Source organism: Dama dama, chromosome 13 (genome assembly GCF_033118175.1).
Source record: "Dama dama isolate Ldn47 chromosome 13, ASM3311817v1, whole genome shotgun sequence".
Classification (NCBI taxonomy): Eukaryota; Metazoa; Chordata; class Mammalia; order Artiodactyla; family Cervidae; genus Dama; species Dama dama.
In genome coordinates, this window is record NC_083693.1 from 57465622 (window position 1) to 57537710 (window position 72089).

Here is a 72089-nt window from a genome sequence, read left to right on the forward strand (position 1 = left end):
CGTGTGTTTACCTGCTGAATGATGTCTTTTGAACATGTTGCTATAAGGCACAGTAACTTGATTTTGAGATTTCAAGTAGAGCGTTTTAATCTTATGTACTGGACTTAGCAGTATAACCTTAGAAAACTTTTAGCCACTTTTTAATGCCTTGCCTTTTCTCTGTTCTTTTCTTGCTGAAGGCCTGCAGATTTTAAAATACGTTGGGCCTTTGAACAGAATCATCCAAGCAAGTATTCACTGGGATGTACTTGAGATATGATCATTCTGAATTAATAAAATAGGATCTTTGCTACTGTCTTAATTGTTTTTCCTTTCACAACTCTTCCCTTTTTTGTATAAATTGTATTGCTAACTTATTTTTATTTGTTTCTCAATACATATTCTATTTTAAAAGTTTATCACTTATCTCTGGGTTTCTCCTTTTATAGGACATTGTTATCTTCAAAATCTTTTGATTACTGCCTCTTACAATTTCAAAAGAATTGGAAAAAAGGAGGCTGAACAGAGTATACCAGCATTTAAGCCAGATTATTTTGTTGACAGAACACAAAAACCGGTGAATGAAGAAAACGCACTTGGGAGTATTGATTTTCAGTAAAGTAACTGGTAGATGGTCTCATGAAATTTTATTTGATAAACTAATTAACTCGGTTAGAAACACTAACATTTAGATAGAAAACTGGCCCAGAGGTCACAAACCAGATAATAATAACATATATTGTGTGTTGTAGTAGGTAGCTAAGATTGTAGTTAGTAGAAATGCTCAACTTTGGATTTTTCATAGCTTTTTAAAAATGAATGTCATGGAGTTACATGTATTCCCCATCCCGATCCCGCCTCCCACCTCCCTCTCCACCCGATTTCTCTGCGTCTTCCCAGTGCACCAGGCCTGAACACTTGTCTCATGCATCCAACCTGGGCTGGTGATCTCTTTCACTATAGTTAATATACATGTTTCAATGCTGTTCTCTCGAAACATCCCACCCTTGCCTTCTCCTACAGAGTCCAAAAGTGATTCATGTCAATGTATGACAAAACCCACTACAATATTGTAAAGTAATTAGTCTCCAACTAATAAAAATAAAAATAAAAAAAAAAATGAATGTCATGGAACTGGAAATAATTGATAAAAGTTTCAGTTTATATAATTGAATAGCAATAGAAATATCATGAAAATCTTGATCTTGTGACGTATTATGGACAGTTATAAATATGGTTACAGACAATAAGAAAGTCAATTTGGAAAAAATGGAATTAAAATGAAGAGGATAAAATATCAGTTATGACCACAAATGATAATTCAAAGAAAAGTGAAAACTAGTACTTGAAACAGTTCAGATTTCTTCTTTTATCTTCATCTTCTTCTTTGTGATTCCAACTGGGAATGCAGGTCTTGGTCCAGTGCCCTCTCCCCTTGTCTCTCCTAGAGGAACCATCTACTCTGGAGGCTTTAGAGAACACATCTGGGTTTGATGACTTGCTCTCAGATCTCCAACTCCAGGCTAAGAATTTGGTCCTTTATCTCCACTAACTAACAGGGTGTTTTCTTTTTTTAGGATTCTTCATTTCAAACACACAACTCTTGTGTGAGTGCATGCTCAGTCATGCCTCACTCTTTGTGACCCCATGGACTACAGCCTGCCAAGCTCCTCTGTCTATTGGTTTCTCCAAGCAAGAATACTCTAGTGGGTTGCCATTTCCTCCTCCAGGGGATCTTCCTGACCCAGAGATCGAACCCACAACTTCTGCATTGTCAGGCAGATTCTTTACCTCTGTGCCACCTGGGAAGCCCTACACAACTCTTAAATTCCTTGATATTTCTGTTTCACACTAAGGGTTTCCCTCTGCCACCACAAACTTACCCATTTCTTAAAGTGCCCAAAGGACTGAAATCTTAAATTTATTTTTGATTTCTTCTTAATTATCCCACTTCATTTATTTAATGAATCCAGGAATCTCTTCCACAGTATATCTTTTTCATCCAAGATATCCTCAGTTTCATAGAAGTTGCTAATGTGTGAATTCCTGTGATAGTCTTCTAGTAGTTCTCTCTGCCCCAAGTTGTCATTGACCTCTTTAACCTTCCCGAACCTTTTGAGTTATATTATCCCTGTCCTCCAGAATACGTGGTGGACATCTTTGTTTCAGTCTAATTATTTGAAGCTGCTCCCCGCCCCCTCAGTTGAGATGATCAAATTTATGTGTGTGAATAGGTACGTATATATGTGTGTACATATGTACTCATATGTGTTAAAACTACATAAAAAGTGCTAGAATAGAAACAGTTTTGAGGAATTAATGGAAATTATAGTGACAATGGAATTGGGCTGAAAAAAGTACCATTTAGCATATAATTCAATAGAGGCAAAGGGAAAAAAACAGTCAAAGCAATTGGCTTTCCAGAGAGAATGCAGTGAACCACTAAAGTCAGACTACCAAAGACTGGGAGTATGGAGTTGGAAAAGCAGGAAGCAAGCCAAGGACTTTGGAGACTTGACCAGAGCCCAACCTTTGGGTGGGAGGTGGGGACAATGCTTGCCCTGAAGCCTTATTTGGCAATGAAGGTAGGACTGTATGCCTGGGGCTAGAAAGAGGATCTTCTCCCCCATCTTCCTTCCATCTGCCATTATATTGGGCTTTCTTTTTTTGGAACAACATGGCCCCTCTGAGACGCAACAGAGGCTAGAAAGCACACATATTACCTTTTCAGCCTCTGCAATGGTTTGAGAAAGGGATGACACTATCCATCCCTACAGGAATCCAGACTAAAGCAATAACAGGGAAGGAGATCGAGAAATTTGTCTAAGAAATGTCCCCTTTAAAGAGTCTCATCTCCAAGATTAAAAGATCAGAATTTCCCTGATAAACCTTTTAAGGAAATGCTTCCGATTCTTATCACAGTCTTCTAAACATATAGAAATGATGTTAAATCTCCAATTTATTTTATAAAATCTAGGCAGAAAATAGAAAACTACATACTATTATAAATTATAACTATAGATCCAAATGTTAAAATTATTTTAATTTAAATATAATTTGGCAGCATACATTTTTTATTGATGTAATTGTCACATAACATGGTCAATTTGGTGTATAAGGTAAGTTAAAGGTGTCTAAGGTATTGATCTGATGCATTTATATATTGCAATATGATTACTACCATAGACTAAGCTAACACCTTTATCATGTCATGTTTCTTCATTTTTATGTTGAGAACAATTAATATTTAGTATCTGAGCAACTTTGAAGTTAATACTTTAGCTGTTTATTAAAGAAATATTATAATGAGATCAAGTAGAATTCAGTATACTCGTATAATGTTATGCAGTATTAGATTTCTACAAAAATTTTCTAAGTACTGAAGAGTAGACTGATATACATGGGGAATGTGAAATGCGTAGAATAAACTTAACCTTCTTTTGATATATTTTTAAATATTCCCTTTGTGGTAATACTTAAGGAAACACAAACATTTGCTGCACATGTTCCTTGTACTAGAGACTTCACAAGTACAGCATCATTTAGTCTTCTTAAAAATTCTCAGCATGCATATTATCAGGTATTCTTCTTCCCCCTTGATGATGTAAGTGAAGCTTAGAGAGGTTAATTAACCTTATCTTAGGCAATCTTTGTCAGATCTTGAATTTGATTTTTCCCTCTTTAGATGTTATACTATCAAGTTAGTATTAAAGTTTCATAGATGTTGGCAGAAATAGGTGACTCCTGGGTCCAAGATCAAAGGCCTCATTACTTGTGGTTCATGGGCATCAGTGTGTTTGTATTGGTTCCCCTTCAACTGAAGTCCCATGTGGGTGATGTATGAGTGGCATAGTAGGTTTGGGTTGCATCTGAGGAACACTGAGCGTGAGGAACCCACTACTTTTACAACCAGAGTAACCAAGACTGTTATTTGTTGGAGCTGTGGAGAAGGAGACATTCCTTTATCTTTCAAAGTTATCAGCTATGCAACAACCCTGAGTAATGGGTTGAGTAAAAGGTGATCAGTTTTCCCTGGTGGATTTGTGGTAACATATCTGCCTGCAATCCAGGAGATGCAGGAAACTCAGGTTCAGTCCCTGGGTTGGGAAGGTCTCCTGGAGGAGGGCATGATAACCCACTCCAGTATTATTGCTGGGAAAATTCCATGGAGCCTGATGGGCTATGGTCCATCGGGTCACAAAGAGTTGGACATGACTGAAGCGACTGATCATGAACCCATGCAAAAGGGTGGTCAGGGGCTTGCAACCTTGGCATAATGTGTCAAAAAGCAAGAGGTCCAAAGACGACTGCCTCTTCCAATAACTTTTCCCTCTAAGGTCACTCAGCCCTTTTCCATCGTGTCTTTGACTAATATCTCATGCTTATGATGGAAATAATTTTTATTTCAATATATTGATTTTTTAAATGAAAAAATAATAGTCTTATCTTTTCCAAAATTTTTATTGCAATACTTGTATATGTTGATTTTTAAAGTCAGAAATCAATTGAAATATTTATAAAAAATTTGAAAGTTCCTCAACATTTCTAGATGCTGAGTCTAAAAGGGATATCTGGTGGTGGTGGTGGTTTAGTTGCTAAATCATGTCTGACTCTTGCGGCCCCATGGAATGTAGCCCATCTGTCTCCTCTGTCCATGCGATTCTCCAGGCAAAAATACTGGAGTGGGCTGCCATTTCCTCCTCCGAAAAAGGGACATCTAGGCTTTATTGCTCATTTCAAAGGAAAAAAACATTTTGAAGAAAGATAGAAAATTAATTTTATACTTTTTTGAAATGATGCACAATTCCAAACCAATGGCTATATCACAATATTTAAGAATAAGTAGGCATGGGGCATTGTCTGGGTTTAGCATAATTCACTTTTTATACAGGTGATTTGTCTACATTAGTGAGCAATACACTCTCTGACACCTTTCCTAATACCATGTCCGACAAGCTTTTCCTTCCTATGGGTTCACACTTATGCAGCTTCTCTAATTTATTAAAAATATACCATACACACAAACATTCTCTTTCTTTTGAAAGAAAGTATCAAACTAGCAACTGAGAACTGGCATTGCCACGAAAAAATGTTTTGTTGTTGGAAAACTATATAAGATAATGTTGAGAGCTGAGATTTGCCTATTGGAAGGGTTCTTAGAAACAAGAATGTTCAGATCGTTCTTTCTATTTTGAGTGAGAAGCAGCAGTGTGTATCCTGCCATTGCATACAGAGACTTGTAAGATGATGCCATGGCTTGGCTTCTCAAATAAGGCACTTTGCTGAGGCAGGAGTTTGTCTGCTCATCATTTCCACACTGCGACCAGCATTAGTCCTTTACCTAATCTCCTCTTTCTAGTTGCTGGCCCTTGATGGCTCGAGTAACAACTCGAATGTGATTTCTGCCTTGCTGTTTGCCTTTAATAGGTATTAAATTAAATGTGCAATTGGTTGACTGGAGATAAAAGTATCATTGAGCTTTTGGCAAAAAAAAAAAAAAAAAAAAAGCTGAAACATATATTACATTCCAATGGGGAAACCATTAGCTTTAATAACTGGATATGACTTGTTGGCATTTATTATCCTTGTCAGTATGCTAATGCTCATTAGATTTTTAATGAGAGAATGGTAATAAAAACATGACATGGAGTTAAAAATGGATATTAATTAGGGTATTAAAATGTCCTTATTTATGTAGTTGTGAAGAAGAGAGCTGGTAACTGAAGAAACTCTTTTATAATGAAAAATGTCCTCACTCCATTCCTTTTCCCTTCTACCTCTATTATTAAAATATATAAGTAGAGGAACAGAAAAGGAAGTTACATATATAACCACAGAAGTTTGAGGCTTTAAGACCCAGCCTTTGTGACACTTAGGTAATGTGTATATGATGCCAGACAAATACAAATTTGAGCTGTGGATAAACAGAACTGTATTATAGCACTATATAATTTTATAAATGAAAAAGCATACTGATTATAAGCACTCCTTTCTTAAGAGACAATATAGAGTCGGTTTAGAGTAGTAAATAGCAATAATTTGCCAGGATTTAAGTCCTGGCTTCCTTGCTTCCTGGTTATGTTGCTTAAACTCTCTTAACTTTCTGAACTGTCATTCTTATTTTACTGATACGTGCGCTTGGTCAAGCTTTGAGTATATACCCTAGCACAGATTTATCTGTTATTATTTCTAAGCAAGTAAACTGGTAATGGTGGCATATTTAAAAACACAGCTTCAATCTCTACATCTTTTAACCACCTTAGGGAAATCTGTTCATTGTGGCATATTTTCCTCAGGTTTGTAGAACCTAAGTGCCCATACTTTGTGCATGTCTTTTCAATGTTCTTTTAAATAAATGAAACTCAGTGACCTTTATCAAGTGCCATGCCTCAGGGCTTGTGCCAGATGTATCGGGTACAAAGACAAATGAGAAATAGCCTCTCCTTTTCAAGGAGACCATTACAACACGATTAGCAAAATCCATAGTTTGGAGTTTTTCCAGATTTTGCTGAAAACTAGGACTTGTTTGTTTAAATGAAAAAATGTCTTTATCAGTCACTACTGCCTAGCAATAGATAGATAGGTAATAATATATTCTTACATTTTCCTTCTCTTTTCACTGTGGCACAATTAAAAGGGCAAATGTCCAAATGAAACTAGCAAGTTCTTATTCTTCCAAATAGAGTGATGAATGGGGAAATATTTTTAATAATATGTTTTTTCTTAGAGAAGAATTTTTTTCACAGTAAAATTGAACAGAAGCTATTTGCCATATATTCCCTTCCCCTGCACATTCATTGCCTCCTCTGTTATCAAAATACCCAACCAGACTGACACATTTATAAGTGATGAACCTATATTGACATCATTATCATCCAGCGTCCATAGTTTACCTTAGGGTTCGCCATTGGTGTTGTACATTCTGTCGGTAGGAAGGTAAATAACGTGTGTGAGTGTGTATGTATGTGTGTGTGCACGCTAAGGCGTGTCTGACTCTTTGCGACCCTGTGGACTGTGGCCCACCAGGCTCCTCTGTTCACGGGGTTTTCCTGGCAAGAATAGTGAAGTGGGTTGCCATTTCCTACTCCAGGGGATCTTCCCAACCCAGGGATCAAACCTGTGTCTCCTGCATATCCTGCATTGCAGATGAATTTTTACCGCTGAGCTACCAGGGAAGACCCATATTAACAGTATTGCACAATACTACCTTAAAAAATATTCTGTGCTCTGCCTATTCACCCATTCTTCCTCCCAGTTCCTGATCTTATTGCTGTCTCCATAGTTCTGCCTTTTCTAGAATGTCATATAGCTGTAATTATACAGGATTATATAGTCACATTTTCAGACTGGCTTCTTTCACTTAGTATTATGCATGTAAGTTTCTTCCATGTTTTTTTCATGGCTCAATACTTCTTTCTTTTATCTCTGAAGAATATTCCATTATCTGATTCACCATTCACCATTTACACATTCACCTATGAGGAATATCTTCTTTGCTTCCAAGTTTGGGCAATTATGAACTAAGCTGCTGTAAATATCCCTGTGTAGGTTTTTGTGTAGACATACGTTTTCAACTCCTTTGGGTAAATACCAAAGTGTGACTGCTGGATTGCATGATAAGAGTACATTTAGTTTTGTAAGAAACTGCCAAAGTGTCTTCCAATATGACTACAACATTTTGCATTCCCGTTGGCAATGAATGAAAATTCCTGCTACTCTACATCCTCGCCAGCATTTGGTGTTGTCGGTGTTCTGGATTTGGGCCATTTTGATAGGTGTGCAGTGGGATCTCATTTTTGTTTTTATTTGCATTTTCCTGATCACATATGAAGTGGAATATCATTCCATATGCTTTTTTACTCTCTCTATATCTTCTCTGGTGAGGCTAAATAGGGAAATTTCAAATGCTTATACAGTTATGCTGTTGTTAACAGCTTTAGCCTAAGCTGAGCTTTAGCTCTGGCCTACACACAGATGGGGCTTCCCTCGTGGCTCAGATGGTAAAGAATCTGCCTGCAATGTAAGAGACCCAGGTTTGATCCATGGGTTGGAAAGATCCCCCGCAGAAGGGAATGGCTACCAACTCTAGTACTCTTGCCTGGAGAACTTCGTGGACAGAGGAGCCTGGTGGGCTACAGTCCGCAGAGTCACTAAGACTCTGGATGTGACTGAATGACTAACACATACACACACTTGTGCACGCACACGCACACACAGATGGGTAACACACAGCTCCCAGCTGCTCACAGCATCAACTGCATAAGCCCATATTCTGGAGTCAGACATACCTAGTATTAAATCAGACTCTTCCATTTACAGTTGGGCATTGAACAAGTTGTCTAACTTGGTAGCCCTCAGTTTCTATATCTGTAAAATGGGATAATACCTCCCAAAGTGGGTATGAGAGTTTGATAAGATGATGTGAAAAAGGTGCTTGCCACAATCCCCGGCACACAGTAAATGCTGAGAATGTTCATTTAAAAATTGATTCTCTTTTTACATTTAGAAGATGTAATGAGCAAAGTTTCAATTATTAAAGGGTCTTTCTCAGAAACTATTTATTTTTAGTTCTTCACTCTTAGGATCAATTTAAGCTTCCCTCGTGGCTCAGAGGGTAAAGGATCTGCCTGCAAGGCAGGAGACGTGGGTTTGATTCCTGGGTCGGGAAGATCCCCTGGAGAAGGAAATGGCAACCCACTCTGGTACTCTGCCTGGAAAATCCCATGGACTGAGAAGCCTGGTGCAGGCTACAGTCCATAGGGTCACAAAGAGTCAGATATGACTGAGAGACTTCACTTTCTTTTAAGATAAATTTAGAAGACTTTCAAGGAGATGGCATAATAGTATGAAACATAGAAATATTTATTAAAATGTAATATTGAATGATCTTTTCACTTAGGCTGTGATTTACACTGCATTGTTTTTAAGTTGCACAGGAATCTTAACAAATAGTACTGAAATCTTGAAAGACCAAAATGTGAAACATCTCTGGAAGTGTATGTTTTTGTTCAGTCACGACGTCATGTCTGACTCTTTGTGACCCCATGGACTACAACACGCTAGGCTTCCCTGTCCTTCAACATCTCCCAGAGTTTGCTCAAACTCATGTTCATTGAGTCGGTGATGGCATCCAACCATTTCATCCTCTTTCACCTCCTTTTCCTTCTACTCTCAATGTTTCCCAGCATCAGGGTCTTTTCCAGTGAGTCAGCTCTTCACATCAGGTGGCCAAAGTATTGGGCTTTTCCTTTAGGATTGACTTGTTTGATCTCCTTGCTGTTGAGGGGACCCTCAAGAGTCTTGTCCAACACCACAGTTCAAAAGCATCAATTCTTTGCTGTTCAGCCTTCTTTATGGCCCAACACTCACATCCATACATGACTACTGGAAAAACCATAGCTTTGACTAGATGGACTTTTGTTGGCAATGTGATGTTTCTGCTGTTTTAATATACTGTCTAGGTTTGTCATATCTTTTCTTCCAAGGAGTAAGAGACTTTTAATTCCATAGGTGCAGTCACCATCTTCAGTGATTTTGGAGCCCCAGAAAATAAAGTCTGTCACTGTTTCCATGTTTTGCCTGTCTATTTGCCATGAAGTAATGGGACTGGATGCCATGATCTTAGTTTTTCAAATTTTTAGCCTTAAGCCATCTTTTTTCACTCTGCTCTTTAACTTTCATCAAGAGGCTCTTTAGTTCCTCTTCACTTTCTGCCATTAGAGTGGTATAATCTGCATATCTGAGGTTATAGATATTTCTCCCGGCAGTCTTGATTCCAGCTTGTGATTTATCCAGGCTGGCATTTCTCATGACGTACTCTGCATAGAAGTTAAATAAGCAGGGTGACAATATGCAGCCTTTGTGTATTCCTTTCCAAGTTTTGAACCAGTCTGTTGTTCCACATCCTGTCCTAACTGTTGCTTCTTGTCCTGCATACAGGTTTCTCAGGAGGCAGGTGAGGTGGTCCGGTATTCCCATCTCTTGAAGAATTTTCCACAGTTTGTTGTGATCCACACAGTCAAAGGCTTTAGTGTTATCAATGAAGCAGATGCTTTTCTGGAATTCTCTTGCTTTTTCTATGATCCAACAGATGTTGGCAATTTGATCTCTTGTTCCTTTGCCTTTTCTAAATCCAGCTTGTACATCTGGAAGGTCTTGATTTATGTACTGTTGCAATCTAGCTTGAAGGATTTTGAACATTACATTTCTAGCATTTGAAATGAGCATGATTGTACTGTAGTTTGAATGTTCTTTGGAAGCATAAGATGCTGAGTCAAAGGGTAAGGGCATTTCAGTGAATCCTAATACAATTGTGTTTATTGAAGAGAAAAAATGATCACATAAAACATACAGATGTTATTTTCTAAATGTATTAAGAACTGCTGAAAGTTTTGAATGTGTTGTATCAATAGAATTGGAAATTGGTTCTTTCAACATCATCTACAGAGCCCCTCCCTGGATTTTAGCCATATTAGCTATTTGCCATGGCCTTTCTTCACTGGTTCCCATCTCACATAATCTATGAAAGTTCCCAACCAATCTCTTCAAATACTTTCTGGAAGCCTTAGCTGATACATTCCTCTTATACTCCGCACAGAATTTTGGTAGAATTTTGCTTCTACCTTGTACATGCCCCTATTGTGGCAATGATGATAATCGCTACTAAAGTACTGCAGACTTACTGCCAGCACTCAGTGCCAGGCATTGCATTCAGGATGTCATGTGTCTTCTCTTTATTCCTTATAATAAGATGTTTAAGAGCAACCTGAAGTCAGGGCTAGAGTGATCCATTCTGGTTAGTTATAATCTTGTAAAGAACACTGACCTTTTCTTTTGGTGTCGAAAGGATGGTTGAGTCAAACCTATATACTTCTTCAGGGGTAGAGACCCCCTTATGGGCATATAATTTATGCAAATAAGAATGAGGTACAGTCCCTGCCTGTGAAGAACTCATGTTCTAGGAAGAGATCCAGACAAATAAACTGTTAGGTTGGATCATAAAAATTGCCTTTTTTCTGGACCAAGACTAGTCAGATATAAATAATCTCATATGATTTGAATTCACATTTTATATATATAAATCTGGATGCAGAGGCATCTGAATGTTTTGCTTTAGCAATTTAATGAAAAGAAATATTTCTGTAGTTTATAATGCAGTTATCTGTTTTATAAATATATATGAATTTAGTGCTAGCAAAGATTTATTGAGTATTATGAGAAATAACATTTATTTTAAGAGATTATAAAGTTCCAAAATTATAGTTTTTAGGTTTTATAAAGGTGGAAAATAAATTAAAACAAATGTTGATCCAAGTCAAATATTTCTTTTGCAAAAGGTAAATAGATTGAAATTGTCATTTGTCTTTCATATTTGTTCTTAATATGCTACATATTGAATTTTAGTGAATTCCAGAGGAATCTCAAAGACTATTACTTCATACACACACATTTCACATATATGTATAAATGTATATGTATAAATATATACATTTATACATATATAAATTTAGGGGTGAATGAATGATAGTTTGTGATATTCCATGGGTGAAAATGTAGATTAAGTATTCAAATAAGGTATTGTGATTAATATATTTACAAGCATATTTTCCTCACATATCAATAATTCTTTAGCTTCATTAAAGTTACCTTGTGAAAGTGAAAGTCGCTCAGTCATGTCTGACTCTTTGTGAACACATGCCATGCTCCTCTGTCCATGGGATTCTCCAGGCAAGAATACTGGAGTGGACTGCCATGCCCTACTCCAGAGGATCTTCCTGACCCAAGGATTGAACCTGCATGTTTTACATGTCTCCTGGATTGGCAGGAGGGTTCTTTACCACCAGTGCCACCTGGGTAAGGATAATATTTAAATAAAAAGATAGTACAATGGTAAGAAGAGAAATGAATTGCTCTACTTCTAATTGAAGTGGAAACAAGTTGAAACAAAACTTGACCAGGACAATATCGGAAGGTCTATGGGGCATACTAAATGTCAGTAAAGTGGCAGGAAACAAATAGAATGTCCAAAGGTTAAAACATTACAAAAGTAGTAGTAATCTACTCTTTCAAAATTATATCCATGCTGAAGATATATTATGTAACAGATGAGATTCTGCTCATAAAGCCAAAAACTGTATTTCCCTGTTTGATGTTATAACCCTAGTGCCCAGCAAAGGCTTATACAAAAAATTTGCTCAGCCAGTAATTGTTGCATGAATAAGTTAACAGATGAAATATATCAAAGCATGGACTTTAGAATATAATGGTTAATCATTGTAAAAATTAGAAAATCTTCATAGGCATAAAAGTATTTATTATATTTGTAGAAACAAGTCAGTGAAGATGAAAATTTTTGTTACAGGAAGGAATTAAAGAACAGAAGTCCAAGATTAAATTCTTAGTTTTATTCTAATGCACATTAATGAATATGAGCAGATTCATATTAGAGACTGCACATTTTATTAGATGATTAAAAAGTTGATAAACAGGTCTTTAATCTCTTGTAGTTCATGGATATGTTAAGTAAATAACGTTTGAGGGAAAACGAGGCAACTTTTCAGGTTTTAGCTATAGCAGATGAAACAGACTTAGAGGGAAAGTCAGAGAGAGAGACTCAGTGAAATGAGAGTGGAAAGAACTTGCCTTCACTTTATCTTTCTTTTGATTTAACTTTGGGATCTTCGGCAAGCAGCTTAAAACCTGAACTCTGTCAGCTGCCTACACACTCACCTTAATCCACACATTACAAAGACAAATGTAACAATTTTATAATTAAACTTACCATAAGAAGGGAATTTCTTTATGAAATTAGGTGCATGCAAAAGAAGTGAAATTCAAATTTGGCTAAGAAAGAGCCTAAGAAGGTGGTAAATTTTCAACTGTTCATTATACCAAATTAGTAATAGTCTCCTGGGCCAGAAGGTTTCAGCCATATGCAAATTCAGCAGCATGCTTAGTGAGAGAAGATAAATAGCAAGGAGTGGAGGGCAAGGGGTTTGTCATAACCCAGCTCTGGGCTAACTCTTCCAAGAGTTGCCATTAACTGGAATCACAGGATTAAGGTTGGCAAATTGTAGAGGAGACTTAGGTTTAAACCAGGCTATATAGTCAGGATCAAAAGGATGAGGCTAGAGGACTCTTGACCTGGGGCGGAAATCAATACCATGATTCTGGGGATTTCCAGCCATTTGTAAAAAATGCAGAAATCATGGACTGTGCCCTAGAGTAAGGGAGCTGACAAGATCCAGGTAGAGGATCAGGGACTCAGCCAGATGTGAGTTGAGTAAGTGTACCTGCCCCAGTGAAGGTGGGCTTGGTTACATGACTCACTTTGGCTAATGAAATCTCAGCAGACATGATGTAAGTAGAGGCTTTTAAAGCTCTAGCCCCATTTTGTGCCCTTTGTTGTTGTTCAGTCACTAAGTCATGTCTGACTCTTTGCAACCCCATGGACTGCAGCACCCTAAGCCTCCCTGTCCCTGATTATCTCCTGGAGCTCCCCCCCAAGTTCATGTCCATTGACTCAGTGATGTCATCCAACCATCTCATCCTCTGTCACCCCCTTCTCTTGCCCTCAATCTTTCCCAGCATCAGGGTCTTTTACAATGATTTGGGTGTTTGCATCAGGTGGCCAAAGTATTGGGGCTTCAGTTACAGCATCAGTCCTTCCAATGAATATTCAGGGGTGATTTCCTTTAGGATTGACTGATTTGATCTTGCTGTCCAAGGAACTCTCCAGAGACTTCCTCAGCACCACAGTTTGAGAGCATCAATTCTTTGGCACTCACCCTTCTTTATTTTGTTCTCTACTGATCTCCTATAAGGTTCCCAGGTAGTGCTAGATCCATCAGCCTGGACCTCGCAATGAACATAGGTAGTGTAGATCTGAGTTCAACTCACAGCTCGGGGCTAAGACTAATGGACCCCACTCCCTGAGCAGAGCTGCTCAGCCCGCTGAGCCTTGCCCAAGTCAGCAGAACCATAGCTGACCCTCAGACCCAAAGTGTTGGGAATCCATCTCTGTGGTTGTAAGCCACCGAGTATTGGATAGCCTTTTTTTTCAGCATATTATGGCAATTTTCAAAGTGTGTGTGTGTATTTAATTTCCTTTCAAAATCTTTAGCATTATCCCCACACATTAATGTTTATTAATATGTATTTTTTTCAGAAATAATTTTTTATTGTCAACTCTTCAGCCTGTGGCTTTATCTTAAAGGTGCTCTGTTGCAGTTCACCTGGCGGAAACAGCAGGGGAAATGGTTTTAATTTAACCCCCCTTTAGTTAGTCCTCTTGCTGTTTCTAAAGGATTTCATCAAAACACAAATACATTTGTTCACTCCATAAATCCCAAATGTGATCAGTTCATGTATATGCCTTTTGGAGAAAAGGACCATTCAGCCCACATGTTTTGGTAAAAGCACCTGAGAAATTTATTTCTGAGAACACCCGCCGAACAATCTTTCCTCCAAATAATTTATACCCAGAAGATATTTTTATACTAGTATAAGAAGCAATTTTGTTCTGTAGAAAAGGGTAGCAATCAAAACTGTTCAGTATAATCTACAAGGCCTGTCCAATATATGGATCCTTGGGACGTATTTGAACTTAAAAACACTGTCTGATACACTGATGTGTTTGCTTGCTCGCTTGTTTTAGAAGACTGATTCTGAATCGAAAAACTTTGTAAAACATGAATTTCTGTGTGATGGTGAAGAGAGGTCAATTTTAAAGTCCCTTGGCAATTTTCTTTCTGTAAATTAAATGTCTACTCACAGTGGGATTTTTAAAATCTTTTGACTTCAAGCTAGTTAACTGTATAAGCTGCTTTATAATAATGCAGTGACCTTTTTTCCCTAATTCCTAGAGTAAGGCCCATTATCATTCATGTCATCCTTACTCTGTCTGAAGTTTGTGTTTTTTTCAAAAGAAAAGAAATTTTAAAAATAGTCTTCATTTTAGGTAACATTTTCAAGCTAGTTTCTTTTGATAAGAAAATAAAATCACAAGGCAAAACACTGAATATTCCATAGAAATAATTAGCAAAAATTTATTGAGAGGCTACTATGTGTTATATATTCTTCTAAGAGTTTTACTTGTATTAGCTTAATTATCCTTCACAGTACTAGATAGATACTATAATTATTCTGTCTTACAGATAAGAAAAATAGGTAGAGTTTAATTAACTTTCTCATGTCACACAGGAAGTAGGTAATAAAAGCAAGATTCCAACCTAGGCAATCAAGTTTTAGAGTCTGGATTCTTAACCATTTATATTGGTCAATTACTAATGTTATAACTCTAAAGATGGAGCTAATTAGGATGCTTATTGGTCATAATTTCCCTTTCAAATCACTGGAGCTACTAAAATCCATCTTCTTCTTCTTGGCAAAGATAGTTTTATTGGCATAGTAAAAGAGCAGAATATTGGCAGATAATAAAATATACTCAGAGGTTGGTAACCCAAATCTTAAGTCACCCAGGACTTTGAACCTTACTACTTTTTCAGCAACCACTTGGAGAGAATAATCAGAAAAATGGCAGAGCCTCAATTTTGAATGAAGTACTTTAAAGTTAAGATAAAAATTTTACATTCCTGTATTTTAATGATTTTATACTACTACCAAAACTTATAATTTAATAAAGGAACCAAATGATCAAGTTACAGTTGAAGGAATTAGACGATCAAGTAATAATGTCAAAACTAGAAAAAAGGTCTATTGGCAGTGACTGTATGTTCTTTGTAGGGCTTCCCAGGTAGCGCTAGTGGTAGAGGACCAGCCTGCCAATGCAGGAGACATAAGAGACAAGGGTTTGATCGCTGGGTTGGGAAGGTCCCCTCGAGGAGGACATGGCAACCCACTTTAGTATTTTTGCCTGGAGAATCCCATGGACAGAGGAGCCTGGCAGGTTACAGTCTATGGGGTCGCAAAGAGTCGGACACAAAGAGTAGGACACAGCTGAAGGACTTAGCATGCACACATATGTTCTTTGTAATTTTGTAACAAAAGTATATATTGTTGTACACTTTGTTGATCAAACATTTGTTCTGGCCTCATGCTGTCAGTTGATAAAGGGATATTCAACATAAACCCCTCCATATTCTTTCTGGAGAAGCTTTGGAAATAGATTCATCTCATCAAATGTTGTGGTTAATGCCATTTTGGAAGCAAGTACCTCAAAGCATGAAGTCTTTTATTGGAAAGATAAATCTTGGCACATTATTGAAATAGTCCATGTTATATGAAGACTTAAACTCAACACAAAATAATGATGGAACTTCTTAGTTCCCTCTTCAGAGCTCCAAAAATTCTGCAAAGCAAAATAATGGGATCAGAGAAGTCTATTTACAATCAAGGCTTAATCTGAAATAAAATTGGGCATTTTGAACATGGTAGAATTCCATCAGGGGTTAAGCTAAAGTACAATTATCCTTTCTCAGAATATCAGATGCCTTAATTTACAGGAAAGGGAATGATAAATTTAGAAGCTTAAGATTAATCAAGAGTCTTGAAAAAAGATAGGTCAGCAAGTTAATAGAGTGTTGAATAATAATATATATCTCATTATGGATAACTATCTCAGTTTGCTTGGGTTAGATGTGAGGGCTTTCTGGGGATATGAGTTTTCAGTGTATGTTATAATGCATAATTAGCATGAAAATCTCTGAAAAGCTCCATGTATTGTATCCCCCTCCACCTTTTTCATTTTCTGTTGACTGTATAAAAGAAAGGGAGGGAGTACTTCTATGGGTACTTATTTATTTATTTTTGTGGGGTTTTTTTTTTTTTTGGTGCAGGGCCCAGCCATGAGAATAACGAAGTCCTTACATTCATAACCTAGATTAGTTGAAAGTTTGAGATAATTGTGAAATAAACCAAATGAAGATGCACAATCCATAAAACTTTGCACTAAGTATAAAACTGCACAAAGCTGACTGCTGATGTTTTAAAATAATGTCTTCCCCTTGATAGTTTTCTATTGATGCCTGTTGAATATCATGGTAGATTATGACCATTTTATATCTCGTTTTTCCACTTAGTTACCTCAGTCTCAGTGAATTCAATTAACTGAGCTTTAGTTTTCCAGATCAGGTTTAAGTTCAGTCATTTTTTTTAGCTGTTTAATTTAGTGAATTCTTATTCTGCACAAGATATTCTGGCAGGCTTTTTGCTAGCTTATTTTTAGAGCTTCACCACTTAACATGGTGAATGTTATGATCAAGGAAGTAGATGTATTAGATAAGACAGATGTAATAGATGTAATAGATAAGATTTCTTATAAAATGTTGAGTTTGGAAGAAATACATGCTTACAAACACAATAGCAGCTTCATGGATGGTCTTTGGGGTGGATCATGTGAGAAGCTTTCCACAGGGCATGATGGCGTGGGATGGCTATGATGGGCTAAAACAAAATCCACTGCTCTGTGAGCGCTGGTTTTCTCTGCTTGCTTATTCTCAGGGCACTCTGTGCTGTGAGAGCTGTGGTGTTACTGTTCCATGGCTTATTTTTCATGTGCAGATTGTATCTTAGAATATAAGTCAAAGTGTAGGGGATACTCATCCTCAGTTGGCTAAAATACTTATCTCTTGGCTTTAAAATACTTATCTCTGTAGGGCTAAGTTGCTTCAGCTGTGTTCAACTCTTGGTGACCCCATGGACTGTAGCCCGCCAGGCTGCTCTGTCCATGGGATTCTCCAGGCAAGAATACTGGAGTGGGTTGCCATGCCCTCCTCGAGGGGCTCTTCCCAACCCAGGGATTGAATCTGCATCTCTTAAGTCTTCTGCATTGTCTGGCAGGTTCTTTATCTCTAGTGCCACCTGGGAAGCCCTTTGCCTTTAAAAGGTCAAGGTAAATTTAATTGACCCCCAGAAAGGGAGTTAAAGGACTTCCCTGGTGGCTTGGCTGGTAAAGAACCCACCTGCTGATTTCAGGAGATGTTAAGAGATGCAGATTCAATCCCTGGATCAGGAATATCTTTTGGAGAGGGGAATGGCAACCTACTCCAGTATTCTTGCCTGGAGAATCCCATGGACAGAGGAGCCTGGTAGGCTACAGGTCAAGGGATCACAAAGAGTCAGACATGACTGAGTGGCTAACACTTTAGAAAGGCAGTTATGGTTTTCTCTCCCACAAGTATTCTCTTATAATAAACCGCTATAACCCAACTGGAACATGTTATTTTCCTCCTTCCCTCCTCTCATGAATAAAGTTGACAATGTTTTGGGGAAAGTACTGTGGAACTTCTTAAAGATTCCAATGGCTTTTACAAAGAAACTAAATGGTTCCTTTCTTACTACATGTTAAGTATTGTCCCCTGGGGGAATTCAGATATATCCAGATATATTTGGTATACTAATATATTGCAAATATATCATTGCAGCTGTGCTAAAACTCTACCTTTTAAAAGCAAAGATTAGATGGTAATTGCAGTGGCAAAGATGATGAGAATAATAACCATACCTACTAAATATCATCCATTGTTAGAAGTATACTTCTTATACATTATCTTATTTAATTGTGACAGCTATCTAAGAGGTAACTGCTATTATTATTACTTCATAAATGATGAAACTGAGGCTTGCCAAGATGAAGTGAGTCTCTCATGATTGCACATCCAACGTGGGCCTGCTTCAGAGCCCAGGTAGAGAGAAAGGATCCTCTGCAACCACTTCCCAGACACAGGGATGCTCATGTGGAAGGGGCAGCTTCCACTTGAAATGTGGAAGCAGAAGATGTGTTCAGCTGGCCTTGAGTTTTCCAAGAGAAGTGTATAGTGGAAGTGAGTAGGGAGAACTTAAAACTTACCAGGGTTAGGTTTAGCCTGATGTGGGCTTCTGGATCTTAAATTCTAGAGCAGTGGTCAGAGGCCTGATCTTTAGTGCTGTCATTGGCTGAAGAAGGCCCTATTAGAATCTGGGTCTCTAGAAGCAGGGCACCTTGGCTAAAGGCTTGCAAATCCTCACTATAGGTTGTGTTTCTGGGTAATGGTGTGTTCTCATGGGATTGCATGATCCTAGTTGTGTGTTTGGAGTTTATACTTTCCTAGGAATAGAGTTATCCTTTATGTAGGATGAATAAATTTGAAAGCAAGGGAAAGTAAAATCACCATTTGAACAAGGGAAGGCAAGTTGGGAAAGAAAAGTGAAAAAGTTTTGATTTGCAACCTAATGTCAGCAAGTTTATATGCATAATTTATTTTAATCTTCAGACATTTTGCTGGTTTGATGATATTATTTCTGTTTTATAGTGAAGAATAAAACTTGAGGCTTGGAGAGATTTAAAAAAAAAAAAGCCCATGGTCACATAAATAGTAGGTAGATCTGGTATTAAAATTCAGCTCATCTAACTTCAAATATTTTTCTTTTTACATTACAGCATATGGCAAGGCATTTTTAGTAGTAGGCAGTCTATTGCCTGAGTCTGCTAATATGGAATATAAACATGTGTTCATTTCTGAAGCTTGTCTACTGGTCCAGACCTTCTGCCAATACATATAGACAACATCTGTGACCTATAAAGGTTTTTCATTTCCCTGAAGTTTGTTTTAGTGTTTTATGAAATCAGGGATTGTACATTTACAGCCAGCGTTCATTCAGGGTTTCTTCTATCAGTAGTAGATCAATGATGGAAGGGAGCTTAAATAGTGGAATTGAAATGGAAGTTCGGTTTCTTTGGGGGAAGATCTTGACTTTCCTTTACTCAGAAATAAGTTGGGAAACATTTGGTATCATCTGCTCTGCTCTGAGGGCTTCCCTGGTAGCTTAGTTGGTAAAGAATCCACCTGCAATGCAGGAGATCCTGGTTCAATTCCTCGGTCAGGAAGATCCACTGGCGAAGGGATAGGCTACCCACTCTAGTATTCTTGGGTTTAATCTCTCCCTAGTGGCTCAGCTGATAAAGAATTTGCCAGCAATGTGGGATGCCTGGGTTCGACCCCTGGGTTGGGAAGATCCCCTGGAGAAGGAAAGGCTATCCATTCCAGTATTCTGGCCTGGAGAATTCCATGGACTGTGTGGGCCATTGGATTGCAAAGAGTTGGACACGACTGAGCAACTTTCACTTCACTATCTGCTCTGACTTAAAGAACATTCCTCTATCCTACCCACTCAAGTCATCCATGCAGCCTGAGCTAAGGGCAACCCCTTAAGTTAGAAGCAGTAAACACGGAGGATGAAGAAAGGGCAGTACCAGGTGTTACATCAATGCACAGGGAGGACTTCCGAGGTCTACGATCATTGCGGCATATGGCTGCAGTAGTTGTTACAGGGACCCAGCACAGCACTTTCTATATATAGCACATTATTATCTGTTTTATCCCAAGTAGAAAACGGGAGCACTGTTTTCATTGCTATGCAGTCCCATTATTTTTACAGTTATGTAATAAGTCTCCATTGAAAGGAACAGAGATTAAAAGGTGGAATTTGCCAAGAAAGTCAGAAAGCCCCAGTGGAAGGTGCTCTCATTTGCAGGCACTCTCTTGGCTTCCCTGGTGGCTCAGAAGATAAGGAATCCACCTGCAATGCAGGAGACCTGGATCTGATCCCTGGGTTGGGAAGATCCCCTGGAGGAGCGCAAGGCCACCCACTCTAGCATTCTTGCCTGGAGAATCCCATGGACAGAGGAGCCTGGAGGGCTACAGTCCATGGGTCACAAACAGTTGGACACAACTGAGTGATTGACACTTCCTTCCTTCCTTACTCTGATGAGAGGTGATTACGTTTCTAGGTAGAGATGATAAAGCTTGGGCAGGAAGATATGTTGGCAAAGAATGTTATAAAGTTCCTTTCTCAACTTAGGATGCTCATTTCAGAGTCTAACTGCTTGACCCACCCTTGTCACTGTAAATCTGCACAAAACCCTTATATAATTGTTCAGTTCTGTTTACTACATGACCAGAGAATGCTTAATAATCTATAAAATCTTTTATATTTTGAGAATTCTTTGACATTTATGAAGTACCCTGTAAACAGTGTATATATTGCTTAAAATAAGTGCAATTCTCTTTAGAAAGAAGTATGTCTTCAAAACCCAAACCTAACTAACCTAAATCATAATGAACACATTGGAAACAACTGGGACACTGGGAATCCATTTACTTCAATTTTAATGTCTGGCAGTATTTTTAAAAATTTTCATTTCAATAGTAGCAGTTTGCCTTGAAATGTTATTAAAAAACCTTCACACTAAATAACCACATATGCCTGCTACATTCTAATGAAAATAAACATCAGTATTTCTTTTGAGACTTTCATCCCCAAAGAAAAGTTCTTAGAAATAAATGCAATCATTCAGTTACATAAGATAACTGGCTTTCTGTATCCTGATAGACAGTGAATTGGAGGGGAAGAAGAATATGGAGGAAATGGGAAATAAGAAATGAATGACATAGTCTTCAGTATGATTTTTATTTTTTATCTCTGTCTTTGTCTGAAATAGCCTCCTTCACTCTGGTCCTGAGCTGAACTATAGCATAGTCTCCACCTGGTTTTGAATCTTAAATTGTCATTTAATTATAAGAGTAATCTTGAAAGTTATTGACTTGCTGTCTATCAGTTCCTGTGTCACAGAATGGGCATATTAGTAGACCTATCTCACAGGGTTGTTGGGAGTTTTCAATTAAAAAATACTTACAAAGTGCTTAGAAGAGTGCTTGGCATATAGTAGGCATTTAATAAATGTTAGCAATTATATTTATTGTCATTGCTGTTAACGTACTCTGGGCTGGAGTTAGAATAGCGGGACCAGAGCAATTCATCTGCTACTTTTTTTTTTTGGAAAATGTCTCTGAGTTATCACTCATCTTCTGCTGAATGAAAATCCTACCAAGTCCTGCTAATTACATTTAAACTGCCTGCCACTTCCACTTCAAAGTTTTCACCTGCTTGCTTCAAACCTTCACATTGCTTGTGCTATGGTGTCATTCTCTTAATTGGACCTGAAAGTCCTTATTTCTCTAGTTCATCTCCCATGTTGACCACAAATAGATCTCTTTGGATTTCAAAACTGACATCTGCGTGAAATTCACTCCAGCACATAGTAAGTGTTCAACGAAAATATTTATTCTATTTTCCTTCTAGTGATGCTACAGGCAGCTTATGAATGAGCAAGCTCTCCAGAATTGGTGACAAGTAGCTGCTGAATTCAATGTTTCAGGGATTCCATAGCAGCAATTTTCAGAGTGTGTTGAATAGTGAACTAAACAATTAAGTTGCTTTCTAGTTATGGGGATTCAATAATTATATGGCATAGACTGAGGCTGATTCCAAGATAATCATCAGTCATTTTGAAAGAGTCATAACATTTAGATGTATTTGTTAGGTCCCACTTAGATGGCCCCCTATTTTTAAAAATCCATATTAATCCTTCAACTAGAATATAAAATTTTAAAAAATAAACCTTAATACATATAGAATTTTCTTATGTTTATAGATTTATACTTGATGCTTTAGGAAACCCTTTATGATAATTTAAAAGTGTTTTTTTCTTTAGAATGTGGTAAAGAGAAAAGAAAATAAAAAAGGAACTTCACTTAATATTGGTATTTTGATTATTTTGACGTTGTAAAGAAATCATAACTAAGGCACATGATACTTTTAAAGTTTAGATTTTACATTATTTATTTGCCATGTGAAATATCATTTGAGAAAATGGAAACAAAAACTGTGTTGCCTACACATTGAATTGGTGTGATAATGAAAGTCCTGCTTTGTATCGTTTCTTTGGTATGCATACTTTTTTATGATAAGAGATTTTTGCTATATTGTTCAATCTGGAATTATAGTCAGACCCATCCCTCCATAGGGCAGGCTGAGACCTACCTACCCTGAGAATAAGGTGCTCATGGGCTGCAGTTCACTTAGAAGAGAGGCTTGTCCCTCAGTCCAGAGAGGAGAAAGCAATAGGCACTGCTTGGGTGTTAGAATCTTCCTTGGAATTTGAAGGCATCACAGTGATTGAGAGACTGCTGGATCCGAGAAATAGCCTCTGCATGAGGCAGCCTGGGATCAGGGAGGAAAGGAACATAGAGTGGAGTTGGTGGCTCTGAGTCAGCCCTTTAAGACTAAGAACTGGACATTGTCTTTTCTCTGGGTCAGAAATTGGAACGGGCTAGGTTTTTTTTTTTTTTTTTTCCCATTTATTTTTTATTAGTTGGAGGCTAAGTACTGTACAATATTGTAGTGGCCATGGGGAACATGGGCTAAGTTTTAAGAACATGCTAGCTAAAGCAGAGTTCAACAATGACAGTAACTTACATTTCCCTAAACTGAACTGTTTATGTAACTGACTTTTCCTTATTTCCTCCCATTCTTCCTTAGTATCTGTTAGGGGCTCAGCTGTGTTCCCACCTCCAAATTTCTATATTAAAACCCTAAGCCCCAGTACCTCAGAGTGTGACCATATTTGGAGATGAGGCCTTTACAAAGGTGATAGAATTAAAAAGAGGTCATTAGAGTGAGACCTAATTACTTAATCTGACTGGCATCCTTAGAAGAGTGAATTGAGGCTCACAAAGGGACGCCAGGGACTCAGGGCTGTGTGTGCACAGATGAGAAGATGGCTTCAGGGCACAGAGCAGAGGCGGCCATCGTGAGCGAGGGAGAGGGCCCTGAGGAGGAACCCTGCTGACCTTGCATTTCTGACCTCCAGAACGGTGAGAAATCAGTTTCTGTTGTTTAAGCTTCCCAGTCTGCGGCACTTTGTTATGGCAGCCCTAGCAACTAATATAGCGTCTAACAAAGCATCTCTTTGAAGCATCAGCTGGGTTCATCAGAGCTGAAGGGAACCCACAGAAGGGAGTTTTCACCCCTTCTTGGGAAAGGCTTCAGTGTAGCCCTGGGACAGCCCAGGGCGCAGTACTCAATGGGAAGGAACACCAAGGAGCAGGTAAAACGGGTGACCTGTGTCTCGTTGCTTTTGCTCACTAGGTGTGGGGACTCTCTTATTATTTAATAAAGCAGGCAGTTCCCCTCTAATTACCAATTATAGACTGAACTGCAAAAGAAAGGAAAAGGGGAGGATTCGACTGAATTGTGTGCACCAAATCATCCCCCCCCCCCCCCCCCGTGTGGACTTTCAATGACAGTTGTTTAAAATCTATGTGTGATTTATTTTTCAAAGCAAAACTGCTTTTAAATTCTGGGGAAAATGGTTTCTTACCAACTGTTATAATCTGAGAAGTCAGCTTTCCTTTAGCAGATATTTTTAGAAACCAGGAGCTGAAACAAAACAAACTGTTCTGGAAACAGTAGACACACAGATAGATGCTCATGTGACCTAGACATCTATACCGCCCCTGCCTGAAACTATAAGGTAAATTAATGCTATTAAAATATTATAGCCTCATAATTGGAGAATAATTTCAAACAAAAGGAAATATGTTTTTAGTTGGTACCTAGAAAAGAATTATGTGAGATAAGCCTATACCACTTACAGTTATTAGAAGATGGCTTTATTTTATTATATTCTATAATATTCTGATGACTTCTCTGTATTTTAATATAATTGTCTTTGATCCTCTGAATTTTTAGATCTCTGAATTACTAAGCAATAAAATTTTAAAGCATTTCTGTTTTCATACAAACCTTGATTTTAAATTTACCAATAATTTAATTTTTTTTGCTTGTGCCAATCAGAGGAAAGAAATAAATGATATAGGAAAAAAATCACATAGCCTTTGTGATATATTACTTTGTCCCCCCACTTCAAATCAGGAAAAGACCTCCAAGTTCCAGAGGGAAATATTTTTTCATATCTTAAGGAAAAAGTCTGTTATTGGCTTAGTCTAGTTAAACATCGGTGGTTAATGCTGGCATTTCTATCCTGACTGCTTTCCTCATTGTATGAATTTTCAATTGCTGCTATAACAAATTACCACAAACTCAGTGGCTTAAAACAACACCAATATATTCTTTTACTGTTCTGGAGGTCAGAAATCTGAAATTGGTATTGCTGAGTTAAAATGAAATTATTTGCCTGTCTGTATTCTTTCTAGATGCTCTAGGAGAGAATTCATTTCTTTGGCATTCTCAACTTCCAGAGGCTGCCTGTATTCCTTGGCTTGTGGGTCCTTCCTGCATCTTTAAAGCCAGGCATGTAGCGTCTTCAAATCTCTCTCTCTGTCCTTCCCTCTGTCTTCTTACCTCTGCTTCTGTCATCACATCTCATTCTCTGGCTCTTGCCTTTCTCTTATAAGGATCCTTGTTATTAAATTTGACCCAGTGGATAATGCAAGATAATCTTTTATCTCAGGATTCTTTACTTAATCTTATATGCAAAGTTTCTTTTGCTGTTTAAGGTAACATATTTACAGGTTCTGGGTATTAGGATGTGGATATTTTGGGGGGACCATTATTTTGCATACAACACTCACACAACTGGAAGTCCTGATTGTGGAATAACTTTATCAGAGCCCATATAGAGTGGGTTAACTGTCTCTGAAATTTTAAAGGTCAGAATTATAGAATGCATGGTAAGTCGCTTTAATCGTGTCTGACTCTCTGCGACCCTATGGACTCTCTAGGCTCCTCTGTCCATGGGATTCACCAGGCAAGAATACCAGAGTGGGTTGCCATGTTCTCCTCCAGGGGATTTTTTCGACCGAGGTATCAAACTTATGTCTTTTATGTCTCCTGCATTGGCAGGCGGGTTCTTTACCACTAGCACCACCTGGAAAGCCCCAGAATTATAGAATATTTGTATGTAAAATCTGACAACTGTGCTTAGTCTCTCAGTTGTGTCCAACTCTTGAGACCCCACAGACAGCTCACCGGCTCCTCTGTCCATAGGGATTCTCCGGGCAAGAATACTGGAGTGGGTTGCCATGCTTTCTTCCAGGGGATCTTCCCAATTCAGGGATTGAACTGAGGTCTCCGCATTGCAGGTGGATTCTTTATCATCTGAGTCAGGGAAGCCTGACTACAGTTGCATACAAACACAAAGAATTATAGAATACTTGTATGCAATTGTAGTCAGATTTAATATGTATCTCTAATTTAGTGGAGAATTGCTGTTGATGTGAAAACTGGGCCTGTTAAGTGAGAGTTGTTAGAAGAAATACAGGTCCATAGCCCATTATCTGGAACTCTTAAGACTAGTTGTGTCTTAGATTTTTGAAAGATATTGTGGTTTATGACTGTATATTATATAATGTTCCCAGTGGTGTCTGTAACTAGATTAATTGCTATTTCTGCAGTGAATCATGAATATTCATACAGAGATAAAGACCATAAATAGCCTTACATCAGTTCATATCATATTTTTACCACTTCTTGAGTTACAAAAAATGATCAGTTTCTAGAACCCTTTTGATTTTGGAATTGTGCACAGTATCACTATATAGAGAAGAGAAAGAACCAGAAAACACACACATGTACACATTCACACACAGATGTGTACACATATACACAAAAGACTGGATATTACTGGCTATCAAGTGAAGATTGGGTTGAACATTGCATGTGGAAATGAATATGAAAAAAGCAAAGTCAAATATAAACAAAAGTTTAGTAGGTATTCTATCATAGATAAAATTTCTTTTCCTCCTTGAGCAAAAGGAACTATTCTTGTATAGACAAAGCAAAGTGATTAAACTATTTGAACTTTTCTTTGGAGCAGATCTCTTAGTTATGCCAACATATATCTGGTAGAGACTCTATCCTGGGGAGAGGATACTTTGTTCTATACTATGGAAACCAGCTTCTCCATGTCTTATAGATCTCTTACAGGAGTGGGGAAGGGTGATCCATCAGTATGGTTTAAGGAGTCTCTGAACAAATCTCCACAGGAGGGAACAAAATAGGATCTCTGATGATGTTACCAGAGCAAGGAAAAACATTGGACTTAGTCCTGACTAGGCTAGTAGGCTAGTCCTGACTGAGCCCAGAATTAAAATGAGGAAGAGTAGGTGACCTTAAGTCTGTGAGGTGGTAGGTGCTAAAAATTGACTAACTCAGACCTCTACATGTTGCCTTGAACCTGGGACGTGGCTGAGTGTGTGAACTGAAAGAATCGGTCTCTTGGGATAAAGGTACTGTAAGATATGGAACACCTTCAACTGAGTTTAATATATATATAGAAAAATTTCCCTCAGGATCAGTAAGGAAAGTGAAGTCACACAGCTGTGGCTCACCTGAGACTGTCCCCAAGTCTCAAAACAATAAAATAAAATCTCCCTTTTATTCTCTGTGTAAGTCTGCCTTCTCACTAGCATTAGTGGTCATCTTGAAAGAAGGAAATAGAGCTCTGAGAGTGGCACGCTGGCAATTAAGTGCTCTTCCCTAGAGATGACATGTCACTCCTCCTACCCACTGACCCAACAACAGGGACAGGAAATGTCATCATACCGTGTACTCAGAAGGCAGCAGGAGCGGAACGATTTGGCAGACTATTGCTGTTGTTCAGTCACTAAGTCATGCCTGACTCTTTCTGACACCCTGGACTGCACCATGTCAGGCTTCCTGTCCTTCATTATCTCCCGGCGCTTGCTCCAACTCATGTCCATTGAGTCGGTGATGCCATCCAATCATCTCATCCTCTTCTTCTCCTTCCCTCAATCTTTCCCAGCATCAGGGTCTTTTCCAATGAGTTGGTTCTTTGCATCAGGTGGCCGAAGTATTGGAGCTTCAGCTTCAGCTTCAGCTTCAGCATCAGTCCTTCCAACGAACATTCAGGACTGACTTCCTTAAGGTTTGACTGGTTTAATCTCCTTGCAGTCCAAGGAACTCTTAAGTGTCTTCTTCAACACGACAATTCAAAAGCATCAATCCTTCAGCACTTAGGCTTCTTTATGGTCCAACACTCACATCTGTACATGACTACTGGAAAAACCATAGCTTTGATTATATCATCCTTTGTTGGAAAAGTGATGTCTCTGGTTTTCAATACACTGTCTAGGTTTGTTATAGCTTTCCTTCCAAGGAGCAAGTGTATTTTAATTTCATGGTTGTAGTCAATGTCCACAGTGCTTTTGGATTCCAAGAAAATAAAATCTGTCACTGCCTCCACTTTTCCCCCTTCTATTTGCCATGAAGTGATGGGACTGGATGCCATGATCTTAGTTTTTTGAATGTTGAGTTTTAAGCCAGCTTTTTTGCTCTCCTCTTTTACCTTCATCAAGAGGCTCTTTAGTTCCTCTTCACTTTCTGCCATTAGAGTGGTACCATCTGCATATCTGAGGTTGTTGATATTTCTGCTGGCAACCTTGATTCCAGCTTGTGATTCATCCAGCTCAGCATTTCACATGGTATGCTCTGCATATAAGTTGGGCTCCTCTGTCCATGGGATTCTCCAGGCAAGAATACTGAAGTAGGTAGTCGTTCCCTTCTCTAGAAGATCTTCCCACTTAGGGATCAAACCTGGGTCTCCTGCACTGCAGGCAGATTCTTTACTGTTTGAGCCATGAGGAAAGCCCTTGGCAAACTATGCTAATGATGAATACCTTTTCTCAAGAATTCACGTTATCTAGAAATGTTCTCTATATCAGCACGACTAGATGACTAGGGCTCAATCTTTAGGTCACAGAGATTTCAAGTTAGTTTTACCAGCAAGAGTGGTGCCATCTCTCCACAGCTCCTACTTCTCTGGGAGAAGAATTAACGCCTGCTACTTCTACCTGACTTTCACCAAGCCAGCAACCTGGAATCAGAAACCTATTCTGACCCCTTCCCTGGGGCAACATTACACAAGATGGCATAATCCAGAAATCAAAACAGTTTCTACCCCAAGGATTAAAGTTTGGAAGGAGAGTTTTCCATTAACTAGAGGACATGACACCTGATTGTCCTCACTCCTAATACTTAGTTGAGTGATCACACTTCAGACATAGCCCAAAATGCTTAGCAGCCACTCTCCTCTCAAACATGCAGTGCTCTGAATTGTTTCCTTTCTCCATGGCATGCCCATCTTTTCCTATCCCTTCTCTACGCCCATATGTCACAAGTTTGCAGGGAATCCCTGCTACTGCTAAGTTACTTCAGTCATGTCTGACTCTATGTGACCCCATAGATGGCAGCCCACCAGGCTCCCCCGTCCCTGGGATTCTCCAGGCAAGAACAGTGGATTGGGTTGCCACTTCCTTCTCCAATGCATGAAAGTGAAAAGTGAAAGTGAAGTTGCTCAGTCATGTCCGACTCTTAGCGACCCCATGGACCCAGCCTACCAGGCTCCTCTGTCCATGGGATTTTCCAGGCAAGAGTACTGGAGTGGGGTGCCATTGCCTTCTCTGGCAGGGAATCCCTAGGTATATATAAAGAGGATGAAGCTGGGACTTCAGGAATGTGAGTGAGGCTCTTTTGTCTTTTTTTCATCACAAACTGTAAAATGACACAATCAGCAGTTCAGGCAAACTTCCCCAGTTCTCATTTACAAAGAAGCACTGACATTTTCTTGACTGTCTTGAATGGTATTAGAATTGCCCATATTTTGCTCTCCCTTTTAACTGCTGAATATGGATGCCCTGGAATTGGCTTGTAACAAGCAGTAGCAAAATGTGAAGGATTGTTGCCTGCAAATGTATTAGATTAAAACAGTCTATTGCACATGCAAGGAAATATTATATTTATGAGCTGTGCAGTGTTCCAAGTTTATTTAACAGTAAGGATCTGTGTGGTTGGAGTCAAATGTTAAGTGGTTAAATAAAGTATGCATTACCAGCTCACTATATCCAATTGGTATTGATTAATACACTGCTTCTGAGTGTTTTCCTCTTACAGATGTTCACAAAATAGCTTTCTTTTCTGTTATCGCTGTCCTTGTATTACCATCTGCAGGTGAGAAATTCTTCTTTCCATAGTACGATTGTGTAAAGTGCTTCATCTCACTTTGGTAAGACAAATGGGGGCTTGTTAGAGATGACTGCTGCAAGTGCCACACTGCACTATCTCTACTGTTTCCTTGATATGGGCATTAAGTAGGATGAATAAATAACATTTCTCAGTTGCTCCTTCCTCTCACAGCTAGTCATCTGGTTTGCCACATTTTAATTTTGAATTTTAATCTACAAAAATATTTGTTCCAGTAATCATTTAATAGTCAAGCAGGGATGCTAATGGCCAAGAAGTCAGGAGACTTAGAGTTGAGCTCCAGTTCTGTTACTAAGTAATTTTAACACTTGATGTCAGTGAGCATTGGTGAGCCCTGTTTTTGCCTATAAAGTCAATACTTTAAACAATTCTAAGATTCACTTTTAAAATGATCTAATTTGATATATTCATTATCAATTAAAGGTATTAGGTTAGAGTTTACTGTAACTATTTGGAATCTGACTTTCAGTCATTCACAATTTTTACTTTTTGTCAACATAATTGAGATAATTGTTTCCTTTGGATAACATATACATTTTATAATTTTGTAGATTTATATGATGTTTAACATAACATTGTATATGTCATATATATTGAATGTATATATATAATATGTATGCAGGACTAGTGTATTTATATATTTATTTACTTTTTATGTATAAGCATATGCTTTTTGATTCTCGACTATATGTAAGATGCATATAAACCTGAATTAATAACTTATTGAATTAGTATAAAGAACAAATTGAAAAGAGGTGTAATCATTCACTGTAGAAAAAAATTTAATGTAAACATATTTCTTGTTTACATTATGGCACTGAATTGCTTGTCCACAGATCAGTTCTTTAACACTGATGCTTAGAGGGAGGAGGAAGCCTTAGAAAATTTAACTTTTAAGAGTTGAGAGTCAGTCTCCAATGACGTCTAACCAGATTTAAAAGACAAGGTGGAAATTTAGAGTTTCCTCTTCAATTACATAAAGAGTTATTACATAGAAGAATAATAAGTTTTCTGTGTGGCTCTTGAGGAGGGAAAGGGCCCACTGCTGTTTGTTCTTTTGTCCAATAAACATTTATCGAGGGGTTCTTTAGTAAGGTGCTGTGGAAGCAGAACCATGCCCTGCTATCTAGAGTGCTCACTGTACCTGACAGGGCAAGCTGATTCTCTTTACAACAGGAAGAAGAATGACTGACTTTTGCATCTTGGTAGGCTATGAGCTCTCATCACAGGCAGTATTTTGGAAGAGAGTGAATTGAGCTTTGGTAAGAATATTATCTGGACTTCCCAGGTGGTGCTAGTGGTAAAGAACCTACCTGCCAATGCGGGGACATGAGTGACATAGGTTCCATCCCTGGGTGGGGAAGATCCCCTGGAGGAGGGCATGGCAACCCACTCCAGTTTTCTTGCCTGGAGAATCTCATGGACAGAGGAGCCTGGTGGGCTAAAGTCCGCGGGGTTGCAAAGAGAAGGACACAACTGAAGCGACACAGCATGCACTCACAAGAATGTTATAGGAGGAAATTCTTGGCCCTTAAAGGAAGAGAGACTAGTTCATCTTTGAGTCATCTGATTCAGCGGGGCTTCTTAGGGAGAAAAAGTGGTTTAGTTTGATTTACAATTCAAAGAATGCCTTTTCACTCAATACTTCACGTAGGCTTTTGCTGAGATAAGGTGAGGTGAATTAATATACCTACCTTTTCCTATGAATTAACCCTAAAAAAAAAAATCACAGTTGGCTTGTGGGAAATGTAAAAACAGGCTTCCCAGGTGGCACTAGTGGTAAAGAGTCCGCCTGTCTCCATATAGGAGACACAGGAGATGGAATGTGGAATGCCACCCTATGGCCCGTTTAGCCTATATTAAGAATCTCTGATTACAATACCAGTTAAGAATATGAGATTAATGAGACTGAAGACAACAACAACTTGAGTTTTTCTAAGTACAGTAGTTTAAATGTTTTTATGCTTTAGTAAAATGTCCAGATGTTCTATATATGTTTTACAGAATTTTTTGAAATGTTGGACAAGAATGCTCTGTAGGATAGGATGCATATCTTATATATTTCTCCATTAATACTGAAATTTATTTAGATACTTTATACTGTGTGCTAGTCACTCAGTCATGTCTAACTCAGTGACCCAATGAGCTGTAACCTGCCAGGCTCCTCTGTCCATGGGATTTTTCAGGCAAGGATACTGGAGTGGGTTGCTGTTTCCTCCTCCAGGGGATCTTCCTGATCCAAGGATCGGACCCTTATCTCCTGCACTGGTAGGCATATTCTTTACCACTGAGCCATCTGGGAAACCACTTATAGTCATTATAAAATTTTGCTCAAATATAGTACCTACATAAGGCTTTTATTCTGATCCTCATTTGAACTTCATATCCAGGTTTCCATACAAACTGTGGATAATAATACCCACTCCATAATATTGTCATAAGGAATGACTTATATAATAGCTTCTTAGCTCATACTTTCAAACAAAAGTGATTTCTGTCTTTAAATAGTAATTTAAAAACATTTTATAAGTAGCATTTTAATATTGCATCAACCCAAGGAGTCAATTTAAGCTTATTATTTATGTCAAAATCTTTGGAACACATTTACATGGATGTTTAGGGTTTAATTAGGCCTTTTTTTTTTTTTTTTTGACTGTAATTTCCATCAGAATATTCTGTCTTCTAGACACAAATCCACTAATAACAGTCATGGTATTTCCATAAAAGTAGGCTATTCATTTTAAGTGAGAATTAATGACTGTGCCTAGGTGAACAATGGAGAAGTCTTTAATTTTCATCAGTAACAGATAATGGAATCTGAGGTAGAGAGGGGTGGTGGTGAAGAGCTTAAATTCTAGAGAAAAGCAAAAACAGGTTTGCATCCAAGCTCTGCCATTTAAAAATAATGATGAGTATGTTGCTTAATATCTTGAGTCAGTTACCTCATTTGTAAAATGGCAAAACAACAATTTCTTTATAGTTTCCTATAGGAATCAAATGAGATAATGCTCAAAACTTGCTTGATACTTACTTAATGTCTTTGACAAATGATGGCCTGTTGCACAACTACAGCTATAAATCTTACAGAGTGGGCTTGAATCTCAGCTCCAAAATTCAGAGATGTAAGAAATATAATTTCATTTTTCTAAAACAAACGAACAATCCTTGAAATCTTAACTATAGCCCTCTTTCTACCAGGGTAGAAGTTCTCCTATTCTGGATTTTCATTCCTTGCTTGCTGACGTCTAAATGCTGTTACCAGTGGCCAAGACTATAGGAAGACATTTCTTGATCTTTAGCTCCCATATGTACCCAGGTTACCATCACTTTGCTTGCTTTGGCCCTTTATGCTGGGTCACTGTCTCTGCAACTTCTATGCAAATCACAGGACACAAGACATGTGTCATTGGTGCCATCTGCCTGTAATGTAGCCATTTTCTCTCTTGGGTCTGATCTTGAAGTTCTACTTAGCTATCTCAGCAAAAGGTTCCTTTTTGTACCCACAGACTTCTTTGATCCTATCTCCTTTCCTCCTCCTTTCTCTCAGAAGAACTAGAGATACTTCTTCTTTTAGTCCTACAGTGTTGAGAATTTCTCACATAAGTTTGTTTTATTTAAAGTAAATACATTCCTGAATCCCAGCTTTATATGTGTCCCAAACTCTTGAAATAACTATATTCCTTTAAGAGTTTAAGATTTGGGGAAAATAAGATCTAACAAACCTGTTAAGCACGTTTTTAGTTTTCCATACTTGAAGTCAAGAGGAAGGAAGCAGGAATAGTAAATCACTGAGGGAAAAATAGCAATAGCATTGATTGGTTATCAGAAAATATTACCCTTATACTTTAACTTGATATTTATGTGATATTAATGTACATCACATACAGAATTTCATTTGCTACATACTTAATGAATTCCAGGTCTTTTATTTACTTGTTGTATTGTTGTTCAGTTGCTGAAACATGTCTGACTCTTTGTGACCCCGTGGACTGCAGCATGCCAGGCTTCCCTGTCCCTCACCACCTCCCAGCATTTCGCCCAAGTTCATGCCCACAGAATCAGTGATGCCGTCCAACCATCTCATTCTCTGTTGCCCTCTTCTCTCTCTGCCTTCAATCTTTCCCAGAATCAGGGTCTTTTCCAATGAGTTTGCTGTTCACATCAGATGGCCAAAGTATTAGAGCTTCAGCATTGGTCCTTGCAGTGAATATTCAGGGTTGATCTATTTCCTTAGGATTCTGCTAACTGTGGGTGGAGAAATTGCAAAAGCAGAAAGTTCTGCTACTGAAGAGCTTGCAGACTTAGTGGGGAAAGGTAAAATGTACACAGGACAAAGATGACATGGGGAAAAGCAAAATGTATATACACAGGATAAAAGATGACATGGAGAAATAGAAATTGAACAAGGGGTGCTATTCAGTTGGGTGGCTGATATGGTCTACTATTCAGTAGAGGTAAAGGAGTTAAAGGACGAGGAGCAATTCCTGTGCCTAGACCTGGCACCGGCAGAGCTGACAGTGGGGACGGCCCTCCACATGTCTGTGGAGGCAGTGGGACTGGTCCTGGAACTGACGAGCAATCTGTGTGTCCATGCTCCTTCGTTTCATGCTGGAATTCTGTTCCAACATCTTTGATCTTTTACTTCTAATTTTAAAGCTTATCTTAAGCTTATAGTTGGGTTCTGAAGTCTTCATTTTTCTATCAAAAGTGTGAAATCAGTGTCTGATCTTCATCTGTGCTTGAATTCTGGGTCCACATCAAGGCAGCAGACAAGCTATTAATCCCATCAATTTCTTCATGGAAGAAGAGAGTGTCTGTATAGTTTAACTGAAGTTTCCTGGAGATTCTATTTTGACATTCTCCCTTCACTTTGGAATTACTGCATAAAAGGCTAACTTAGATTTCACCAAGTACTAATAAGATAGAGAGTTTGTAAAAATAAGGACTACTTGGAGTCACTATTGAGAATTTCAAGCAATATGATTAAAAGTAATAATTTAGCTGGAGTTACCTGGCACTAGGGTCCACTCAGGTTCTATTGGAAGAGGAAGACACTGACTTTAGGGAGAAACAAATTGCAGACCATTATAAATATGAGATGTGAAGGGTGAACTCGGGGGTGGGAGTGGTGAGCAAGTTTAAGGAGAAGAAGTCTAAAGAATAGTCATCTGAGCCAATGTTTTTACAGATCTTTTGGGTGGTAGGCACTGTTCTGAGCACTTCTGTTATAGTCACTCATTGAATCCTCCCAACTCTACGAGGTAAATACTCCTATCCTCATTTTAAAGACGAGGAGACTGAAACAGGCAGTGAAATCCCTTGAAGGACACAGGTAAAAGCAGTGTGGAGAGAGTTGGAACCTGGGTAGTATGGCTCCATAGCTTATGCTTTCACCAATTTACTTCTGAAACAATTCCAGGGTAAATAAAAATAACTCAGATCAGATTAAATCTAGATGGTAAAGAAGCAGAAGTCAAGGCTGGTTCCCTGGTTTTAATCATAGATGACTAAAAGAACTGTTGCAATAATGAGGCAAAAAAGGGAGACGAAGAGGAGGCTATTTCATTATTTAGTTACCTGGGTAGGCAAAGGTATGTATAGATAGGTTTGTTGTTTGTATAAACTAATCTGCTTATAGATTTGGTAAAACGTCAGTTGTTTAGGGATGTCTTCTCTCTAAAATATACTCCTAGCCTCAGGAAATATGTAGGGCATGGTGAGATAAAACTTGATAAGACAAGTTTTCCAGTAATCTAGGGCAGTGATACCCAACTGTTTGGTACCAGGGATCAATTTTGTGGAAGACAATTGTTCCATGGACCAGTGCTAGGGGATGCTTTTGGGATGATTCAAATGCATTACATTTATTGTGCACTTTATTGCTATTATTATTACATCAGCTACATTACATCATCGGGTATTAGATCCTAGAGGTTGGGGACTCCTGATTTAGGAGATAGCTTAGAAAATGAAGCGTAAGTTTCTTGTCCTAGTATCTTTCTGTTTATTCATGGCATTTAATTTTGTCACTGTAATGCAGTGATTTTTTTTTTTTTTTTTTTTGCTTCTTCTCTAGCCATTTTATTATTGGGTATTAATTTGAAAATATTTTCAGGATGATTTCTAGGACTTGATTGACAGAGAATATTTAACCCATGTGACTCAAGGTCATGAGTTTAAGGTGAATGTGTTTTGGCTTGATCCTTTTTGTCTCGAGAAATAATTGTCATATAGTATATAAGTTTAAGGGGGTACAGCATACAAATTTAAGGTTTGATTTACATATATTGTGAAATGAATACCACAACAGTTTCAGTGAACATTCATGTTCTCAATATATAAATTAAAAACAATAGGAAGAAAAATTTTTGTTTGTGATGAGAATTGACAGGATTTTCTCTCTTAATAACATTCATATATATCATACAGCAGTGTTAGCTATAGACATCATTATATCATATATATTGCATTCCTAGTACTTAGTTAATTATCATTAAAAGTGTATGTATGTTTACCATCTTCCACCAATTTCCTATCCCCCTTCTTTCTGCCTTGGCCTTGTTTTTGGTAACCACAATCCTGGCTGACCTGTTCGTCTATAAGTTTTTTTTTTTAAATTCCATATATGAGATTATATGGTATTTCTCTTTCTTTGTCTGACTTTTTTCATTTATTTATTCATTTCATTTTTTCATTGTGCCTTCAGTGCCCACCTATATTTTCACAAATAAGGTAATTTCTTTATTTTATTAATGGCTGAATAATGTTCCATTGTGTTTGTGTGTACATATCTTATTTATCCATTCATTCATCTAAGTGGTCACTTAAATTGTTTCCATATTTAGGCTATTGTAAATAATGCTTCTGTGAACATGGGGGTTCAGATATCTTTTCAAGTTAGTGTTTTTGTTTCCTTTTGATATAGTCCCAGAAGTAGAATTGCTGGGCCACATGTAGTTCCACTTTCATTTTTTGAGGATCCTCCATATTGTTTTCCATAGTGGCTGTACCAACTAATGATCCTGTTGACAATGTGCACAGGTTTCCTTTTCTCCACATCCACGCCAGTGTTAGCTATCATTGCCTTTTGATCATGGCCATTCTAACAGGAATGAGGTGATACCTCATTGTAGTTTTGATTTGCATTTCCCTAACGGTCAATGATGTTTAGCATCTTTTCACGTACCTTTTGGCCTTTTGTATATCTTCTTTGAAAAAATGTCTATTTGCCCATTCTTTGATTGTTATTGTTATTTATCTATTTGCTATTGTCTGAGTTCTTTATGTATTTTGGGTATTAACCTCTTGCCAGACACATGGTTTCCAAATATTTTCTTCCATTCAGTAGGTTGCATTTTCATTTTGATGTTTTCCTTTGCTGTGTAGAAGCTTTTTAGTTTGATGTCCTACTTATTTATTTTTGCTTTTGTTGTCTTCGCTTTTGGGATCAGATGCAAAAACAATGTCACCAGGATCAGTGTCAAGGAGTTTACTGCCTATGGTTTCTTCTAGGAGTTTTATGGTTTCAGGTTTTATATTCAAGTCTTTAATCCACTTTGAGTTAAATTTTCTGATGGTATAAGATACCAGTCCAGTTTGGTTCTTTTACATGTGAATAATCAGTTATCCTAGAATCGTTTATTGAAAAGATTATCTTTTCTTCATTGCATTCTCTTGTCAAATATTAGTTGATTGTATATGTTTGGACTTATTTCTGGGCTCTCAGTTCTGTTCCATTGGTCTGTTTATCTGTTTTTATGCCAGTATTGTATTGTTTTCATGACTATAGCTTTAAAGTGTTGGCTTGATCCTTGATTCTATTTTGTTTCTACTATTTTTCTAAACTTCAGATGATTAATGGTGGTATTTAAAGTTTCCTATAATGACACTCTAATAATAGAGTTTTGAATTACTTTAATGAAAAAGGTTCATTGAGTATCTGAATTTGGTTAGTTTGATATGTAGGATAATAGATACGTGTTGAGTGAGAACACTTATGGCAGAATTTCCTTTGCTAAAATGACCTATTTTTCTACTCTCCTGAAATCAATACCACTTTGAAATGTCATTTAGGTGGGAACAGACCATTTTTTAAAAAGCACATCATTTTGTGTGCCTCTAATTGCTTAATAGTCATACAAAAATACGTAGTGGTTAATTAATATTGACAAAAGAACAGCTATGCAATTCTCCTGGAGGTTGCAGATCCCAGTTAGAAGTGCTTTAATATATACAAATGGTTGACCTGAGTGCAAAGATGCTTTTGATGCCTTACTCTTTCACAGAACTAGGTTTTGTAGCTTTAAAAAGACTTGTTTCTTTTTTGAAAAATGTAAGCTATAGAACATTTGGTGAAAAATTCGTGAGACTCTAAGCAAAATGAAATCAGAGACAATGTTTGTCCTCTGAATTCCTGTGTTTCTGGAGCTTAGTTCCTATGACTAGCAGAGTCCAGTGTTTGAGTGTTTAATAAATGTTGAGTGAATGAGGTAAAGATGCATTGCAAATGAATTTGGAGAAGACTTGTGAATTAAACAAAAAGCCATAAAATGAACTAAAGGAAAAGGATAAGCTTGTATGAATAACAGGATCTCACTTATTAAATTTGACCTTTAAGTTGTCAAATTTTTTACTGTAGCTTTTAGGATACGATGATGTCAGGTTTTAAGAGATAACATATTTTGCCACTTGGTGGCATTGCAGTTACGATGGAGTTTTAACTAACTCCAAGCTGAAGGAATTTGTCTTTGACATGTATCATTAAATGCTCATCTTTTGATGAAGTGCACGAGACAGTATTCAATTGGACTATAAAAGTATGGCAAAACATTGAATATGTATTTTTTCTGTGAAAATTCAAGAATAACTCTGAAATTAAAAATAACTCCTCTGTAATGATTGCTCCTTTTACTTCACCATAAAGCTTCTCCAATGTGATGCAAGAAATTAAATAAAGATAAAGGCAGATTAATAAAGAGGTAGTTGAAGTAATTTGGTAAAGGAAAATTATACAATATTATTAAATTTTAATGAGAAATTTGTTATTTATCATGAACATTAGAACTTTGTAGGCTTAAACTGTTTCCTCTGAGCTACTCCAAAATGTTCACTGTTGATGGGAAATTATATACTTTTTCTTTGACATTTCCATCATTTTTTATACATAGTAATCTTTGTCTATAGTCACTATTATTTTAGATTGAAATCTATTTGGTCATCACTGGATTGCTCAACCTTCTGTTAACACTTCCCTTCAAGATCTCAGACAAACAGTGAAATGGTCTCTCATGTTGGATCCTTGCTTTAATTGGAAGACAAGCTGATGATTTTCATTCAATACCCTTTTACTCCTATTTTCCTACTTCAGGCGAAAAGTTAATTAGAATAGTACATTACTGTTTGGGGGCTTCCCAGGTGGCTCAGTGGTAAAGAATCCTCCTGCTAAGAAGGAGACCTGGGTTAAGTCACTGGGTTGGGAAGATCCCCTGGAGAAGGAAATGGCAACCCACTCCAGAATTCTTGCCTAGGAAGTCCCATGGCCAGAAGGGCCTGACATGCTACAGTCCATGGGGTTACAAAGAGTTGGACATGACTTCGCTACTAAACAACAACAGTAATTACTGTTTAATACAGGAAAAAGTCATTATTTAAAAATGTAAATTCAATGGACATTTATTTCTTAGGAAAGCATGAAATGTCATCTTTGGGCAAAATGGGTCTATTTTGAATAAGAGGTTAAGCCTCTGGCTTCTTCCTTGATTAATATGTTTATACATTAAAATCTCTCTTGCTGAAGAAGTACAGAGTTAAAAACAAAATGAACTTCACTGACATTAAATAATATTTTGGATTGCCTAATCAATATTATCTGGTCCAAGACATTTTATTCAAAATATTCCATATCTTCCATGCCTTGCTTGTGAAATACAGTCTTGCCTAGATTATAGAAATTTATTTAGCCTTGTCCTTTGTTTTAAATGTTGAATATTTTCCGGAGAATTTCATGTAATGGAAATGTAATTAATCTTCCCATTTCCTCTTGTCTATACTTACAACAAATTAGAAGATATTAGTTAAATACCTAGAAACCAATAACTCTTGAGATTTTTTGTTTCAGATTTGCAGTTCAGTTTTTACAAAACCATTTGTATTTTATCCAGAAAGTTAGCGAAAGAGGTAAACACATCAATTAAGGAGACATGAGGATTCTTAGGCTGTGATTTGGGGAGAATTAAATGGATTATCCTCACATTGCTTTTCCTGGGGCAGCTCGGAAAAGTCTTTTAGCCCTTGAAGAAACAGTGTGTGACCTTCTAGGTACTTCATTGTATAGACACAGAAGAAATCTCAGAATAGAATATGAATTCTGCTTCAGGGGGAGTTTTGTCTCATCAATTTGCTGTTTGTCACAGCAATTTGCTCGAGGCCAAATATGTTATATATTATCTTTATCCCCTCAAAGTTTATAAGAACTACTTGGTTGGACTTGGTAATTATTGTCAAGTGGATCTTCAAAATACAAATTGTGACCTAGAGCCTAAGGTTCCATTTTCAAGTTTATTGTCACCCAAAAGTTTATTAAATATACCATCCCTTGCTTAAATATGAATTCAAAGGATATGTTTTTCTTGTGAAACAGTGAAATCTAACTTGGAGTTTAGATAATACGGCACTTGGTGTAAGATTGTGTTGGAAATATGTGTTAACTATCACTTGAGTCTTATCACCAAGAAGAATTCAGAATTATAAATGTATGGCCATGGTCTTTATTCAGAGAACAAGGTCAAGGAAATTCCTCTCGTTTTTGGGTTACAATGATACTTTGATAAACAGTTGTAAAAAATAAATTTTCTGATTTCTGTGTGTATTAGAACAGACATTCAACTGAAAATACTTGAACTCATTTAAATCCAACCATAGGAAGAAAGAATAGAAGGGCAATAAGCTGAGCATTTTGATTTTCTCCATAATGTTGTTTTGCCATCAAGCAATGATGAACCTACATATCTCTTCAAGTCTTCCATTTCAACAGTTATCCACATTTCAGCTAAAAACAACCATATGCTTCACAGTATCCTAACAAGGTTCTCAAATTATTTAAGAGCAAGGAAGATGACAGGACAGGGGTACAGAAACATCCTTGTTTTCTTGACTAAATTAAGTCTTTTACTATTTCTTCAGTGTCCGTTCACTAAAACAAAACTGTTCTTATCTTGGCCAACAATGACACAATTCTAGTGCATCTACTTGGTCAACATTTTATTAAATATATTTGGAAAATCTAGGTAGTTCATTATAAATTTTTTTCTCTACAGTAAAGGAGCACTTCAAATGAAAACATTTTAAATGTGTTTTTGTGTGAGATGGGTCGAGTTCAGTGGAAGCAGCACCCAAAGGGACACAGGTTGATATGAAAAGGCAGGCTGGCAGCAGGACACTTTGAAAATTTATTCTGATACAAACTATTAGAAAATTGAGTTATGATAAGTAAATTAAAAAAAAGATATGTTTAAAAATTGTACCTAAGGAAATTTCAAAATGGGTCTCCTGAGTGCCTCTTTTATCTTGTCACTGTTTATAATTTATCATTTTTTAAAAATTTGTGATAGCTTTGTGTTATTTTTACTTGAGTGGTGCTTTAAAAATGAACAGTGTGAAGATGTTAATGGAAGGACTTGGTAAGATCTGTGTTGCAGGGGCTACTAGAACAGGGTGAAAGGTGAACCAAAAAGAGTTAAGTCTGAAATCCCAGTTCAGTACCAGGCAAGCAATGCTGGGACATATTTGAAATAATCCAGCAGATTTAAACTGATAGCAAATATGACAGTTTTTTAGCACGTTTATTGGCTTGTTTGCGTGTTTAAGTATAATGACTCAAAGACCTTTACTTCTATACTCAGAGGCTTTTTAGAATCTGCGTCTACTTCTATAATGACATCTATCTTAACCTTGTGCAGTGCATATGATCCTTGAAAACTGATGAATCTTGTTAAGTGTTCAGAGGATAAAATACCCACCAGGATACCCAGTCACTTTCCTCAGGCACTGTGGGACTGCTTCTACAGAGAGGAAGTGCCCGCTTTGTGCTAAGCCAGCAGAAACATTAGAAACCAGTTAGTTAATGTCTTTCCATGTGCTTAGGGTAATTCAGACAGATGAGAAGCCTCAGTTCTTTTGATCTTCTTTCTATATGCTTTGAAGAAAAAAAAAAAAAGAAAATAATGCTCTTTGGTCAGTTAAATCAAAGGCAGTTCTAAAACAGAGCTAAACTGGAGAGGTAGCTCCCTCATGCAGGCACTGGACCCTGAACAGCTGTTTGGAGGCAGCTTATGCAACCTTGGTGCTGTGCGGTTCTTATAATTGGAGTTCATCTTTATGAGATTTCAGCAGAGCCTGGTCAAAGAGGTTGGTCATTAAAGGCAGGAAGCACAGCAACTTTAGTAAATATAGTAGAAAGAAATGCAATTTTCTTTAGCAGGGTGTTAAGGAGAGAGCTTTGAAATTTATCTTAATTTAGCCTTAGAAAGATATGACCTTGCGCCTACATCTTGCTGTAGAGTTGCCTTTTAATGTACTTGCTTTACATACTAAGGGAGATGACTGTGTTTCCTTAATTGAGTTTGTGTTCTATTGCTTACTTGGTAAAAGTCTATTTTAGGAGCTTTATAAATTGACCATAAAAACCTCCCCTAGACTGAAATTTCAGGGACCTAGGAGAAAACTATTTCTTTTATTTAAAAAGACATTTATTTATATAAGATTCAAGGTCATTCAAGTATTAATTTTCTTGTTAACTCTTCTAGCTTAGTTTTTCTTTCAGAAAACAATATTCTCCAACTTTCTTTTTATTATTATTATTATTTTTTTTTTTCCAGTGGGTTTTGTCATACATTGATATGAATCAGCCATGGATTTACATGTATTCCCAATCCCAATCCCCCCTCCCACCTCCCTCTCCCCCCGATTCCTCTGGGTCTTCCCAGTGCACCAGGCCGGAGCACTTGTCTCGTGCATCCCACCTGGGCTGGTGATCTGTTTCACCATAGATAGCATACATGCTGTTCTTTTGAAATATCCCACCCTCACCTTCTCCCACAAAGTTCAAAAGTCTGTTCTGTATTTCTGTGTCTCTTTTTCTGTTCTGCATATAGGGTTATCGTTATCACCTTTCTAAATTCCATATACATGTGTCAGTATGCTGTAATGTTCTTTATCTTTCTGGCTTACTTCACTCTGTATAAGGGGCTCCAGCTTCATCCATCTCATTAGGACTGGTTCAAATGAATTCTTTTTAATGGCTGAGTAATATTCCATGGTGTACATGTACCACAGCTTCCTTATCCATTCATCTGCTGATGGGCATCTAGGTTGCTTCCATGTCCTGGCTATTATAAACAGTGCTGCGATGAACATTGGGGTGCACGTGTCTCTTTCAGATCTGGTTTCCTCAGTGTGTATGCCCAGAAGTGGGATTGCTGGGTCATATGGCAGTTCTATTTCCAGTTTTTTAAGAAATCTCCACACTGTTTTCCATAGCGGCTGTACTAGTTTGCATTCCCACCAACAGTGTAAGAGGGTTCCCTTTTCTCCACACCCTCTCCAGCATTTATTGCTTGTAGACTTTTGGATAGCAGCCATCCTGACTGGTGTGTAATGGTACCTCATTGTGGTTTTGATTTGCATTTCTCTAATAATGAGTGATGTTGAGCATCTTTTCATGTGTTTGTTAGCCATCTGTATGTCTTCTTTGGAGAAATGTCTGTTTAGTTCTTTGGCCCATTTTTTGATTGGGTCATTTATTTTTCTGGAATTGAGCTGCAGGAGTTGCTTGTATATTTTTGAGATTAATCCTTTGTCTGTTTCTTCATTTGATATTATTTTCTCCCAATCTGAGGGCTGTCTTTTCACCTTACTTATAGTTTCCTTTGTAGTGCAAAAGCTTTTAAGTTTCATTAGGTCCCATTTGTTTAGTTTTGCTTTTATTTCCAATATTCTGGGAGGTGGGTCATAGAGGATCTTGCTGTGATTTATGTCGGAGAGTGTTTTGCCTATGTTCTCCTCTAGGAGTTTTATAGTTTCTGGTCTTACATTTAGATCTTTAATCCATTTTGAGTTTATTTTTGTGTATGGTGTTAGAAAGTGTTCTAGTTTCATTCTTTTACAAGTGGTTGACCAGTTTTCCCAGCACCACTTGTTAAAGAGGTTGTCTTTTTTCCATTGTATATCCTTGCCTCCTTTGTCAAAGATAAGGTGTCCATAGGTTCGTGGATTTATCTCTGGACTTTCTATTCTGTTCCATTGATCTATATTTCTGTCTTTGTGCCAGTACCATACTGTCTTGATGACTGTGGCTTTGTAGTAGAGTCTGAAGTCAGGCAGGTTGATTCCTCCAGCTCCATTCTTCTTTCTCAAGATTACTTTGGCTATTCGAGGTTTTTTGTATTTCCATACAAATTGTGAAATTCTTTGGTCTAGTTCTGTGAAAAATACCATTGGTAGCTTGATAGGGATTGCATTGAATCTATAGACTGCTTTGGGTAGAATAGCCATTTTGACAATATTAATTCTTCCAATCCATGAACACGGTATGTTTCTCCATCTGTTTGTGTCCTCTTTGATTTCTTTCATCAGTGTTTTATAGTTTTCTATGTATAGGTCCTTTGTTTCTTTAGGTAGATATACTCCTAAGTATTTTATTCTTTTTGTTGCAATGGTGAATGGTATTGTTTCCTTAATTTCTCTTTCTGTTTTCTCATTGTTAGTGTATAGGAATGCAAGGGATTTCTGTGTGTTAATTTTATATCCTGCAACTTTACTATATTCATTGATTAGCTCTAGTAATTTTCTGGTAGAGTCTTTAGGGTTTTCTATGTAGAGGATCATGTCATCTGCAAACAGTGAGAGTTTTACTTCTTCTTTTCCTATCTGGATTCCTTTTACTTCTTTTTCTGCTCTGATTGCTGTGGCCAGAACTTCCAACACTATGTTGAATAGTAGTGGTGAGAGTGGGCACCCTTGTCTTGTTCCTGATTTCAGGGGAAATGCCTTCAATTTTTCACCATTGAGGGTGATGCTTGCTGTGGGTTTGTCATATATAGCTTTTATTATGTTGAGGTATGTTCCTTCTATTCCTACTTTTTGGAGAGTTTTAATCATAAATGAGTGTTGAATTTTGTCAAAGGCTTTCTCTGCATCTGTTGAGATAATCATATGGTTTTTATCTTTCAATTTGTTAATGTGGTGTATTACATTGATTGATTTGCGGATGTTAAAGAATCCTTGCATTCCTGGGATAAAGCCCACTTGGTCATGGTGTATGATTTTTTCAATATGTTGTTGGATTCTGTTCGCTAGAATTTTGTTAAGGATTTTTGCATCTATGTTCATCAGTGATATTGGCCTGTAGTTTTCTTTTTTTGTGGCATCTTTGTCTGGTTTTAGAATTAGGGTGATGGTGGCCTCATAGAATGAGTTTGGAAGTTTACCTTCTTCTGCAATTTTCTGGAAGAGTTTGAGTAAGATAGGTGTTAGCTCTTCTCTAAATTTTTGGTAGAATTCAGCTGTGAAGCCATCAGGTCCTGGGCTTTTGTTTGCTGGAAGATTTTTGATGACAGTTTTGATTTCCTTGCTTGTGATGGGTCTGTTAAGATCTTCTATTTCTTCCTGGTTCAGTTTTGGAAAGTTATACTTTTCTAAGAATTTGTCCATTTCATCCAAGTTGTCCATTTTATTGGCATAGAGCTGCTGGTAGTAGTCTCTTATGATCCTTTGTATTTCAGTGTTGTCTGTTGTGATCTCTCCATTTTCATTTCTAATTTTGTTAATTTGGTTCTTCTCTCTTTGTTTCTTAATGAGTCTTGCTAATGGTTTGTCAATTTTGTTTATTTTTTCAAAAAACCAGCTTTTAGCTTTGTTGATTTTTGCTATGGTCTTTTTAGTTTCTTTTGCATTTATTTCTGCCCTGATTTTTAAGATTTCTTTCCTTCTGCTAACTCTGGGGTTCTTCATTTCTTCCTTCTCTAATTGCTTTAGGTGTAGAATTAGGTTATTTAATTGGTTTTTTTCCTGTTTCTTGATGTAAGCCTGTAATGCTATGAAGCTTCCCCTTAGCACTACTTTTACAGTGTCCCATAGGTTTTGGGCTGTTGTGTTTTCATTTTCATTCATTTCTATACATATTTTGATTTCTTTTTTGATTTCTTCTATGATTTGTTGGTTATTCAGAAGCGTGTTATTTAGCCTCCATATGTTTGAAGTTTTAACAATTTTTTCCCTGTAATTGAGATCTAATCTTACTGTACTGTGGTCAGAAAAGATGACTGGAATGATTTCAATTTTTTTGAATTTTCCAAGACCAGATTTATGGCCCAGGATGTGATCTATTCTGGAGAAGTTTCCGTTTGCACTTGAGAAAAAGGTGAAGTTGATTGTTTTGGGGTGAAATGTCCTATAGATATCAATTAGGTCTAGCTGGTCCATTGTGTCATTTAAGGTTTGTGTTTCCTTGTTAATTTTCTGTTTAGTTGATCTATCCATAGTTGTGAGTGGGGTATTAAAGTCCCCCACTATTATTGTGTTACTATTAATTTCCTCTTTCATACTCGTTAGCGTTTGCCGTACATATTGTGGTGCTCCTATGTTGGGTGCATATATATTTATAATTGTTATATCTTCTTTTTTGATTGATCCTTTGATCATTATGTAGTGTCCTTCTTTGTCTCTTTTCACTTCCTTTATTTGAAAGTCTATTTTATCTGATATGAGTATTGCGACTCCTGCTTTCTTTTGGTCTCCGTTTGCATGAAATATTTTTTTCCAGCCCTTCACTTTTAGTCTGTATGTGTCTCTTGCTTTGAGGTGGGTCTCTTGTAGACAGCATATATAGGGGTCTTGTTTTTGTATCCATTCTTCCAATCTTTGTCTTTTGGTTGGGGCATTCAACCCATTTACATTTAGGGTAATTATTGATAGGTGTGGTCCCGTTGCCATTTACTTTGTTGTTTTGGGTTCACGTTTATACAACCTTTCTGCATTTCCTGTCTAGAGAAGATCCTTTAGCATTTGTTGAAGAGCTGGTTTGGTGGTGCTGAATTCTCTCAGCTTTTGCTTATCTGTAAAGCTTTTGAATTCTCCTTCATATCTGAATGAGATCCTTGCTGGGTACAGTAATCTAGGTTGTAGGTTATTCTCTTTCATTACTTTCAGTACGTCCTGCCATTCCCTTCTGGCCTGGAGGGTTTCTATTGACAGATCTGCTGTTATCCTTATGGGAATCCCTTTGTGTGTTATTTGTTGTTTTTCCCTTGCTGCTTTTAATATTTGTTCTTTGTGTTCGATCTTTGTTAATTTGATTAATATGTGTCTTGGGGTGTTTCGCCTTGGGTTTATCCTGTTTGGGACTCTCTGGGTTTCTTGGACTTGGGTGGCTATTTCCTTCCCCATTTTAGGGAAGTTTTCAGCTATTATCTCCTTGAGTATTTTCTCATGGCCTTTCTTTTTGTCTTCTTCTTCTGGAACTCCTATGATTCGAATGTTGGGGCATTTCACAGTGTCCCAGAGGTCCCTGAGGTTGTCCTCATTTCTTTTGATCCTTTTTTCTTTTTTCCTCTCTGCTTCATTTATTTCCACCATTTTATCTTCTACCTCACTTATCCTATCTTCTGCCTCCGTTATTCTACTCTTGGTTCCCTCCAAAGTGTTTTTGATCTCATTCATTGCATTATTCATTTGTAATTGACTCGTTTTTATTTCTTCTAGGTCTTTATTAAACAGTTCTTGAATCTTTTCAATCTTTGTTTCCAGGCTATTTATCTGTAACTCCATTTTGTTTTCAAGATTTTGGATCATTTTTATTATCATTATTCTAAATTCTTTTTCAGGTAGATTCCCTATCTTGTCCTCTTTTGTTTGACTTGGTGGGCATTTTTCATGTTCCTTTACCTGTTGGGTATTTCTTTGCCTTTTCATCTTGTTTAGATTGCTGTATCTGGAGTGGGCTTTCTGTATTCTGGAGGTCTGTGGTTCCTTTTTGTTGTGGAGGATTAACCCAGTGGGTGGGGTTAGACAATTGGCTTGTCGAGATTTCCTGGTTAGGGAAGCTTGCGTCAGTGTTCTGGTGCATGGAACTTGATTTCTTCTCTTTGGAGAGCAATGGAGTGCCCAGTAATGAGTTTTGAGATGGGTCTATGTGTTAGGTGTGACCTTGGGCAGCCTGTATGTTGATGTTCAGGGCTATGTTCCTGCGTTGCTGGAGAATTTGCGTGGTATGTTTTGCTCTAAAACTTATTGGCTCTTGTGTGGTGGTTGGTTTCAGTGTAGGTATGGAGGCTTTTGGACAGTCACTTATTACTTAAAGTTCCTTGTAGTCAGGAGTTTTCTGGTGTTCTCAGGTTTTGGGCTTAAGTCTCCTGCCTCTGGGTTTCAGTTTTATTCTTCCTGTAGTCTCAGGACTTCTCCAACTATACAGCCCTGATAAGAAAACTTCTAGGTTAATGGCTAAAAGATTCTCCCCCGTTAGGGACACCCAGAGAGGTTCACAGAGTCACATGAAGAAGAGGAGAGGGAGGAGGGAGATAGAGATGAACAGGAGGAGAAAAAGGGGGACTCAAGAGGAGAGAGACAGATCTACGCAGCTGTCTGTTCCCAGAGTGTTCTCCGTAGCCCAGTCACCTAGAAAGATTCACAGAATTGGATTGGGAAGAGAAGGGGAAAGGAGGAAATAGAGGTGTTCTGAGGTAGAAAACAGAGAGTAAAGATTGGGAGAGAATAATCTTCGGTTTAAAAATAGGGCTTCTCTTCTTCTTTTTTTTTTTTTTGTAAGGTTATAGTGTATTGGAAATGAAAATTAAGGAGTAGTAGAGGAGTACTAGAGGACTTTAAAAGAAATGAGAGAAAACGAAAAATAGAACATAGAAGAGAAAAAGGAAAGAAAAAAAAGGAAAAAAAAAGAAAGAAAAAGAAAAAAAAGAAAAAAAGAAAAAAAAAAGAAAGAAAAAAAAATTTTTTTTTCCCCCCTAATTAAAAAATCGTAAAAGTCTATGGAAATGAAAGTTAAGGAGTAATGGGGGAGTAATAGGGGATTTTAAAGGAAAATAAAAGAGAAAAAATAAAAAAGAAAAAAGAAAAAAAAGAAAAAAATAAAAAAATTAAAAAAAAAAAAAGAGAAAAAAGTAAAATTATATCTAGGAGTTTCTCTGGAGCTGTTGCGGTCAGTGTGGGTTCGGCTCAGTTTCAGATAGCTCCTCGTTCCAGCTTACGCTTCTCGATATCTACAGGCCCTTTCCGGTGTAGTCAATGTTTCCTAGAGGGATTTTAATCTGTTGCACCAGTCCCTTCTGAAGCAGTTCCCTTTGTTTATTTGGCTTCTGTTTGCCGGTCTCTTCAGAGCCTCATTTCCGCCCTGACACAGGCGGGCGGAGGTGGACTCTTATTCAGGTAGCTAGTTCCGTCGCTCCGCGGGGAGGGGCTTGCGCTGCTGGGACGGGCCGGCGCCGCGGGGACGGGTTGGCGCTGCCGGGAGGGGCCGACCCTGCCCTCTCCGTCTGCGCTGCTCAGGCTCCCGGCTGTTCTATATGGAGCGCGCCCCGCGCTGCGCGAGGTTCCAGCCCTCGGGTGTTCCACAAAAGCGCGGAAGGAAAAGCTGCGCCTGCTCTCTGTGCCTTCCTCGTCAGAGCAGTCCAGGCAGCCAGGGGCTCGGTGGGCGCACTCTCCCCAGGTGTGGCGCGCCCCCTCCCTTCCGCGGACCCAGTCTCAGTTTCCGCTGGTGCCAGTCGGGTGCGCGCGCCTTCTGCCCTCCGCGTCCCCAGCCCCAGTCCCCGCCCGCGCCGGTCGGGTGCCTGCGCCCTGTGTCTCGCCGCGACCTTCCCCTCCTCCCTGCCTCCTGCCTCCGGCGGAGCTGGGCCGGTCCGCAGCCTGCGAGCTCCTCTCTGGGCCCTCTCGGTCTCTTTGTTCTGCGAACGGCCGTCAGTGTGTTCGGGCCGGTTAATTTACTCTCTCTCTTTTGGTCTCCCACAGTTCATATTGGCAACTCACAGAAGCTCCCTCCGATTGTCCTCAGGGCACTCAGGCCCGGACCCTACCCCAAGCAATGCCGCCTAAGAGCTCCCGGGACGGATCTCCGTCCTTAGCTCTTTTGTCTCACTTTTTATCTTTTATATTTTGTCCTACCTCCTTTCGAAGACAATGGGCTGCTTTTCTGGGCGCCTGATGACCTCAGCTAGCGATCAGAAGTTGTTTTGCGAAGTTTGCTCTGCGTTCAGTTATTCTTTTGATGAATTTGTAGGAGAGAAAGTGGTCTCCCCGTCCTACTCCTCCGCCATCTTGGCTCCTCCTCTCTCCAACTTTCAATAAAAGAACATAAGTCATATGTTAGATAAGCATGGGATATATAATAGCATAAGAATCACAGAAATCTGATTTCAGAAACCCTGGAGAGAAGTAGTGGCTTGAGAGCCTGAGAAGTATAGCAATCTGCCAGGATATTGGGCTTTCATGGGGTACCTAATATGTTTGGATACACTTCCAGTTCAGACATAAGTGAAAATTTCATAATTAAGTGAAAATTATGAAAGCTGCCCAGCTAGGAACTGAAAAGAAAACATAATAACTTGTTGAAAAGAAAGCATCATGTCAACACAGGTGGATTCCCTTCTTTACTTCTTTGAAAATTTGGTATCACTTTGTCTTTTTGTTTGTTTTTGTTTTTTTGCCACTGTATCAGGGCATGATGCTAGTGGGTGCATTGTCTTATTATATACATTCTTTCAAGTTATACACCTTTCTTCTGTTCAGTCTTACTTCTTTGTGGTCCTCTTTTCTCTCTCATCCTTTCTAGATGTCCACATGTTGGTCATCCACGTTAGCTGAAGTCCACAGTTGTGCCATGGTCTGTGGTGCCAGCAGATAATCGAATGAAGATAGGATACAGTAAAGCACAAGTGCTCTCTCCTGCTGCTCCTGTGTCTAAGTTGATGAACAGTGACCAGTCTTAGAAAGGCATTTGCTACTCCATTTATCGGTCCCATTCCTTCCCCCTCTTGTTTTTTTTTTTTTAAGGACCTGATCTTAGGGTTGTAGTTTTTCTGGGTATTCCAATCAGTATACTTTTATGTATATAATTATACTTCTTACAGACACACAAGGGAGATTTGACAGACAGAAGAGGAACAGGCAATGTGAAGATGGTTCAAAGATAAGAATGATGTGGCCACAAGCTAAGGAAAACATGGATTCTGAAAGGCACAATAAGCTGGATAAGGCAAGAAATATTCTCCCACAGTGCTTCCAGAGGGAGCATACTCCTGCTGTAAACTTAACTTTGGACTTGGCCTCCAAAGCTATGAGAGTATGCAATTATTTTGCTTCAATCCATCAAATTGATGATAGTTTGTTGTAGCATCCATAAGAAACTATTACAGATTTTGGTCCTGGGAAGTGGGTGTTGCTGTAGAAAAATGCCTAAAAGCATGGAAGAGGTTTTAAAATGAGATAATGGACAGAGGCTGGGAGAATTTTGAGGTGCATGATGGAAAAAGCCTGGATTCCAGTGAGTGCTCAGAATGAAGTGAGGAGTATGAATAAGAACAATTCTTAGAGAATATATATATAGTCACGAGAGCGTGTTGATACAAATATGAATGTTACTGGTGCTTCTTGTGAGGACTCAGAAGGCAGTGAAGAATATTTTATTCTAAAATAGAGTAAGCATGATTCTTGTTGTATAGGTTGAAAATAGATCTTATAAGTGAAGGCCTCAGATACTTAACTGAGGAGATTTCTAAGTCAACAGTTGAATATGCGGCCTGGGTTCTTTTTTCTGATTGCAGTACAATGCAAGAGAAAAGAGTTAAATTAAGGAAGGAACTGTTAAGGCAAAAGAAACCAGCACTTGATGTTTTGAGAAATTTGCAGCCTATCCAGGTTACAAAAATTGCTAACGTTGGGAGTTTCACTGTTACAAAAGCGTTCTCTGGAGAGAAAGCAAAGGTGAGGCTGGACAACCTTTAGCTTGAAGAGACTGCATGTGGATTCACATGGCAGTTTCAGCAGAAGCCAGGAATAAAGATGGAGTTGTCCAGGAAAGATCTATGGAGGCTCCATTCCTAATGATAAGAATTCCCTTGATATACACAGGAGATCTACCAGCTTTATGAGAGTAATATATCAGCAGACACTTTACAGGCCTAGACTAAAAGGGACAGGGACAGGACAAAATGAAAGAAAGCCATTGGACCCCCCAGGACTTCACAGGCAGGGAATGAGCTGATAGAGCTACTTGTCTGCAAACATCATGGTACCCTTCAAGAAAAAGGATGACTCCAAGGGCAGAGTGCTGATCCTACAGGCAGAGGCTTACAAAGCTTCAGGCAGCAGAGATCTACAAAGCTGCCACAGAGGCCTACCTAGAAGCTGTGGGCCCACAGGGCAAAGCTGGAGGCTTTGAATGGATGCCAGGTAGAAGCTTGAAACACAAGGGATTATTCTCAGGCCTTGAAACCTCATGAAATTCCCTCTGTTGCATTTCACATATTTTTGGGACTAGGTAACCCATTTATTCCTCTCAATTTCTCCCTACTTGAATGGAAATGGTTAGCACTCATCCTATGTCTTTTCTATCATTGTATTTTGAGAGCAGGTAACTTGCTTTTCAGTTCAGTTCAGTCGCTCAGTCGTGTCTGACTCTGTAACCCCAAGAACTGCAGCATACCAGGCCTTCCTGTCCATCACCAACTGCCGGAGGCTACTCAAACTCATGTCCATTGAGTCAGTGATGCCATCCAACCATCTCACCCTCTGTTGTCCCCTTCTCCTCCTGCCCTCAATCTTTCCCAGCATCAGGGTCTTTTCAAATGAGTCAGCTCTCCGCATCAGGTGGCCAAAGTATTGGAGTTTCAGCTTCAGCATCAGTCCTTCCGGGTGAACACCCAGGACTGATCTCCTTTAGGATGGACTGGTTGGATCTCCTTGCAGTCCAAGGGACTCTCAAGAGTCTTCTCCAACACCACAGTTCAAAACCATCAATTCTTTGGTGCTCAGCTTTCTTTATAGTCTAACTCTTACATCCATACATGATTACTAGAAAAACCATAGCCTTGACTAGACAGACCTGTGTTGGCAAAGTAATGTCTCTGTTTTTTAATATGCTATCTAGTTTGGTCATAACTTTCCCTCAAGGAGGAAGCATCTTTTAATTTCATGGCTGCAATCACCATCTGCAGTGATTTTGGAGCCCAGAAAAATGAAGTCTGCCACTGTTTCCACTGTTTCCCCATCTATTTGCCATGAAGTGATGGGACCAGATGCCGTGATCTTACCATATTTAGATGTAATTTTATACTTACAGTTGATGCTGTAGTAGGTGGGGTGGGGGATGTTAGGATGAACTGAGTGCATTTTTTGCATGGGCAGACCTGAATTTGTGGCGCAGAGGATGGGCTATAGCAGTTTAAATTCTGGCCATCCAAAACATATGTCCATATCCAAATCCCTAGAACCTGTGAATATTCTTTTATTTGGAAAAATAGTCTTTGAAGGATCTGGAGATGATATTATTCTGATTACTCAGTTGGACCCTAAATCCATTTACAAGAATCTTTATAAGAGACAGAAGAGAAGACAGGGATAGAGCAGAAAGCAGTGTGAAGACAGAAACAGAGTTTGGAGGGATGTGGCCAGAAGTCAAGGGATGTCAACATCCACCAGGAGCCGAAACAGCCAAGGAAGGATTCTCCCCTAGAGTCTCCAGAGATAGCACAGCTCTGCTGACACCTTAATTTTGCATTTCTCATGTCCAAAACCATGGGAATAAATTTCTCTTGTTTTAAGTCTTGAAGTTTGTGGTAATTTGTGATGGCATCCCTCAGAAACTAACAATATTCCACCTTCAAACTACTTTGTCTGGTGAACTGAAACTTCTTGGCCATGGTTCTAATTTATCCCTTTGGATTATGGTGACAACCAGGCTGACTTCTTGCCCTGTCCTCTGAGTCGGCCAACATCTTCTGGCCTCCCCGGAGGAGCTAATTCCCTGTAGGAGGACACATTTTCTCTCCCTCTCTATCCCCTGTGAATTCCCAAGTTGTTGGGGCACCTCTGGGGTAGCTTCTACTTTCACTTTTTCTTTCTTCTCAAAACACACACCAGCTTAGTACAGCACCCACTCCTACTCTTTGGCCTCATTCCTGTCATCTTACTGCTGCTCTCCGCACTCTGCAGCCCATTTCTCTTGGTAATATACCCCTGCAGGAACTCAATGCACATTTGCATTTTAATGGAAATATAATTGACTTCCATTCAACATTTAAATAATTAAGACCTCACATTTACATTTTAATCTAGATATTTTCTAGCCCTATTTCCCCTAACTTTGGGGGGAAGACATCTTTCCTGACAGGTGACAACTGTAGTTATCAAGCTCTCAGCACCTACTGTGTGCCAAGCATCAGGATAGTTACTCTGTAGCTATCAACTGAATCCTCACAAAAGTCTTTATTTCATTCCCAGTTTGCAAACTAGGACAAAGATAGCAGGAGATTCAAACAAACTCATGTCGTTTATAGAACCACAGTATAGACTGGGTAACCCAAGGTATTTCCTGTCTTACACTTATGTTTTTTTTTTTTATTTTATAGGATCTATTGTTAAAGCCCAAACAGGCAAGTTTTCTCAACCTCTTTTCTCTCGTTTTTCTCAATGACAGAAATAAGAGTAACTCACAGTTGACTTAACTGAGTTCTTACTACTGTCTAGAGTGCTAGACTCTGCATTCATTATCATGTATGATTTTTATAGTAGCCTTATTAGGTGGCTACCAGTTGCTTGAGTACAGATGAAGAAACTAAATATTAAGTTGAATATCTTATCTCAAAATACACAGCTATTTTGATGTAGCACATGTGTTTGAATCCAGATATGTCTGAATACAGAGAATGAGTCCTTAACTACTTAGAAGAGTACAATAACTCAAGTCATCAAAGGTCAGCACAGTCTCTTAGTACATGTAAGACCCCAAGTTAGAGCAAAATAGTGTAACTTTGTAGTCATGCTCAATCATGTCCAACTCTTTGTGATCCTATGGATTGTAGCCTTCTACATCTTCTGTCCATGGGGTTTTTCAGGCAAGAATACTGGAGTGGGTTGCCATTTCCTCCTCCAAGGGATCTTCTTGACCCAGTGATCAAACTCATGTCTTCTGTGTTGCAGGTGAAGTCTTTACTGCTGAGTCCTTGGGGAACTTTGTAGTACTTACATGTATATGTTCAAAAGATACTTTCTGGTCATATATGTATTAATCATTGCTGATCAAAATAAATGTCAGAGTGATATTTATATATCATGATGTTCCAAAAGTCATTTGAGACAACTTTCAGTTAAAAGGTAATTAAAAACTAAATCCAAACTCCAGAAACAGGAGTAATAAGAATAGACCCAAAAATTTTATGTTAAGAATAATATAACAGGTCCAAAATGGAGTTGCTTATGTTAAGCCTCACATCACCAAATTGAGAGTTAGCTTAACTACAGTTTTGGTTCTTCCAGACATGGAATCTTAAATCAGTCAATCAGGAATCAGCAGATCAGTACTAATAATCTGCCTAACAGACCCTTGCCATCCCCTAAAGTGTAGTAACTTTGTGATGTTACTGCTGTTTGGCCTAGTATAACTTCCTTGTTCCTGCTCCTTTCTACTTGTAAAAGTCTTTCATTTTGTGCATTTCCTCAGGCTCCTTTCTGTTTGTTAGATTAGATGTTGCCTTGTTCAAATTGATTTTTGCCCAAATTTAAAGATTTTAATATGCCTTAGTTTACCTCTTAACCAGCACAAACGGGAATGGAGAATGTTATGTGTGCTGTAGCTTGGTTAAATGGTCACAACCTGTTGTTGCTACTCAGTCACCCTGTTGTGTCCAACTCTATGTGACCTCATGGATTGCAGTAGGCCAGACCTCGTGATCCCTCACCATCTCCCGAAGATTGCCTAAGTTCATGTCCATTGCATTGGTGATATCATCCAGCCATCTCATCCTCTGATGCCTTCTCCTTCTGCCCTCAATCTTTCTCAGCATCAGAGACTTTTCCAATGAGTCGGCTGTTCGCACCAGATGACCAAAATTCTGGAGTTTCAACTTCAGCATCAGTCCTTCCAATGAGTATTCAGGGTTGATTTCCTTTAAGATTGACTGATTTTATATCCTTGCTGTCCCAGGGACTTTCAGGAGTCTTCTCCAGCACCACAGTTCAAAGGCATCAATTCTTTGGTGCTCTGCCTTGCTTACAGTCCAGCTCTCATACCTGCACATGACCATTGGGAAGACCATAGCCCTGACTATAGAGGCCTTTGCTGACAGAGTAATTTCTCTGCTTTTCAACTCACTGTCTAGGTTTGTCATAGCTTTTCTGCCAAGAAAAAATTGTCTTTTGATTTCATAGCTGTAGTCACCATCTGCAGTGATTTTAGAGCCCAAGAAGAGGAAATCTCTAACTACTTCCAGAGTTTCCCCTTCTATTTGCCATGAAGTAATGAGGCTGGATGCCATGATCTTAGTTTTTTGATATTCAGTTTTAAGCTGGCTCTTTCACTCTCCTCCCTCACCCTCATCAAGAGGCTCTTTAGCTCCTCTTTGCATTGTGCCATTAAAGTGGTATCATTTGCATATCTGAGGTTGTTGATGTTTCTCCCACCTATCTTGACTCTAGCTTGTAACTCACCCAGCCTGGCATTTCTCATGATGTGCTCAGCACAAAGGTTAAACAAACAGGGTGACAGCATACAGCCCTGTCATACTCCATTCTCGATCTTGAACCAATCAGTTGTTCCATACAGGGTCTTAACTGTTGCTTCTTGACCTGCATACAGATTTCTCAGGAGACAGGTAAGATGGTCTGGCGCTCCCTCTCTTTAAGAGATTTCCACAGCTTGATCCACACAGTCAAAGGCTTTACCGTTGTTGATGAAACAGAGGGAGAAGATTTTCTGGAATTCTCTTGCTTTCTCTATGACCCAGAGAATGTTGGCAATTTGAACTCTGGTTCCTCTGCCTTGTCTAAACCCAGCTTGGACATCTGGAAGTTCTTGTTTGCATAATGCTGAAGCCTAGCACGCAAGATTTTAAGCATGATCTTACTAGCATGGGAGATGAGTGCAATTGTCAGATAGTTAGAACATTCTTTGGCACTACCCTTCTTAGGAATAGGGATGAGGATTGACATTTTCTAGTCCCGTGGCCACTGCTGGGTCTTTCAGATTTGCTGACATATTGAGTGCAACACCTTGATGGAATCATTCTTTAGGGTTTTGAATAGTTCTGCTGAAATTCCATTGCATCCACTAGCTTTATTTTATTTTTTTTAATTAATTATTTTAATTGGAGGCTAATTACTTTACAATATTGTAGTGGTTTTTGTCATACATTGACATGAATCAGCCATGGGTGTACATGTATCCCCCATCCTGAACCCCCCTCCCACCTCCTTCCCCATCCTATCCATCAGGGTCATCCCAGTGGACCGGCCCTGAGGGCCCTGTCTCATGCATCGGACCTGGACTGGCAATCTATTTCACATATGGCAATATATGTATTTCAATGCTATTCTCTCAAGTCATCCCACCCTTGCCTTCTCCCACAGAGTCCAAAAGCCTGTTCTTTACACCTGTGTCTCTTTTGCTGTCTTGCATATAGGGTCATCATTACCATCTTTCTAAATTCCATATATATGCACTAATATACTGTATTGGTGTTTTTCTTTCTGACTGACTTCACTCTGTATAATAGCCTCCAATTTCATTCACCTCATTAGACTGATTCAAATGCATTCTTCTTAATAGTTGAGTAATTCCATTGTGTATACATACCAAAGCTTTCCTATCCATTTGTCTACCGATGGACATCTAGGTGTTTCCATGTCCTGGCCATTGTAAACAGTGCTGTGATGAACACTGGGGTACATGTGTCTATTTCAATTCTGGTTTTCTTGGTGTGTATGCCCAGCAGTGGGATTGCTGGGTCATATGGCAGTTCTATTTCCAGTTTTTTAAAGGAATTTCCACACTGTTCTCCATAGTGGCTGTACTAGTTTGCATTCACACCAACAGTGTAAGAGGGTTCCCTTTTATCCACACTCTCTCCAGCATTTATAGTTTGTAGACTTTTTGATAGCAGCCATTCTGACTGGTGTGAGATGGTACCTCATTGTGGTTTTGATTTGCATTTCTCTGATAATGAGTGATGTTGAGCACCTTTTCATGGGTTTGTTAGCCATCTGTATGTCATCTTTAGAGAAATGTCTGTTTAGTTCTTTGGCCCATTTTTTGATTGGGTCATTTATTTTTCTGGTATTGAGCTGCATGTGCTGCTTGTATATTTTTGAGATTAATTCTTTGTCAGTTGCTTCATTTGCTATTATTTTCTTCCATTTTGAAGGCTGTCCTTTCACCTTGCTTATAGTTTTCTTTGTTGTGCAGAAGCCTTTAAGTTTAATTGGGTCCCATTTGTTTATTTTTGCTTTTATTTCCATTACTCTTGGAGGTGGGTCATAGAGGATTCTGCTGTGATTTATGTTAGACTGTGTTTTGCCTATGTTTCCCTCTAGGAGTTTTATAGTTTCTGGTCTTACATTTAGATATTCAATGCACTTTGAGTTTATTTTTGTGTATGGTGTTAGAAAGTGTTCTAGTTTCATTCTTTTGCAAGTGGTTGACCAGTTTTCCCAGCATCACTTGTTAAAGAGATTGTCTTTTCTCCATTGTATATTCTTGCCTCCTTTGTCAAAGATAAGGTGTCTATAGGTGCTTAGATTTATCTCTGGGCTTTCTATTTTGTTCCATTGATCTTTGTTTCTGTCTTTGTGCCAGTACCAAACTGTCTTGATGACTGTTCCATGTAGTATAGCCTGAAGTCAGGCAGGTTGATTTCTCCAGTTCCTCTCAAGATTGCTTTGGCTATTCAAGGTTTTTTGTATTTCCATACAAATTGTAAAATTATTTGTTCTAGTTCTGTGAAAAATACCGTTGGTAGCTTGATAGAGATTGCATTGAATCTATAGGTTGCTTTGGGTAGTATACTCATTTTCACTATTTTGATTCTTCCCATCCATGAACATGGTATATTACTCCATCTATTTGTGTCATCTTTGATTTCTTTCATCAATGTTTTACAGTTTTCTGTATATAGGTCTTTTGTTTATTTAGGTAGATTTATTCCTAAATATTTTATTCTTTTCATTACAATGGTGAATGGAATTGTTTCCTTAATTTCTCTTTCTGTTTTCTCGTTGTTAGTGTATAGGAATGCAAGGGATTCCTGTGTTTTAATTTTATATCCTGCAACTTTACTATATTCGTTGATTAGCTCTAGTAATTTTCAGGTGGTGTCTTTAGGGTTTTATATGTAGAGGATCATGTCATCTGCCAACATTGAGTTTTACTTCTTCTTTTCCAATCTGGATTCCTTTTATTGCTTTTCTTCTCTGATTGCTATGGCTAAAACTTCCAAAACTATGTTGAATAGTAGTGGTGAGAGTGGACACCCTTGTCTTGTTCCTGACTTGAGGGGAAATGCTTTCAATTTTTCACCATTGAGGATAATGTTTGCTGTGGGTTTATCATATATGGCTTTTATTATGTTGAGGTATGTCCCTTCTATGCATGCTTTCTGGAGGGTTTTTAATCGTAAATGGATGTAGAATTTTGTCAAAGGCTTATTCTGCATCTATTTAGATAATCATATGGTTTTTGTCTTTCAATTTGTTAATGTGGTGTATTACACTGATTGATTTGCAAATATTGAAGAATCCTTGTATCCCCAGGGTAAAGCCCACTTGGTCATGATGTATGATCTTTTTAATATGTTGTTGGATTCTGTTTGCTAGAATTTTGTTGAGCATTTTTGCATCTATATTCATCAGTGATATTGGCCTGTAGCTTTCTTTTTATGTGGCATCTTTGTCTGGTTTTGGTATTAGGGTGATGGTGGCCTCATAGAATGAGTTTGGAAGTTTACCTTCCTCTGCTATTTTCTGGAAGAGTTTGAGTAGGATAGGTGTTAGCTCTTCTCTCAATTTTTGGTAGAATTCACCTATGAAGCCCTCTGATCCTGGGCTTTTGTTTGTTGGAAGATTTCTGATTATAGTTTCAATTTCCATGCTTATGATGGGTCTGTTAAGACTTTCTATTTCATCCTGGTTGAGTTTTGGAAGGTTATACTTTTCTAAAAATTCATCCATTTCTTCCAAGTTGTCCATTTTATTGTCATATAGTTGCTGATAGTAGTCTCTTATGATCCTTTGTATTTCTGTGTTATCTGTTGTGATTTATCTATTTTCATTTCTAATTATGTTGATTTGATTCTTCTCCCTTTTTTTCTTGATGAGTCTGGCTAATGTTTTGTCTATTTTATTTATTGTCTCAAAGAACCAGCTTTTAGTTTTGTTGATTTTTGCTGTAATCTCCTTTGTTTCTTTTTCATTTATTTCTGCCCTGATTTTCATGATTTCTTTCCTTCTACTAATCTGTGGTTCTTCATTTCTTCTTTTTCTAGTTCTTTAAGTGTAAAGTTAGGTTATTTATTTGATTTTTCTCTTGTTTCTTGAGGTAAGCTTGTATTGCTATGAACCTTACTCTTAGCACTGCTTTTACTGAATCCCATAGCTTTTTGGTTGTCGTGTTTTCATTTCCGCCTGTTTCTATGCATATTTTGATTTCTTCTGTGATTTGTTGATTATTCAGAAGTGTGTTGTTTAGCCTCCATATGTTTGTATTTTTAATAGTTTTTTTTTTTCCTGTAGTTGACATCTAATCTTACTGCATTGTTATCAGAAAAGATGCTTGAAATGATTTCATTTTGTTTGAATTTACCAAGGCTAGATTTATGGCCCAAGATGTGATCTATCCTGGAGAAGGTTTTGTGTGCACTTGAGAAAAAGGTGAAATTCATTGTTTTGGGGTTAGATGTCCTATAGATATCAATTAGGTCTAACTGGTCCATTGTATTATTTAAAGTTTGTGTTTCCTTGCTAATTTTCTGTTTGGTTGATCTATCCATAAGGTTTCAGTGGGGTATTAAAGTCTCCCACTATTATTGTATTACTGTTAATTTCCCCTTTCATACTTGTTAGCACTTGCCTTATATATTGTGGTGCTCCTATGTTGGGTGTATATATATTGTTATATCTTCTTGGATTGATCCTTTGATCATTATGTAGTGTCCTTCTTTGTCTCTTTTCACAGCCTTTATTTCAAAGTCTCTTTTATCTGATGTGAGTATTGCTACTCCTGCTTTCTTTTGGTCTCCATTTGTGTGAAATATCTTTTTCCAGCCCTTCACTTTCAGTCTGTATGTGTTCCTTGTTTTGACATGGGTCTCTTGTAGACAGCATATATAGGGGTCTTGTTTTTGTATTCATTCAGCCAGTCTTTGTCTTTTGGTTGGGGCATTCAACCCATTTACATTTAAGGTAATTATTGATAAGTATCCCATTGCCATTTACTTTGTTGTTTTGGGTTTGCATTTATACAACCTTTCTGTGTTTCCTGTCTAGAGAAGATTCTTTAGCATTTGTTGAAGAGCTGGTTTGGTGGTGCTGAATTCTCTCAGCTTTTGCTTGTCTGTAAAGCTTTTGATTTCTCCTTCATATTTGAGTGAGATCCTTACCGGGTATAGTAATCTGAGTTGTGGGTTTTCTCTTTCATCTCTTTAAGTATGTCCTGACTTTCCCTTCTGGCCTGAGGAGTTTCTATTAAAAGATCAGCTGTTATCCTTATGGGAATTCCCTTGTGTGTTATTTGTTGCTTTTCCCTTGCTGCTTTTAATATTTGCTCTTTGTGTTTGATTTTCATTAATTTGATTAATATGTGTCTTGGGGTGTTTTGCCTTGGGTTTATCCTCTTTGGGACTCTCTGAGTTTCTTGGACTTGGGTGGCTATATCCTTCCCCATTTTAGGGAAGTTTTCGATTATTATCTCCTCAAGTATTTTCTCATGGCCTTTCCTTTTGTCTTCTTCTTCTGGGACTCCTGTGATTGAAATGTTGGGGCATTTAACATTGTCCCAGAGGTCTCTGAGGTTGTCCTTATTTATTTTAATTCTCTTCTTCTTTTTTTCCTCTGTTTCATTTATTTGTACCATTCTATCTCCCCTCTCACTTATCCTATCTTCTGCCTCAGTTATTCTACTGTTGGTTCCCTCCAGAGTGCTTTTGATCTCAGTTATTGCATTATTTATTTTTTATTGACTCTTTTTTATTTCTTCTATGTCCTTGTTAAACATTTCTTGCATTTTCTCAATCCTTGTCTCTAGTCTATTTATCTGTAACTCCATTTTGTTTTCAAGATTTTGGATCATCTATACTATCATTATTCTGAATTCTTTTTCAGGTAGACTTCCTATCTCTTTCTCTTTTGTTTGGTTTGGTGGGCATTTATCATGTTCCTTTACCAGCTAAATATTTCTCTGCCTTTTAATTTTGTTTAGATTGCTGTGTTTGGGGTGGGCTTTCTGTAGGCTGGAAGTTTGTGGTTCCTCTTTATTGTGGAGGTTGTGTCCCTATGGGTGGGGTTGGACTAGTAGCTTGTCAAGGTTTCCTGGTTAGAGAAGCTGTGTCTGTGTTCTGGTGAGTGGAGTTGGATCTCTTCTCTCTTGAGTGCAGTGAAGTGTTCAGTAGTGAGTTTTGGGGTACTATGGGTTTGGTGTGACTTTGGGCAACCTGTATTTTAAGGCTCAGGGCTGTGTTCCTGCATTGCTGGAGAATTAGCATGGTATGTCTTGCTCTGGAACTTGTTGGCTCTTGAGTGGAGCTTGGTTTCAGTGTAGGTATGGAGGCTTTTGGATGAGCCCTTGTTGATTAATATTCCCTGGAGTCAGGAATTTTCTGGTGTTCTCAAGTTTTGGATTTAAGCCTCCTGCCTCTGGCTTTCAGTCTTATTCTTACAGTAGCCTCAAGACTTTTCCATCCATACAGCACAGATGATAAAACATCTAGGTTAATGGTGAAAAGATTCTCCACAGTGAGGGACACCCAGAGAGGTTCAGAGAGTTACATAGAGAAGAGAGGAGGGAGATAGAGGTGACCAGGAGAAGTTCAGTTCAGTTCAGTTCAGTCACGTCCAACTCTTTGCGACCCCATGAATTGCAGCATGCCAGGCCTCCCTGTCCATCACCAACTCCCAGAGTCACTCAAACTCATGCCCATCAAGTCGGTGATGCCATCCAGCCATCTCATCCTCTGTTGTCCCCATCTCCTCCTGCCCCCAACCCCTCCCAGCATCAGGGTCTTTTCCATTGAGTCAACTCTTCGCAAAGGTGGCCAAAGTATTGGAGTTTCAGCTTCAGCATCAGTCCTTCCAATGAACACCCAGGCCTGATCTCCTTTAGAATGGACTGGTTGGATCTCCTTGCAGTCCAAGGGACTCTCAAGAGTCTTCTCAAACACCACAGTTCAAAAGCATCAATTTTTTAGTGCTCAGCATTCTTCACAGTCCAACTCTCACATCCATACATGACCACAGTAAAAAGGAGAAGAGGGGGAGTCAAAAGGGAAGAGAGCAAGCTAGCCAGTAATCAGCTCCCTAAGTGTTCTCCACAGCTCAGAACACCCAGAGAGATTCATAGATTTAAGTAGAGAAGAGAAGGGGGAGGGAGGAGATAGAGGTGACCTGCGGGAGAAAAGGGAGAGTAAAAAGGGGAGTGAGCAGTCAAGCCAGTAATCACACCCGTAAGTAAAAATGGGTATTGAAGATTAGATTCTTAAAGGTACAAAATCGATAACAAATACCAAAAAACAAAGATTAAAAATCTAGAGTAGAGTTTAGACTCTCAAAAATACAATATTAAAAATACAAAACAAAATCAATCACAAATATTATAAAATATATATAGATGAAATTTGCTTTAAAAATAGTGGGTTTGTTGTAAGGTAATAGTAGGTTATAAAAATGAAAATTAAAGGTGTAATAAAGTAAAAATTAAAAAATGATAATAGGAAAAATCTATATGTGAAAATATATATACAGTAACTGTAAAAATGTATACAGTCAGCAAAAACAAGACCAGGAGCTGACTGTGGCTCAGATCATGAACTCCTTATTGCCAAATTCAGACTTAAATTGAAGAAAGTAGAGAAAACTACTAGACCATTCTGGTATGACCTATGTAAAATCCTTTACAATTATACAGTGGAAGTGTGAAATAGATTTAAGGGACTAGATCTCATAGACAGCTCCTGATGAATTATGGACAGAGATTCATGATATTGTACAGGAGACAAGGATCAAGACCATGCCCAAGAAAGAGAAATACAAAAAGGCAAAATGGTTGTATGAGGAGGCCTTACAAATAGCTATGAAAAGAAGAGAAGTGAAAAGCAAAGGAGAAAAGGAAAGATATACCCTTTTGAATGCAGAGTTCCAAAGAATAGCAAGGAGAGATAAAAAAGCCTTCCTCAATGATCAGTGCAAAGAAATAGAGGAAAACAATAGAATGGGAAAGACTAGAGATCTCTTCAAGAAAATTAGAGATACCAAGGGAACATCTCATGCAAAAATGGGAACAATGAAGGACAGAAATGGTAGGACCTAACAGAAGCAGAAGATATTAAGAAGAGGTGGCAAGAATACACAGAAGAACTGTACAAAAAAGATCTTCACAACCAAGATAATCATGATGGTGTGATCACTCACCTAGAGCAAGACATCCTGGAATGTGAAGTCAGTGGGCCTTAGAAAGCATCACTATGAACAAAGCTAGTGGAGGTGATGAAATTCCAGCTGAGCTATTTCAAATCCTAAAAGATGATGCTGTGAAAGTGCTGCACTCAATATGCCAGCAAATTTGGAAAACCCAGCAGTGGCCACAGGATTGGAAAAGGCCAGTTTTCATTCCAATCCCAAAGAAAGCCAATGCCAAAGAATGCTCAAACTACCGCACAATTGTACTCATCTCACACGCTAACAAAGCAATGCTCAAAATTCTCCAAGCCAAGCTTCAACAGTACGTGATCTGTGGGTTTCCAGATGTTCAAGCTGGATTTAGGAAAGGCAGAAGAATTAAGGGTCCAATTGCCAACATCCATTGGATCATCAAAAAAGCAAGAGAGTTCCAGAAAAACATCTATTTATTTCTGCTTTATTGACTATGCCAAAGCCTTTGACTGTGTGGATCACAATAAACTGTGGAAAATTCTTCAAGAGATCGGAATACCAGAGCACCTGACCTGCCTCTTGGGAAATCTGTGTGCAGGTCAGGAAGCAACAGTTAGAACTGGACATGGAACAACAGACTGGTCCCAAATTGGAAAAGGAGAACGTCCAGGCTGTATATTGTCACCTTGCTTATTTAACTTATATGCAGAGTGCAACATGAGACATGCTGGGCTGGATGAAGCGCAAGCTGGAATAAAGATTGCTGGGAGAAATCAATAACCTCAGATATGCAGATGACACCACACTTATGGCAGAAAGTAAAGAAGAACTAAAGAGCCACTTGATGAAAGTGAAAGAGGAGAGTGAAAAAGTTGGCTTAAAACTCAGCATTCAGAAGACTAAGATGATGGCATCTGGTCCCATCACTTCACGGCAAATAGATGGGGAATCAGGGGAAACAGTGAAAGACTTTATTTTGGGAGTCTCCAAAATCACTGCAGATGGTGATTTCAGCCATGAAGTTAAAAGACGCTTACTCTTTGGAAGCAAAGTTATGACAAATATAGACAGCATATTAAAAAGCAGAGACATTACTTTGCCAAGAAAGGTCCATCTAGTCAAGGCTATGGTTTTCCCCGTAGTCATGTATGGATGTGAGAGTTGGACTATAAAGAAAACTAAGCACTAAAGAATTGATGCTTTTGAACTGTGGTGTTGGAGAAGACTCTTGAGAGTCCCTTGGACTGCAAGGAGATCCAACCAATCTATCCTAAAGGAAACCAGTCCTGAATATTAACTGGAAGGACTGATGTGGAAGCTGAAACTTCAATACTTTGGCCACCTGATGCTTAGTTATTGTTAACTAAAGGGTTTTAATCTGCTGTCCCTGTCACTTCCAGAGCGGTTCCCTCGTCTTTGTTTATTTTGGCTTACTCTGCAAGTCTCTTCAGTGTCTAATTTCTACCCTGACACAGGGGGTGAAGAGGGTCACTTTTTAAGGCTCACTTGTTCTGTTATGTTGTGTGGAGGGAGGAACACGGCAAAAAAATATCCCCGGCGTGTGTGGAGAGTGCGTGCAGTTTATGGACCACACTGGGTGTACCCCAGCTCACTGCGGGTGTGTTCCTTCCTGGTCTACACTGCTCAGGCTCCAGCTTGCTCTGCAGGGGAACTCTCCAAAGTGGGCCCTGCGTTTCGTGCACTTCCCAGGTCTAAGCTGCTCAGGATCAGGTTCTCGGGTGGCTCCCCAAAGGCACAGACTCAGTTCGCTGTGCGTTTTATCCCCTTCCCAGGTCCGAGCAGCTCAGGTGTCCAGGTGCTTGGCGAGGCACTCTCCCAGGTGGGCCGTGTGTCTTAATCACCTCCCTGGTCCTGGTCCCTCGGTTTCCCGGGTGCGCCACAAGAGCATTGTCTCAGGTGTTCTGTGTGTCTCCTCTGGGGAGCTGATCTCAGGCTGTGACCCTCCTGGTAGATGTCAACCATCCAGGATCCCAGGAAGACTTGGTTAGCAACTGGGAGCCTACTTACAGTTTTTGGTGAAGGATGCCATCTCTGGGGCTGAGATTGCCCCTTGCCTTCTGGCTCTGGCTGTTGCCTGCCTGTCTCTCTGCCTCCGCTGGGGGCAGCGGCCGTTCCACAGCTTGCTAGCTCTCCTTTGGTGTTTGCTTAATCCTTTGTTCTGTGAATGGGCCAGGCTGCACCTTAGGTTGGAGCTTTTCATGGGAAAGTTCTTTCTCTTTTTTCCTCTCTGGTCATTCCACAGTTTGGGTTGCTGTCTTATGTGAACTCACTCCGATTGTTTGCAGGGCGTTCAGGCTGGTCCTTCATGCCTCCCTGTCCAGCCCCTGCTTGCTGGTGGTGGACGCGAGCGTCTGGGCTACTTCTCCACTGGGAGTTGTGGTTAGGCACGTATTCTGTGGGATTTTTTTTTTTTCCTCCTGGTTACGTTGCCTCTGAGATTCCAAAACTGCCCACAGAGTTTCCTGATGTGAGAGGGTTTCCTGCTGTTTGGAAACTTCTCCTTCACGACTCCCTCCCCAGAATGGTTCTCCATCCCTAACTCTTTTGTTTCTCTTTTTGTCTTTTATTTTGTCTTACCTCCTTTCAAAGAGAATGGGCTGCTTTTCTGGGTGCCTGGTGTCCTCTGCCAGCGTTCAGAAGTTGTTTTGTGGATGTTTCTCAGCATTCAAATCATCTTTTGATGAATTTGTGGGGGAGAAAGTGGTCTTCCTGTCCTAATCCTCTGCCATCTTAGGACCGCCCACCTCCACTACCTTTATTAGCAGTGGTGCTTCCAAAGGCCCACTTGGTTTCAGACTCCAGAATGTCTGGCTGTGGTTGGCTGACTGCACCATCGTAGTCGTCCAGTTCACTAAGCTCTTTTTTATACAGTTCTTCCATGTATTCTTTCCGTCCCTTCTTGATCTCTTCAGTGTCTACTAGGTCTCTAGCATTTCTGTCCTTTATTGTGCCCATCTTTGGGTGAAATGTTCATTTGATATTTCCAATTTTCCTGAAAAATCTATAGTCTTTCCCCTTCTGTTGCTTCTTCTTCTGGCTTTATGCACTGTTTATTGAAAGAGGCCTTCTTGTCTCTCCTTGTTCTTTGGAACTCTGTTTAGTTGGTTGTGCAATTTCCTTTCTCCCTTGCTTTTCACGTTTCTTCTTTCTTCAGCTATTTGTAAAGCCTCCTCAGATAAACGCTTTGCCTTCTTGCTTTTCTTTTTCTTTGGGATGGTTTTGTTCACTGCCTCCTGTGCAATATTACAAACCTCCGCCCATAGTTCTTCAGGTACCCTGTTTACTAAGTCTAATCCCTTGAATATATTCTTGGCTAAATGGTCACCACCTAGATATGTGCAAATGTGGTGTTCTTATTCAAAACTCTCCCCAAACTTTACTTAACCTTGAAACACCTAAGCTTCCTTAAGAAGACAGTTCACATTTCAATTTAAATATCAGCCCAATCTTGTGATTTTTTTTTTTTCTTTTTGATAGTCAAATCTTAGCCACTTCCTAATTTATAAGATCAATCTCAGTTTCAGCAGTGTAAGGATGAGTTTCTGGAAGGTGTAAATTTGCAAGGTTCAAGCTTACTTTCTCACACTCTCCTTTCCTCCTGGGCCTGCTTTCCCATCCTTGCCCTGGACTGAGGATGTGTGATATATGACTAGCCTGTGACTGTTCACTGTTGGGGTGGTGACGGATATATCTGCATACATGTGGACACACATCAGTAGGAGGTGAGTTTGCTCTACAGCCCCTCTTGGTCCCTGCTGCACTTGTATGAAACTGGCTATTAATTCTCTGAGTGACCAGTCTGTGTTCTGATTCTGCAGAGTAGGTATTGATCTCCTGGGGTCTCTGCTCAGCTCTGTGTTCACATCTTCAGTTGTCTGACTACCAAATACTAGAAAGATGAGTCCTTTGGCTTCTAGGGTCCTCATGCACGGTTGAGCACCCACACTACTTCCTCTTGATTGAAGAGACTCTCATCAATCTTAGCCATGCCTGCTCTCAGCTTTGCTTGCTTTCACTTGTGTGGTCCCCCACTCCTGGCTGCTTTAGTGACTTAGCACATCAGGAAGAGTGCCACCATTTCCTTCATAGTGGATAGTAGGGAACCATGCAAGGGCCTCCACTCTGCCTCTTACTGAGGGAGTGAATTGAATGACTCCCTCCTCCTCCATAGCAGTAGACAATGCTTTACACTCTGCTACACCAAAATGCAGTGTCCTTTATGCCGTCTAGATGCTGTATATAAAAATATATACAGCATATATACACACATATATAAAAGTGTATACACCATACTATATAAAAGCATCATGGTGCATAGACTGGTCTTTAGAATTTTATGGCACACAATTTTTTTTTTCTTTTTAGCAAGACAAGACAGTTTGCTACATAGTGGGCTTTTGATGGCTTCCCTCCCCACCATTTTTTTCCTCAATTGAAACTCCTCTGTAGCAATCCTAGTGCATTCCATTTAACTCTGGATCTGAACTGAGAGGCCTGTGTTTATAGTTCTAGGTCCTGACTGGACCCTAGTCTCATCTGGAAGCATTCAGAAACTGTAACTCATCAGTGTCCACCCCAAACTAATATGCCAGTATTTTGGGGTATGGGTATTTTCCCAGCATAGCATTTTTAAACCAGTGGGCTAGAGGAAAGCCTAGTGAAGATGAATGAAAATGAAAAGTGAAAGAGTTAGTTTCTCAGTCGTATCCAGCTCTTTATGCCCACGTGTACTGAAGCCTACCAGACTCCTCTGTCCTTGGAATTCTCCAGGTAAGAATACTGGAGTGGGTTGCAATTTCCTTCTCTAGGGAATCTTCCCAACCCAGGGATCAAACCTGGATCTCCCACATTGCAGGCAAATTCTTCACCATCTGAGCCAAGTGAAGATGGATGAATATTCTATTAGCTCATTCAGTTCAGTTGAGTTGCTCAGTCATGTCCAACTCTTTGCGACCCCATGAATCGCAGCACGCCAGGCCTCCCTGTCCATCACCAACTCCCGGAGTTTACTCAAACTCATGTCCATTGAGTCGGTGATGCCATCCAGCCATCTCATCCTCTGTCGTCCCCTTCTCCTCCTGCCCCCAATCCATCATTACGATCTCACAATCTCAGAATAAGATAATATACTAGAAAACCTAAACTGAAGAAGGTAAGATGATTGAATTAAGGATCTTGAGTTTTTAGCTTTCAGGCAGTCAAGCAAAAAGGGAAACAGATTGTACAACACAGCTTTCAGTATCTAATAAAGGACACATTAATAGTTCAGGGTTAAAACTTCTCTGTATAGAAGGCATTGATTGTATGAGTCTTAATCTAAGAGACATTCAAAGACATAATGGTTCATACCATTGATTTACATATATTTACATATATACACATATATTTACATACATATATTTACATATATTGTTATTGCTTTTATTTATTGTGAAAAAGAAACATTACTCTTTGTTCATGGGCTTTTCAATCTACCAGCCCTACTACAAACATCACAATATTGTAATTTCATAAATATTGTTCCTTTATAGCACAATTCATGCTTCTGCACATTATGCAGACAGTACCCTTTATGTATTATACTGCTGAGACAGCAAATATGTGGTTAAACATGCCATAGTTCCACAACACTAATACAAAGTCTGCTCACGTATTGGCTGGGTTTTGTGTTCCAGGGACTTAGAACCGGGGCGGAGGGAGGGTGCCTTATTTGTTTCAAAAAGTAGCAGAAGTATAACAAATGTGGGTATTTGTTTCTGTAAAAATGTCTATATAAACCTAGCTCAACTAGGCCCATAGCTGTCAATCAGCAGTGCAGGAATCAGCCTTAGTCTGTCTCTTTAAGAGTACACATTTTTATCACCATAAATTTCTCTTAGTAAAAATGGAAAAATCAGCCCGCATTTCTTCTCAGGTACTGGCAAATTAGGGGGAAGGAGTTCTATGTCTGGTGAAGCGTTGTATTAAATATAAAAAATTTAGCAAGTCATGTGAAGGTGAGAAGTGTCTTTAAAATCTGTACATTGAAATAGCTTATAGCTAAACACTTATTATGAGACTATATATGTTTTATAACTTCAACCAACATGTGATACCTAGTTATGGGGATAAATCCAATTACCTAGGAAAAGATAAACTTCCAAAGGAAATATCAGTTTCAAGTCTTGGTTTCTAAAACTTCACTGTATATAAAGTCATTTATAATTGTCACTGGTGAAGTCATCATAATTTGTTTTCCTGGTACCTGTGGGCTGGCTAAACCCCTTCTGTTTTTCGATTTTATATTCACCTTTTCCTGCTTTTTTTTTGGAGAGTAAGCAAAAGGAACTTGTAAAAGACATAATATGAGTCATCCTTCAACAAAAGATTTCTCTTGAGATGGTGCTTCTGAGAGTAAATTGCCTTCTTTCTCTTCTGCACAAAATAAGGACTGAGGGTTGTTCATTCTCTCTATTTCTTTGGCTATTGTGCCTATAATCTCTCTCTCTCTCTCTCTCTCTCTCTCTCTCTTAGTTTAGTGGATGGCAATTATGTGCTATTTTTCTAGGTGCCAATTGTCACTGCTGTGTGATATCACAATGGTGGGAGGCAATTGTGTATCTCTTTCTTTTGAGAGGCATGTATATAATCAGTGATTCTATCTATTATGATGGCAAGTGGGTGGTGTCTAGAGCACTCTCATTTTTTAAAATAAAATTATATTTATGCTGGATGTCCAACTGTTTTTTGAACTATGAAAGTTCGACTCTTTGTGAACCCACGAACTATACAGTCTGTGAAATTCTCCAGGCAGAATACTGGAAAGGGTTGACATTCCCTTCTCCAGGGGATCTTCCCAACCCAGGAATCAAACCCAGGTCTCCCACATTGCAGGTGTATTCTTTACCACCTGAGCCACCAGGGAAACCCAAGTTTCTAGTTAATTGAACTAGAAACTTAAAAAAAGAAAGTTAGAAAATAAATGATATATTCCTTATTTCAAGTTTCTTTTTGTTGTTGACCATAAAGAGCAATATGTGGAATTTATAATGAGACTATTTAGAAAGATGGATGCACATTTAAAGTATGATGAAAAAATTACAAAGATTTCTCTTTAGGCAAACCTAGTATTTATTCTTACCACTTCTTAGTAATGGCTTTCCCCCCCTAATTTGTATTCCCTTTTAAAATGTGTTGACTTGGTTTAGGTGTCTGTAATTTTGAGAGCAAAGTACTACACTAGCAGTGTTTCAGACTTGTTCTATGCTTGATGACTACAAAGAAGCAATCTAGAGTAGGATATCAAAGATATTTCAGCTGATGTGCTGAGAAAATCACTTAACCTCTCAGAGTCTGAGTTTTCTAATTTTTAGAATGGGAAATGAATACTTGCTTCATAGGGCTATTGGGATAATTAAATGAGACCTAGTACATAAAAGAACTTATCAAAACATGCCATCTTTCCTATATCTGTGATGATGATAACGGTGATGAAATGTGAGAAGTGAAAAGGACTGCGAGGATCATCTGTCCCAATTCCTTTATTTTATTGGAAGATCAGAGATGGGATGGCCAGGGTCACACACCTTTATGGCTGAACATTGCTAACTCTTTTAGATCACTACTTATGATGTTTTGCTATCTTATTCTACAGAATTTCTGCAGGCAATTCAGAATCC